This window comes from Patagioenas fasciata, chromosome 7 (assembly GCF_037038585.1).
Source record: "Patagioenas fasciata isolate bPatFas1 chromosome 7, bPatFas1.hap1, whole genome shotgun sequence".
NCBI classification, from domain to species: domain Eukaryota; kingdom Metazoa; phylum Chordata; class Aves; order Columbiformes; family Columbidae; genus Patagioenas; species Patagioenas fasciata.
Window position 1 is genome coordinate 47939814 of NC_092526.1, and position 71343 is coordinate 48011156.

Below are 71343 nucleotides of genomic sequence, written 5' to 3' on the forward strand. Positions count from 1 at the left end.
AACCAACTCGTCTGCCATCCCCCAGTATGTCAAAGCCTTCTCTGGAGCCCACCAGGCTGTGCTCTGCTGCTGGCCTTCCTCCCTCCCCTCTGGTGCCTGGGACCCCACTATTTCCTGGTCACAACAGCCAAGGTGGACACTGATGTTCACATCCCTCACCAGCTTTTCCTTCTTCATTCAGTACCAGATCCAGGTGAACATCACCCTTTTTGCCCACCAGGCAGGCATGTTAATAAGTTGTCCCAAGATTCTTTGGACTGTTGGCACTTGCAGCTTTGCCTGGCCAGTGAATATCAGGCAATTACAGTTACCCATAGGAACCTGCTCATTGACTGGAGACACCCTAAGGTTGCTGACAGAAGATCTTTTCCATTTCTTCTCCATAATCAAGTAGTTTGTAACATCTAACTGGATTTACATGGCAAAGTCTTGGAACTGGGGGTGAGTGTGGGTGTGCTACTGTTGTCACCTCTCTGAGAAGACAACAGGAGTTTGACCAAAGTCAGTCAGAGAGGATTTCAGCTGCTCCAAGATGGACCCACTCCTGCCAAATCTGAGCCACTCAGTGATGCTGGCAGCACCTCTGGGATATTGTATTTGAGAAAGGGTAAAAAACGCTGCACAACAACAGGTGGGAGAGAGGAGGGAGGAAATGTGAGAGAAAAGCACTGCAGACACCAAGGTCATATCCCATAGGACCCAAGCAGGTCCCTCAGCAGGCCAAAACTTGCTCTCCTGAAATCCTGCTCTTGGCCTTGTGATCATCTCCCAGGAGCCTCAGCTCCACTTTCCCATCCCTGACTGTTCCATCCTGCCCAACTCTTTGTGGTTTGTAAGTGTGAAGTCCCACAGGGCACCTCACCCCACTGACTCCTCAGTCACCCGTGTCAGGAAGATGTTGTCAATGAGCTCCAACCCCTCCTGGATGGCTGGTACCTTGCAGATATTGGGATATCTTAGGTCAGCCATGAGGGCACTGCCCTGGAAACATGAGGCTTCTTTCATTTGTCTGAAGGAGGCCTCATTCCTCTTCCTCGTCAGTGGTCTGTAGCTGATGTCCAGTGACCACAACCTTGCCCATGTTGTTCTGCCCTCTCATGCTGACTCCTCAACATTCAGCTGACATGGTCTGTCCCCAGGCAGAGCTCCACACATTCCTGCTGCTCTCCCACATGAACGTAGACTTCCTCTCTAAATCCAGATCTCCAGTATTGTGAGCACCAGAGCCCCAAGACCGTACTGTTTCTACAGGAGATGGTATTTATAGTGTCCAATAACTCCTCATGCTGTTATGTTGGGAGAGACATCCCTATCAGGATAAACAATCTGCATGCAAACATTAACATCTGAGCAAATGGAGCTTCAGTCAATGGAGATTCCAGACCTTGAGAAAATCTGAGATTTACCCCAGAGAAAGTTCTTAATTTGTACAAAGAGAAACGAGCAGTGCTGTATCAGGGTGGGACAATAACCCCATCCATCAGGACAGAGCAGGACCTGACACGCTGAGCAGTGACCCTGAGGAGAAGGGCCTGGGCACTCCAAGGTCCCCACACCAGCCCGTGGTGCACGCTCACCATGAACAAGGCAGCTGCACACGGGGCTGCATGAGGAGGAGCGTGGGGACCCAGACACCTGGAGTTCTCATCCCATTCGGTTCAGCACTGGTGTGACCCCACACACACGGGGGTGTGCCAGTGTGCGGCTTCCCAGTTTGGAGAAGCAGGGAGGAACTGGAGAGTGCAGGGCTCTGCCAAGGCAGGTTCAGCACCTTGTGCACATGGTGTGGGATGCTGAGGGACCTGGGCTGCTTTGGCCCAGCAGTGCTTGGGAGGCTGCAGCAGTGCAGGAGTAGCCAGAGAGTGCTTGAAGGGTGGTTTCAGAGGTGGTGGAGGTTTTCTTCCAAGTGGGAAAGAGCATGGGAAAGAAATAATGGCACAAAGTGCAGCTGGGGAGGTCCAGGCTGGAGATGAGCAGCAAGGAATGTGACTGGAAGGGCAGTGCTGTGGTGGAGCAGGTCAGCAAAGGGAGTCTGCATCAGCCCAAGGCTTTGTGCTTCAAGGGACAGCTGGGGAGGATGGAGAGATCTCAGCAAAGGAAGGAAGATGCTCAGACAAGAGCAAGGTGGGGCAGCAGGGGGGATGTCTGCAGCCTGCAGGGAAAGAGGTGCAGGGGATGCCACAGCACAGGACAGGCTGTGGTGGAGATGATCAAGGGATGTAAAGAGGCTGAAAGCCCCTACCAGGCATGAGCTCCTTCTCCCCTTGGCTATGGCTGTTGTCTGCACCTCTGATGCCTGTGAGGAGACACCTTGTCCTTCCAGCACAGGGGCCTCATGGCCTCCTTGTCCCCAGTCAGGAACCTGGGAGGTGTGGGACCATAGTCCTGCCCTTGGCCTTGCACAGCCCCACATCACACTGTCCAGGAAGGGCCCTGGGCAACGTGGGAGGGACAGGATCTGAATTCCTAGGGCTGGGGGTCAAGGCTTGGCCCTTTGGTTAATGAAACACAATCAGGTTTACTCAGCATCAGAGCCACCTTTCACTTGCTTACCCTTTGTTCTGCTTCAAGTTTTCTGTCCCAGCTGCCCTGGGGATGGTTTCTCAGTTGTGTCCCTCAGTGGGATTCCTTAATATTACAAGAAACTTTGAAGTTTAGATCTGAGTTTGAATTCTTCAAGTTGTCCTCAGGGTCAGAGGTTCATGGATTCTGCACCAAAGCCACCAGAGTGGTCATTAAAGCGCCTTGGGCTGTTCCTGTGCTGCTGAGCTGGGCTGGGCTCCTGGGACAGAGGGAGCTCCTGGCAAGCGGCAGCGCTGCAGAGAGACAGCTCTGCCCAGGAGCAGCTCCTCTGCACAGCGCAGCAGGGCTGAGGGCTCTGCCTGCAACGGGAGACAAGCCAGAAAGAGAGGGGAAATGCAGTGTGGGCTGGGAGGTTTTCTGTGAGTTCACAAGGAGAAAAATCTTCACACAGAGGAGGTGGTGGGATTTGCTGACGCTGGTACAACAGACTAGACAGGTAAGGAAAACTATCAGAAACTTTCTTGTATAGCTAAGGAGGACATGCAGCAGAGCAGGGAATTCCTTCATGAACCATCAGAGGCAGCTGCCTCCTGCTGAGGATGTCTCCAGGTGTGTGAAGCTGTTTCTGCACCCAGGGTTGCCCTGCAGAGCAGGGTCCCTGCCAAGGAGATCCCCACAGGTCTGTGTAGAGAAGCTGTGGGTGGAAGGAGTGACCCCTATCAGGGCAGGAAAGGTGCTTCTGCTGTGGAGAGGGTGCTGTGTGGGTCAGCACTGCTCACAGCTCCAGATCACCCCCAGCGTTTTTCCAAGGGGATGCCTCAAGAAGATCAATGCAAGGATTACCAGACAGATAAGGAGCTTTCCTGAGCCTGCCTTTTCAGTTTCCTCTCCCAAGGGGTGGGGGGTGCAGGAAAGGATAAAATGAAAATGAGCTCTCATGCTTAAACAAGTCACTGAGACTCCTGAACTGCAACTCTGAGTGATCAGTACATCTGCCAGAAGGCTCATAACATCCCTTCACCACCCCTCTGCCTGTGCACAGCACCTGCATCACCGTGGTTGGACCCCTCAGCCTAGTCTGACCTGTCCTGTTTTCCAACCTGCAAACAGGAAGATGCCCCCAGGCAGTGCCCTGTGAACAGGCAGGATCTGTAGGGCCAGGGGGAGGGCACAGAGGGTGGGATGGGGTCTGTGAGCACTGACAGGGAAGAGACATGGACAGGGAAACACCTCCCAGGGGGAGAATCTCCAGGCAGCAGGGAAATGATCAGAAATGGGACGAAACTGAACCTGGAATGCTTATGAGAGGGAGAACAGAGAAAAGTCCCTGTGACCCCCTGCAGTGCAGATCCCTCCTGTGAGCAGCCCCCTGGCCTCCTGTCCCACCCAGCAAAGCCTCTGCCCTCAGGGCCGGGGGCTCCAAGGCATGAAGCAGCTCCTGTGCAGCCAGAGCTCCAGTTCCTCTGCAGAGCACAGGGGCTGAGAGCAGCTGCCCGGCAATGTTGGTGTCTGGGAGGTGGCTGCACAGCTGGGGAAGCGTGACGCTGTCTGAGTGCCCGGCTGCCTCTGCCCTGGCCTCTCTCACACCCACCCTCACCGCATTGTCCTTCTTGCTCCCCTGCTCTGGGTCACTGCTGTTGGGATCTTGTTCTTGCTGTCAGGCTCTCTGGGGATGGCAGTTTCAGCTGCAGAGTCACAGCCTGATCTTGTTGGTCCTTTCCTGCAGGCGTGTCCATGGGAACATGTGTCCCAGCTTTGCTCTGATCTGTGGGGCTGTGTGCACTGCAGTCTGTGGGGCTGGGGAATGAGCTGAGTCTCCCTTAATCAAATGTCATCATTAGGACACTTGGATATCTCCTGAGGGTTTCCTTCCAAGCTCTGAACTCCCCTCCAGGATGCAAACCTGTCCTACAGCATCTGTGTGTTATCTGAAAGTCCCATGGAGAAGTGCAGAGATGCTGTGACAGATAAAACTGCTGTTGGGTTTGTGAAACAAGCTGTGTGTGTCCTGGACTAAACATGGGGTGCTGAGACCTTAGGAAAGGCTATGACATGTCCTTGTTCTATATGAGAAAGCTGAACCCCAGGACTGTCCCCTGTCTCCTGTTCCATTGATCTCCTGCTGCAGAGCAGGGCTGACTCCTCGGCAGCCAGCGAGCACAGGCCCTGCTCCTCACGGCACCTCCGGCCAGCACCACCCAGGGCTCAGACACGGAGATGGAGGAAGGTCTGGAAAAGAACAAGGGGGTGTGGAACAGTAGGAGTCTATGTAATGGCTTTGATATTACTCAGACAAATTTCCCCTATTTTGTCACTGTCTTTACTTCTTGTGACAGTGCCCTATGTCCAGTGTGCAAATGTCCAACAGCAGCTCCATCACCCAGTTCCTCCTCCTGCCGTTCACAGACACATGGGAGCTGCAGCTCTTGCATTTCTGGCTCTTCCTGGGCATCTACCTGGCTGCCCTCCTGGGCAACGGCCTCATCATCACCACCATAGCCTGGGACCAGCACCTCCATACCCCCATGTACTTCTTCCTGCTCAACCTCTCCCTCCTTGACCTGGGCTCCATCTCCACTACTGTACCCAAGCCCATGGCCAATTCCCTCTGGGACACCAGGGCGATTTCCTACACAGGATGTGCTGCCCAACTCTTTTTTCTCTTGTTCTGTGCTGCAGCAGAATTTTTTCTCCTCACTGTCATGTCCTACAACCGCTACGTTGCCATCTGCAAACCCCTGCACTACGGGACCCTCCTGGGCAGCAGAGCTTGTGTCCACATGGCTGCAGCTTCCTGGGCCACTGGGTTTCTCAGTGCTCTGCTGCACACGGCCAATACATTTTCATTGGCACTCTGCAAGGGCAATGCCCTGGGCCAGTTCTTCTGTGAAATCCCCCAGATCCTCAAGCTCTCCTGCTCAAACTCCTACCTCAGGGAACTTGGACTTCTCATGTTTAGTTGGTTTTTTTTTGAGGGATGTTTTGTGTTCATTGTGGTGTCCTATGTGCAGATCTTCAGGGCCGTGCTGAGGATCCCCTCTGAGCAGGGACAGCACAAAGCCTTTTCCACCTGCCTCCCTTACCTGGTCGTGGTCTCCCTGTTTGTCAGCACTGCCATGTTTGCCCACCTGAAACCCCCCTGCATCTCCTCCCCCATTCTGGATCTGCTGGTGTCTGTTCTATACTCGTTGATACCTCCAACACTGAACCCTCTCATCTACAGCATGAGGAACAAGGAGCTCAAGGATGCCCTGAGGAAACTAATGGCGGGATGCATTTAAAAAATAATAAAGTTTTCATCATCTTCTCTTTAATGGATAACAGTTTTAATGGACCTTATTAGAGGCCCAGATCTGTGTGTGTGTGTGGTGTTAGTGGTTATTTTTTAATAAATCCTTTTATATTTTTCATCCCCTTTCTAACTCACTGTCTGCTTTTCCTTCTCAACCCACTGGCTGTATAAATATGGAGCCATGCTCTCTGTGTATTTAAATGAAATAAAGGGCTCTGCAGTGATATTTTTCTCTGATATTGTTCCTCCAAGGCTTTTCTGGAGCTGCAGGGACAGTTACTGTGCGTGGGAGAAGGGTGAAAAATGTCCATCACGGCAGCCCTGCCAGGGAGCACCAGAGGATGGTCTTCCAGTGATGTTCTGGTTCCACTCCCACACTCTCCTTCTCATCCCTTGTGTTGGTGCAAAGCCTGAGTGCTCTGGCAGCTTGGTCCCCGTCCTGCTGTGTGTCAGTGCTGTGAGCGCAGGCAGGGACAGGCAATGGGCACTGCTGTGACAGAGCTGGTCTTTGTAGAAGTACTTCTATAAAGAACAGTGATCTTCTTAGGGCAGTGTCAGAAGACTTAAGTCTTCCTGAAGTTTCTGTCAAGAACATGCCCACAAAAGTGGCCACAGATGAAACACCAGTGTACATCTGAACAGTGTGTGTGTGCAGTGCTGGCACACAGCAGTGTCCTCTCACAGCCAGGCCTCCTGCCAGAGACCTGCAGGACCAGCAGAGCGCTGTGCCCCTGTGCACTGGACACCCAGGGCAATCGTCATGGGCTGGCCCCTCCCAACCATCATTTGCAGCACTGGCCTCTCACCCCTGGTCAGAGTTCTTTGTCCCTCCATGGAATTACACTGAATGAACAGGTCTAAGGTCCATGTTTGCATCGTACAGATGAGATCTGAGCATGCACACCATGTACATGAGGCGATATGAACCCAAATCAGTACAAACACCATCAGCTATTCCTTGTGGTTCCATGAAGGCCTGTGAGACAGATTTTATTGAAGTCAACATCATGTTGAGACTAATATGTCATAGGAAACCACCAGAATGCAGCACATGGATGTGCTTCCTTGAGCCAATGTCCATTCCTGATGATGAGGGACATCAAAGATAAATGTAGAACATGGTGACACACCATAGGGCTGAGGTGCCTCCCATCCTTTGGGAATAGGAACAGGAGCGCAGAGGGACACTGTGACTCCTGCCTTTGTGCATAAAAGGAAAAGTGTCTGTCCCTGAATATCTCAATGTGTTTTAAGAATCCATGAGGCCAGCTCAGATGTGGACACCTGACAGAACCCTGATATTTCTGTGTGTGACTCCAGGGACAAACCCCAGTGGCACAGTGAGATTCATCTCAACTGCCTTGGACATGCTCATTGCAAGTGTCCCCGATTGCTATATCACCTTTGCCATCTTCATCCCATGCTGTTCTACACAGTCCTACACCTGCTCCTCTTTCTCTGTGGGAAATCCTGGATTGTGTTCTCAAAAGTACAAAAATAATCAGAGAGGATCAGAGGTCCCTCAGAAAATCAGATGTCAAACCCATCTTCAAGAATGGCAGGAAGAAGAACTGGGAGAATGACAGGCTGGTCAGCCTACGTCTGTCCCTGGGAGGGTGACGAGTCACATTCTCCTGCAACCATCTCCAGGCAGTTGTAGGACAAGGAAGGGATTGCTGAACCTAGATGGGCAGTGGAAAGAAAGGCATGTTGTGTACATGGAGTTTTGCAAGGCCCCAGACATGGTCTCCTGTGGTGGCCTTAGAGCAGCTTGGGGAGATCTGGGATAAAGATGTGGATATTGTGATGGGTAGGAAGTTGGCTGGATGACCGAGACCAAAGATCATCAGTGGTACAAAGTCCTGTGTTTAGTCAGTTTCTAGTGGCATCCCTCAGTGATGAGTACTGGGGCCAACACTGTTGAATGTCTTTATTCTGCCACTTCATCATGTCATGGAGCACATTTTCAGCTCCTTTGTGGATGATGCAAAACTGGGCAGAGGCCTAGAACAACCTCACCTGGTGGACCCTGCCTTGAGCAGGAGAGTGAGACAAGATGATGTTCAGGGCTCTCTTCAAACCTGAGTTATTCTATAGTTCAATTAATCTTTACCTTGGAGAGGCATTTGAAGACAGAATATGTAGTCCTTACCAGTTAAAAGAATGAACTCTGCCTGCAATTGCTAACCTAAAATATGTAAATCCTCTCAGTTTTGGTCAGTCTGCTCCTCTAACAAAGGTAAAAGTGACTTTTAAAACACCTAATCAGAACCTGCAAAGAGTACTGTCTACTCTGGAGCCTGCACAATTAGTTGAGTCTTGTTTTAACATCTGTCTCAAGACTGTTACATAAAGGGTCCTTTAGCTGAACTTTGTTCCTTATATGCTCCTTATAATAGTAAAATACACATCCCTAGGATGGGAGCTCCAGGCTCAGCCCGGGACCCTTCCTCAACAAGCATATGTGGTGATAAAATTATTATGTAACCAATATGTCAATGTGTAAACACTTGGCTCTTTAGGACTGCTGGGAGGGTCTGAATGAAGGGATAATATTTGTATATAATAGATGTTCGTTCTCTACCTGTTGTGCTGTCTTTATTCCAGCATCCAGACTTGCAGAACTCTGTAATAAACAATATCTCATTTCTGGGTGTGGGATTGGCTTTGCACTTTGGGTAGCAAATTCACAAGTAGCAACCAGGAAAAAGGAAAATAACCAAAAAAGTAAGAGAAGCATGGGAGGACATAGAGAAGCTGTCAACATTTCACCTTCCTGTAAAGAATGCTTCTCCTCTCAGATCTTTAGTAGGAAATAGATTTGATCAATGTGATAAAACAAGCATACTTTTATCTAGTCAGGTCATGAGTTATAAGGAGGGTGATGGATGGGTATGGGATTATGAGGTCGCGTCTCAGACACTCATAACTGAGTTGGAGGACTTTGACTGTGAAGGGGACAGTGAGATCAGTTCCGTCTCTGGAGGTGACAGCGCAGAAACAGGAATAGAGCTGGGAAGGTATCTCTGCCTGAGTACACACAGGTCCTACCCAGGAAGAGCCCTTGGAGACGGGTTGTCATGCCCATCCCACCTGAGAACATGAAGGGACAGCAGCAGGGACACGGTCGTGTCTATGAGAGAAGCTGAAAGGCCAGCAGCAATCCTGGGATTTAAAAGATCATGGTGAGGTTACTTGTCTTGCATCAAATAAAAGACCTCAAGGAGCCTGATGGGTTGGGTTCCCTGCATGAAGGGAAGCTTATGAGATGGTTGAGCTTTCCTTGATAATAGAAAAAAGCAGAAGACAGGAAAAAAATGTCAGAAAGTGCAACTTGGAAGGTGAGGACTGGGTATCAGGAGGAAGGGCAGTGCTACGGTGCAAAAGGTCACCCAGAGGGAGCTGGATCAGCCCATGGTTCGTGTTCCAAAGAGCAGCCAGTGAGGGTGCAGACACAGCAGTGAAGGTGCAGAAATGCTGCGGTGAGAGCAGGTGGGGGAGTGAGATGGGTGTCTGCAGCCTGCAGGGAAAGAGGGGCAGGGGTAGGACCGTGTAGAACAGCCTGTGGTGGAGATGGCAAAGGGCGCTGGCAAGGCTGGAAGGGACCCACAGAACCCAGGTGTCTGTCCCCTTGGCCATGGCAGTTGTCTCTGCCACTGAGGCCCAGGAGAAGCCATGTTGTCCTCATGGCACTGGGGCCTCTCTGCCTCCTTGGAGCCCCTTGGGGAAGCTGGAAGTTGTTCTACCAGTGTTGTCCTTCCCTGGGCCTTGCACACCCACATCCCATGGTCCCAGGAAGAGCCCTGAGCCGTGTGTGAGGGACAGGATCCCCCTTCCCATTGCCTGCAGGTCATGGCTTCTCCGTTCTGCTTCAGAAAGCAAACCAAGGGGTTTCTGAGCATCAGAGCTGAAGAGAAGACTAAAAGGAGACCTCATGGTGGCTACAGCTTCCTCACAATGGGAGAAGGAAGGGAAGGTACTGATCTCTTCTCTGTGGTGACCAATGACAGAAATCAAGGGAATGGCAGGAAGATGTGCCAGGGGAGGGTCAGTTGGACATGAGGAAAAGGTTCTTCACCCAGAGGTGCTGAACACTGAACAGGCTCCCAGGGAGGTGTCACGGCCCCAGCCTGACAGTGTTCAAGAAGAGACTGGACAGTGTCCTCAGACACACAGTGTGAACTGTGGGGTGTCCTGTGCAGGGACAGGAGTTGGATTCAATGATCCTTGTGGGTCCCTTCCAACTCAGGACATTCTACAATTCTATGAAATACTAGGTGAAAAGTCCATGTTTTCATTGTACAGATGAGTTGTAACCATACACATCATGTGCATGTCCAATGTGTGCACATGATGAGATGAACCCAAGGGAGCACAAATGAACCTTGGGGTGCCATAAAGGTCAGTGGGACAGAGATGCTGTTCAGGGGTCTCTTCCAACCTGCAGTATTGTAGGATTCCATGAATCTTTTCCTTGGAGAGCTCTTTCAAGAGAGATATATAATGCCCCAGAGTAAATACAGCAGGTCCTCTGAGGAACGTTTCTGCACTGAAACCCTTGATAGGAAATCTATTGGATACATTTGATGAAAGCAGCTCAGTTCGATCTGCTCACACACTGGAGCACAAGGAGGGTGATGGCTGGGTACGATGCCATGTGGTCACTTGTGTCTCAGGAACTCGTAGTCCAGTAGGAAGCCAATGGCTGTGGAGGGCACTGTGAGGTCACTTCTGCCTCTGCAGGGGATAGGCCAACAGCAGGAACATGGCTGGGAAAGGACTGTGAGGTCACACATACCAGACGAGCAATCGGGCCCAATCAGCATGGCTTTGTGAAAGGCAGGTCCTGCTTGACCAGCCTGATCTCCTTCTATGACAAGGTGACCGGCTGAGCAGATGAGGGAAAGTCTGTGGTGGGGAGTGAATCCGCCACACAGGCTGTGGGTGTCGTGTCGTTAGACTGCAGTAAAGCCTTTGACACCGTATCCCACAGCATCTCCTGGAGAAGATGCAGCTCATGGCCTGGATGGTGTAGCTGTGATGGGTAAAGAACTGGCTGGAGGGCTGGGCCCAAAGAGTTGTGGTGAATGGAGCCAAACCGAGTTGGTGGCCAGTCAGGAGTCGTATCCCCAGGACTCAGTATCGGGGACAGTTCTGTTTAATCTCTTTATCAATGATCTGGATGAGGTGATCAAGGGCAATCTCAGTAGGTTTGTAGATGACACCAAGTTGGGCTGGAATGTTAATCTGTGGAGGTTGGGAAGGCCATACAGAGGGATCCTGGCTGACTGAGGCCAGTTGTCTGAGTTTCTATGAGGCCAAGTGCTGGGTCAGGCAGATGGGTCATAACAACCTCCTGGAACAGTACAGGCTTGGAGAAGAGCGGCTGGAAAGCTGCTGTCAGAAAAAGACGTGGGGATGTTGATTGATAGACCCTCTTCTGAAGAGCAGGAGGCCTGAGCAGCGGTGATTGGACATGTGTAGGTGTGGGAGAGGGTCAGGGCTGACCCTGCTCTGCTCTGTTCCTCTCTCACACTGCCCACGCTTGGATGGACCTCAGATATCATCCATGAACCTGGTGGATGCATGAACCTCCTGGAGTGATGGGTATGGATCCAAATAGAGGATTCAAGCAAGTGTGGGACTGGGACATTAAGGAGATTGGTGACCATTGCCAGGTGTATGAAAGAAGCTGGATGAGTTGTGAGGAACTCAAAGGCATTTGCAGCTCCACAGAAAACCAGAGCCTTGCTGTTAAAGCAACAGTACTTGACATAAAACCCACCCCCAAAGCATGAAACACTCACACTGACCACAGGAAAAGCCTTGTAAAACATTTGAGAAAAATCTACCAGGTCCCAGGGGTCAGGGCTCACCCATTGTGATGATGAACAAGCATCAAGGGCTGACATGGCATCAGAGTCACCTCCACATGGCCCTCACCACCTGTAACCAGTGTCTCCAAGTCTTTCCTTCACCAGCCTCCAGGGACAGGGACCTGCACTGGTTGTTTCCTTCACAGCTGTGTCAGTGATGGCCCTTCATGGGGTCCTAAACACCCTCAGAAACCTGGGGTTTGCTTCTGCCTTTCACTTCATCAGAGGTTTGTTCATTCTTCCAGTAGCTGCAGTTCAGGATCATGGCAGCAGAGGGCTCATTAACATTGAAAATACTCTTACAAGGCAAGGCTCTGTGCATCATTTTCCTATAGGCTTCAAGTCTTGTGTGGATTATTAGGGAGATTTCAGGAACAGCCAAGCAGAGAGCATTTCCACAAGAAACAGCAATAAAGCCAAATTTCTTCTATTTCCTTCCCTGCTCTCCCTTCCCTCCCTTTCCAGAACAGGTGGCATCGACAGCTTCCTGTTCATATTGATGTGGAACGTCTCAGGATAAGACTGAATGTATTGGAAACGTGGGTGCCTAAATCACCATGTGAGTGAGGAATCACACAACTCTGGACCAATACATGGAAGTTCTTGGGAACCTCAGGTGCCACAGCACAGTGATACTTGTGTTCAGGGAGCTGGTCAAGTGACCCATCTCCTGTTCTGTAATGGTGTCTGAGTTTGCTCAGGTCATCCCTGACTTGAGCCCCATCCACTGCTGGGTGTTCTCCAGACTCCTGCCTTCAGGAACAAAGTCCAAGGAGACCTTTCTGGTGAAGATGGAGGCAAAGAAGCCATGAAGAACCTCAGTCCTGTCTGATTCTAAAGAAGTGCAGCAGCAGGCCCACAATCGCCCTCTCTATTTAACTGCAAATGAAGCTATATCAGGTCATCTTCCTGCCCTCAGCCTCCCCGCAGGTATCAAATCCAGGGCAGCTTTGGCATCATCCCCACATCCATGGACAAGGTTTCTAAATTCCTCCTTTGCAGCTTCCCCTGCTTCCACCTCCTGTGTGCTGCCTTTGTGCTCTGGAGCTCCAACAGTTCAAATGGGCAGCCTCACGAGATAAATGCTTCTTTTCATGGGAACTCAGATCATTCCTGTGCTTGGAGCAGGCTGTACTGAAAGGCTGATCAGATTTCCTGAGCTCCTTCACACTTCAGACCTACTTCTATGTCCCCACCTCTATCGGCCGCTGTCCCCCGGTATGTGAAAGTCTGGAGCCCACCACCCTGTGCTCTGCTGCTGGCCTTCCTCCCTCCCCTCTGGTGCCTGGGACCCCACTGTTTCCTGGTCGCAACAGCCAAGGTGGACACTGATGTTCACATCTCTCACCAGCTCTTCTTTGTTTCCCACTTTCAGATCCAGGTGCGAATCACCTTTGTTGCTCACCAAGCAGACATGTTAAGAAGTTGTCACAAGATCCTCTGGACTGTTGGCACCTGCCACTTTGCCAGGCCAGTGAATGTCAGGGCAATTACAGTTCCCCATAGGAAACTGCTCATTGACTGGTGACTTCTTCAGGTTGCTGAAAGAAGATCTTTTCCATGATCCAGTAGTTTGCAAAACCCAACGCGCTGTCACCCTGTACTGGGTTTACATGGCAAAGTCTTGGAACTGGGGGTGAGTGTGGTTGTGCTACAGCTGTCACCTCTCTGAGAAGAAACAGGTGTTCGACTGACATCAGACAGCTGATTTCAGCTGGCTCCAAATGGACCCACTCCTTGCCAAATCTGAGCCACTCAGTGATGCTGGCAGCACCTCTGGGATATTGTATTTGAGAAAGGGTAAAAAACACTGCACAACAGCAGGTGGGAGAGAGGAAGGAGAAGATGTGAGAGAAAAGCACTGCAGACACCAAGGTCATATCCCATAGGACCCAAGCAGGTCCCTCAGCAGGCCAAAGCTTGCTCTCCTGAAATCCTGCTCTTTGCCTTGTTATCATGTCCTAGGAGCCTCAGCTTCACTTTCAGATCCCTGACTGTTCCATCCTGACCAACTCTTCCTGGTTTGTAAGTGTGAAGTCCCACAGGGGACCTCACCCCACTGACTTCTCAATCACCCGTGTCAGGAAGATGTTGTCAATGAGCTCCAGCCCCTCCTGGATGGCTGGTACCTTGCAGATATTGGGATATCTCAGGTCTGCCACGAGGACACCGCCCTGGAAACATGAGGTTTCTTTCATTTGTCTGAAGGAGGCCTCATCTCATTGCTCTGCCTGATCAGTGAGTCTGTAGCTGATGTCCAGTCACCACAACATTGCCCATGTTGTTCTGCCATCTCTTGCTGACTCCTCAACCTTCAGCTGACATTGTCTGTCCCCAGGCAGAGCTCCACACATTCCTGCTGCTTTTCCACATGAAGAAAAACTACCCCTTTGAATCCAGACCTCTGGTATTATAAGTACCAGACCCCCAATAGCCCACACTTTCTCCAGGAGATGGTGTTTGTAGTGCCCTGCAGCTCCTTATCCTGTTGTCTTGGGAGAGACACCCTAATCAGGTTAAACCATCTGCATGAAAACATCAATAGCTGAGCAAATGGAGCTTCAGTCCAGGGAGAGCAGCAACTTTGAGAAAATCTGGTGTTCACTCAGGTTCGGGTTTGATAAGTGGAAGTGACCAGTTCTATCCAGGGGCAGGAGAACAAACCCATCCATAAGGTCATGGCAGGACCTGACACGCTGAGCAGTGACCCTGAGGAGAAGGGCCTGGGCACTCCAAGGTCCCCACACCAGCCCGTGGTGCACGCTCACCATGAACAAGGCAGCTGCACACGGGGCTGCATGAGGAGGAGCGTGCGGACCCAGACACTTGGAGTTCTCATCCCATTCGGTTTAGCACTGGTGTGACCCCACACACACGGGGGTGTGCCGGTGTGCGGCTTCCCAGTTTGGAGAAGCAGGGAGGAACTGGAGAGTGCAGGGCTCTGCCAAGGCAGGTTCAGGACCTTGTGCACATGGTGTGGGATGCTGAGGGACCTGGGCTGCTTTGGCCCAGCAGCGCTGGGGAGGCTGCAGCAGTGCAGGAGTAGCCTGAGAGTGCTTGAAGGGTGGTTTCAGAGGTGGTGGAGGTTTTCTGCATAGTGGGAAAGAGCATGAGAAAGGAATAATGGCACAAAGTGCAGCTGGGGAGGTCCAGGCTGGACATGAGCAGGAAGGAATGTGACTGGAAGGGCAGTGCTGTGGTGGAGCAGGTCAGCAGAGGGAGTCTGCATCAGCCCAAGGCTTTGTGCTTCAAGGAACAGCTGGGGAGGATGCAGAGATCTCAGCAAAGGAAGGAAGATGCTCAGACAAGAGCAAGGTGGGGCAGCAGGGGGGATGTCTGCAGCCTGCAGGGAAAGAGGTGCAGGGGATGCCACAGCACAGGACAGGCTGTGGTGGAGATGATCAAGGGATGTAAAGAGGCTGAAAGCCCCCACCAGATATGAGCTCCTTCTCCCCTTGGCTATGGCTGTTGTCTGCACCTCTGATGCCTGTGAGGAGACACCTTGTCCTTCCAGCACAGGGGCCTCATGGCCTCCTTGTCCCCAGCCAGGACCCTGGGAGGTGTGGGACCATAGTCCTGCCCTTGGCCTTGCACAGCCCCACATCACACTGTCCCAGGAAGGGCCCTGGGCAATGTGGGAGGGACAGGATCTGACTCCCCAAGGCTGGGGGTCAAGGCTTGGCCCTTTGGTTAATGAAACACATCCAGGTTTACTCAGCATCAGAGAGACCTTTACTTTGCTTTTCCTGAGCTGTCATCTCTGCCTCCATTTTTCTGTTCTAACCAGACCTTGGGGATGGTTTCTCAGTTGTGCCCCTCAGTGGGACCCATTAGCATTACAAGAAACTTTGGAGTTTGAATCTGAGTTTGACTTCTTGAGAAGTTGCATCAACTCCACCTCAGGGTCTGAGGTCCATGGACTCAGCACCAAACCCATCAGAGGGGTCATTAAAGCGCCTTGGACTGCTCCTGTGCTGCTGAGCTGGGCTGGGATCCTGGGACACAGGGAGCTCCTGGCAAGCGGCAGCGCTGCAGAGGGACAGCTCTGCCCAGGAGCAGCTCCTCTGCACAGCGCAGCAGGGCTGAGGGCTCTGCCTGGGGATCTCAGGGAGACGAGCAAGGCAGAGAGAGATTAAAGGTCGTCAGGACTGGAAGGATGACTGAGAGCTCACTGGAGAAGAAACCTTTGCAGCCCTTGCCATGGTAAGTCTCTGGGTGCAGGGCAATGCAGCTGTAGCTCCTGGAGGCATCTCCTAAAACTGGCACAGGCACAGCTGGTGGGATCTGTAAGGACGGGGATATTGTCAGGGAATCTTGAACAGTTGTGAAGCCAGGTGAACACCCAGGGGTGCCCAGTGCTGTCCTGCAGAGCAGGGTCCCTGCACCCCAGGGCTGTGCCGGGGCAGGGACTCTGCCACCTGCCAGGGTCAGCGCTCAGCCTGCCCAGGGAGATCCCCATGGTGCTGCAGGGAGAAACTCTGCCTGAAAGGAACAACCCCAGCATTGCAGGGTCCTTCTGCTGTACTGGGTCAGAGCTGCTCAGAGCTCCACATCACTGCAGGACATTCCCAGGGGACTTTTAAAAAAGTGCAGCAAGGCAGTGATTACCTGAATGGGAAGGATCCTGATAATTTAGTCATTTACTCTGGGTTGATGGGGTGGGCGCTGGGGCATAGAAACTAATTTCTTGGTTCAGAATGAGGCCCTGAAATTCAAGATCCATTTCTCTTAAAGGTGAATAAACCTAGGAATATCAGAACTAAACACACCCTGGGTTATAGACAGCATCAGGATGAGTTTTCCAGGCTCATCAAGGCTGGTCTGTTGTTCCCATCAGAGCTGCCCACACAGAGCTGCCCCTGGGCAGTGCCCGGCTGCTGGGAGGGGTCTGCAGCGCAGAGCTGAGCACACAGCGGGTGGGATGGGGTCTGTGACACTGACAGGAGGAGACCTGGGGACACAGACACAGCTGCAGGCAGGGACAGCTCCAGGCAGCAGAGCAGGGGGTGCTCAGCAACTCTTTTGATCCTTCTCTGCAGATGATGCTGGGTGTTGTCTGCTGGGCAATGATCCGACGGTCCCTTGAGCACACTCGATCTTCAGGGGCCCTGACTCTGCTCTGCTGAGCCTTTCCTTGGGGTCCGCACTCTCCTCTCAGAGTCCTTTGCTTCTCTCAGTGAGGGGTCGTGTCCTGCTCTCTCCATCACGTCTCCACCTCTGGGCTGGGGCAGGGAAGAGTCTGCAGATGTGCCCTTTCAAACAGTGCTCGCCCACTTCTATATGACTCCAGTTGTTTGGCTTTTTCAGAGAGTTATTTGTGTGTGAATTCATCTTCAAAGCAGCACCAGCAAAATCTCTCAAGAGATGGGTAAAAAAACGGAAAGACACTGCTACTCTCCTGACTCTGTTCTAAGCCATAGGAAGGTGAGCCCTATCACCTGTCCTGCCACACAACTCTCCTCATTTTGGTCATGAAAATGAAGACTTTCTCCCTTCCCATATGTGATGGTGGAAAATAAAAACCACAGACAATATTATTATGAAGACATGTTAAGGCTCCCTTCTGCAGCCCACGTTCTTAGAGACATGAGTGCAGATACTGAACTTTTCCACCAATGGTGGTTTACACCTGACACTGCCTGTGAATGCTGGATCTGTCACAAACCAGCTCCCGTGTCCCCGCTGGAGCAGAGCAAAGCTTGCTGCTTGGCAGCACACGGGAAGAGGTCCTGCTGCTCACAGCACACTCAGCCAGCACAAACCAGAAGATAGAAATGCATTTCAAATGGAGTGATTACTATGAAAAGATGTAGAGGACTTTTCAGAAGAGTCTTCCTGCATTTAAATTTGTCATTTCGTTTTTTAGACCAGTACCTCCATGTCAGGAAGGAGCAAATGTCCAACAGCAGCTCCATCACCCAGTTCCTCCTCCTGCCGTTCACAGACACACGGGAGCTGCAGCTCTTGCACTTCTGGCTCTTCCTGGGCATCTACCTGGCTGCCCTCCTGGGCAACGGCCTCATCATCACCACCATAGCCTGGGACCAGCACCTCCACACCCCTATGTACTTCTTCCTGCTCAACCTCGCCCTCCTCGACCTGGGCTCCATCTCCACCATTGTCCCCAAATCCATGGCCAACTCTCTGTGGGATACCAGGGTCATTTCCTATGCAGGCTGTGCTGCACAACTCTTTCTTTTTTTCTTTTTAGCTTCAGCAGAATTTTACCTTCTCACTGTCATGTCCTACGACCGCTACGTTGCCATCTGCAAACCCCTGCACTACGGGACCCTCCTGGGCAGCAGAGCTTGTGTCCACATGGCAGCAGCTGCCTGGGCCACTGGGTTTCTCTATTCTCTGCTGCACACGGCCAATACATTTTCACTGCCCCTGTGCAAGGGCAATGCCCTGGCCCAGTTCTTCTGTGAAATCCCCCAGATCCTCAAGCTCTCCTGCTCACACTCTTACCTCAGAGAAGTTTGGCTTCTTGTGTTTAGTCTGTTAATTGGTTTTGGATGTTTTGTGTTCATTGTGCTGTCCTATGTGCAGATCTTCAGGGCCGTGCTGAGGATCCCCTCTGAGCAGGGACGGCACAAAGCCTTTTCCACCTGCCTCCCTCACCTGGCCGTGGTCTCCCTGTTTCTCAGCACTGCCATGTTTGCCCACCTGAAGCCCCCCTCCATCTCCTCCCCATCCCTGGATCTGGTGGTGTCTGTTCTGTACTCGGTGGTGCCTCCAGCAGTGAACCCCCTCATCTACAGCATGAGGAACCAGGAGCTCAAGGATGCCCTGTGGAAACTGATGACTGGATTTCTTCTGAACCTATAAACTCTCTCTGTCTTCTTCTACATAAGAAGACATTCTCATTGCAGGTTCATCCTGTGTGTAGTATTTTTTGTTTCTAGTTGTGAGTTTGGTTTTTTTTTTATGATAATATTTTTATTCCCTTTCTAATTCACTGCCTGCTTTTCTTTTCTCAGTGAGTGGCTGTGTCAATGTGGAATCGTGTTCTCTGTGTCTAAGCAAAATAAAAGATCCTTCACCAGTATTTTTCACTGACATTCTTTCTCCAAGACCTTTCTGGAGCTGCAGTGGTAGTTCCCATGTGCATGGGCAGAAGGGAAGAGAGTCCAGCATGGTAGCCCTGCCAGGGAGCACCAGCGCTTGGTCTTCCAGAGCTGTTCTGGTTCCACTCCCACACTCTCCTTCTCATCCCTTGTGTTGGTGCAAGGCCTGAGTGCTCTGGCAGCTTGGTCCCTGTCCTGCTGTGTGTCAGTGTTGTGAGCGCAGGCAGGGACAGGCAATGGACACTGCTGTGACAGAGCTGGCCTCACAACAGCCTTTCCTGATAGAAAGGTGATCTCCTATGGGCAGGGCTTCAAGGTTTAGGTCTTCTTACAAAGATTCTCTCAAGAACATGCCCAAGAAAGTGACCCACATATGAAACACCATTGTTCAGCTGAACCGTGTGTGTGTGCAGGGCTGGCACACAGCAGTGTCCTCTCACAGCCAGGCCTCCTGCCAGAGACCTGCAGGACCAGCAGAGCAGGGTCTGGGCTGTGCCCCTGTGCACTGGACACCCCACAGAATCTCCCCCAGGGCATCGTCATGGTCTGGCCCCACACTGCCAGCCCTGGTCTCTCTCCCCAGCTCACAGACATTGCTCTTCCCTCCATGGATGGACACTGAATGAGTAGGTCAGAAATCCATGTCTGCATTGTAGAGATGAGATGTGAGCATGCACATCATGTACGAGAGGTGAGATGAATCCAGGTGAACACTAACGACAGCAGCTCTTCCTGGGGGTTCCATGAAGGCCTGTGGCACAGACAGTGTCTCAAGGTCACTTCACATTGGGAGTAACAGCCTATGGGAAACCACCCACTGGGATCTTCTTCCTTGAACTGATGTCCCTGTGTCCATTCCTCATGATGTAGGACACCTCAGATGAGTGCAGAGCAGGTGACACAGCACAGGGCTGAGGCTTCTCCCATCCCTTTGGAGTGGCAACAGGAGACCAGAGAGAAACTGAGACTACGGCCTCTATGTGCAAAAGGGTCAGACTCTGTCTGTGAGCATCCCTGGGTGCAGAAGGAGTCCTGAGACCAACTCAGATATGGATGCCTGTTGGAACCGTGGCATTTCTGTATGTTATTCCAGGAACAAACCTCAGTGGCCCAGTGAGATTCATCTCAGCTGCTGGGACAGGCTCATTTCAAGTGCTCTGTCACCCTTGCCCATGATTCTGGATTGTGCTACCAAGAGTGACAGCAGAATCAGAGAAGTTCTGAGGTCCTCAGGAAAGGAAGATGTCAAACCCATCTTCAAGAAGGGCAGGAAGGAGAATTTGAAGAATGAAGGAGTGGCCAGCATACCTCTGTCCCTGGGAAGGGGATAGGCCATGTCTTCCTGCACCAGTTTCCAGGAACCTGAAGGACAAGGAAGGGATTGCTGAACAGAAATGAGCGAAAAACCCAATGAGTCCCAAGAAATGCTCTGGACCCATCCCAGAGCTTTAGACCCCCAGGAAAGAGCTCAGTGACGGTGCAGCCCATCCAGCTGCATCTGTGTCCCTCACTGAGCAGCACAACCAGTGTGCAGTCACCCCATGGTTCTGCAACCAACCTGCTCTGCAGAGCATCACTGCCAGTTTGGGGCCCAGTGGGGAGAACAGGATGGGACCAGGAGCACCAGAGCAGATCAGAGGAGGAATGGGGGAGATCACACAGGAGCTGACCTGGGCTGGAAATGGCCTTGGAGAGAAAAATGCTGGTGTTCAACTGCCCCATGATTATACCCAGAGTTTAGGGTGCAGGGCCAGAAATCCTTGCTGTCCTGGTGGTTCACCAGGCCTGGGAAGTAGCTGGAGAAGGATTGGTGTCCCCCACTTGCCATCCCTTAGTGCATCATCCCTCATGAAGGGTGGGATGGAAAGCAAGTCTGGGACCCTGTGTCAGGACTTGCACTGAAGAAAGTATTCACCCAGAAGCCACATCATTTTGCTCTGGTATTTCAGTGCTGGTGCTCATCACATGTCCTTAAGACAAACTTATGCATCCCTCTTGTTAACCTTACCCCAAAAGTCACCCCTAGAAAAGGTTCCTGAGCTGGGGTTGAGCTGGAGAACTGGGGTCCAGCTGTGACCAGGGGAAGGACAAGGCCTGTCCTGGGTCCCCTAAAGGGCTGGCAGCCTCTGTGACCTCCACCAGAAAAGGCAGCATATAGGAAACTGTAGACCATCCCCAAGCCCTTTGGAGGCCCTTAGGAAGAGTTCCTCTCTCCAAATATTCAGCACAGCTTGTTGCTGCACGAACAACCAGGAGAAGCTGCCCAGATCCCTCATTCCAGTCCCCATCTCCTCCACCCATTACGGGAAGTGCTCTCCCCCTTGTCACTGAGGTGGTTCCAGGGACCCAAGAGACACCTGTGGGGAGGAGATGTTGGGTAGGGATATAGTGTCCTTCAGTCCTCATGGTAGCTCCTGCTGGGCTTTGTGCCACTGCTCACAACCCTCTGAGCCTGGATGTTCAGCCAGTTCTCAGTGCTGCTAAACAGGAATATGCCCATGAGCACATTGGGCTGCACTGGGAGGAGCGTGGCCACCCAGACAAGGGCAGTTATTGTCCATCGTGACTCAGCACTGGTGTGGTCACATCTGGAGCGGTGTGTCCCACTGCGAGGTTCCCCATTCTGGAGGAACGGGGAGGAGCTGCCATGTGGTCAGAGAAAGTCTGGGTCATGTGTGGAGATGTTGAGAGACCCAAACTTCTTTAGCCTGGTGAAGGGGAGGCTGAGGAAACATGCTGGTTTTACTGAAATTGAGTTAATTTCCTTCATGCATTTTGAACCTCTGTCCTTCACAGCCAGTACAGTCTTTTGTTTAGATTTACTATGACAATAGTGAGATAATGACGTTTCTTCCCTGGGATAGAGTTAATTCTGTCTTTCAGCAGCTTTACAGTGTTTGCCATTTGCTATGAAAGGAATGTCAGAACTCACTGAGATCTCGGCTGTTGTCAGGGAAACCAAGGACTTCTTTGGCCATCCAGCTGCAGATGCAAATTGGCAAGAGGGGGCACAGACAGGACAGCACCTGGATTGACATCCGGGTCAATCAACGAGCTGTTCTCTACCATTAGTGTCATGCTCGGTATAAAGCTGGAGATGCCCTTTCCAGCCAGTTAGTTTTGGTTTGACGGCTACTTTGATTGACTCTGTTTGGAAGTTCCATTCTATTGGGAGTTCAGTGTTAGTTCAGATTTATGATGTTTTCCTGATTTTCAGTTGGTCCTTGGGCCTCTCTGCCTTTTGCACTTTTACTTACTCTTGCTGGGATCAGCTGTTCAGGACCAGGGTTCTCTCTTCTTTGGGGCTGCCTGCTCAGCACAACTGGAGTTATGTGGGGGATTGCACTGAGTATCATATATTTTACTTTATGTGTATTTTAGTATAAGCATATTAGAAGTAGCAGTGTATTATTTTCATTGTCTTATTATATTTTTTTATAAACTCACAGGTTTCTCTCTTCCCTTTCATTTCTCTCTCTTATCCCACTAGAGGACTGGGAGCAGGATGTGAGCAGCTCTCATGGTCTTAGTTGGTGGCTGTGATAAAATCATGACAAGAAAAGGTAGTAGTAGCTTCAGAAATGTTGAAAATCACTTTCCAAGATGACGGCACTTTTTCTTTTTAGTAGATGGAAACAGCAAGAGAAAGGAAAACCATCAGAAACTGCAGCTCTGGAGGTCCAGAGTGGAGCTCAGGATAAAGAAATGTCATTCTGAGCACATGGCTGTGGTCATTGAGATGGACTCTGGATCAGCCATGGCTTTGTGTTTCAAGGAACAGCTGGTGAGGATGGAGAGACAGCAGCACAGATGGGGACACACTAGGGTGAGAACAAGGTGGGGAAGCACATGGGGTGTCTGCAGCCTGTGGGGAAACAGCCACAGGCCTGGGACAGTGTAGGATGGACCATGGTAGACATGGCCAAGGGCACTGGCAAAGCTGGATGTCCCTGCAAGAGCCAAGGTCTTTGTCCCCTTGACTATGGCTGATGTTCCTGCCACTGAGGTCTAAGAGGAGACAAATGGTTGTCATGGCCATGGCACCCGTTGCCTCCTTGCACCCCCAGGGAGTGTCACACCATTGTCCTTCATTGGGCATCACACTCCCCACAGCCCAAGAAGAGCCCTGAGCCACACGTGAGGGACAGGATCTCCCTTCCTAGGGGCAGGGGCTCAAGGCTTGGCCATTGTCCTTCATCAAACAAACCAAGGGTTTTCTCAGCATCAGAGCTGCTGCACTTTGCTTTTGCCTGATGCAATCACAGCCTCCAATTATCTGATCTAACGAGTCCCCGGGCAGGCTTTGTCAGTAACAGCCCTCAGTGGGGACCATTAATGCTTCAAGGTACTTTGGAGTTTGCTTCTGACTTGGACTTCTTGAGAAGATTCTTCAGTCTGTGCTTGGTATCTGAGGTTCATGGACTCAGCACCAAATACGCCATGGGGCTCATTAAAACTCAGAAAGCCCTAATGAGCGATGTTTCTTTTGGTAATTTCATTCAAATCTTCAAGACTTGTAGAACTAACTGGAGAGGTTTCAATGGAACACTTAGTGATGAAGATTTCAATAATTTCTTAAAGGAGGGTTTTTTCTTTCAAGGGTGTTTTCTGTCATTTTTCATTGTATAGAAGAAGTGACAGCAGCATTCTACACTGGACATTGATCCAGAGGGTCTCCTGAAGACATCTGGACAGGGAGGAGAACAGTGCCTTTAGGCTGGACACTGTATGGACAACCTCACTCCGCACCCCCACCCCCAGTCTGCCAGTTCCCTCATTGGCCACCAGAGACTTGCATCACTTTTCCTCACATCAGGCTTCTCCACTGAGCTCTGCAGGAGATGCTGCAGCTCCTGTGCACCATCTCCACGTGCTCTCCTGTGCAAACACTGCACAGTTTAATAAACAGTAAAACACTTTCCTCAGCTGTGTGTGTAAGCTGGATCTGATGAGGTCCACCATCCACAAGGGACATCCACACAAGAACTATTTTTAGACAGAGAGATAGGAAAGGATAGATAGAAACACAATTAACTTGCTGTGTACCATGTTAATTAGACCTCTGAAGACTGGGGTAAGTTTGTAACTGCCTGAGGCTCAAAGCAGAAACCAGACAGTTGAGAGGCAACTGAATGACCAAAGAGCAAGTGGAGGAGGAAACCTGAGAGCACTGGGAAGGGCGAACATCCAGACAGACTGTCGGAAAGTTGTCCTTTGACATGGACATTTAGTCAGGAGAGGTGGAAACTCCTAAATGACAAGGGAGATGAAATAATAGCGTGTTGGTAATAGAAGTACAGGGGAAGACCGATATTTCTTCTCCTGCCTTTAGTACACGACCTGGTGATTCACTTTTTGTCCTTTTATTTTTTTAGTTAATATGTTAAACAAACCACCACCAAGCCCACACAAACAAACAAAAAACACCCCCAAAAAAACAAACAAACAAAAAACAAACAAACACATACACACAAAAAACCCCATGTGCACGTATCCAACAGACATCAGTCATTAGTTGTCTCACCATAAACAGCCAGTGCCATTTTAGGGGACCCATTTTATTCGAGGTGCTGGCCTGGGATTGGCATCTATCACAGAGGACCTGGGGGAGACCAGAGCACCTTGCAATGCAGATGGAAGTTAGGCAGGGGTTCCCAGGGCATCTACACTGGCACCAGGTGTTTGTGTCCCTGGAGCTGAAGACATTTGTCTCCTAAATCCATGCCCAGTTCTGCAAAACTCTTAGTTTTTCAAAGAAATAAATACCCCAAAATACTTAAAAAGAAAATAAATAAATGTTTAATATGTAAGAATGTAATATCTGCCATATGAAAAATCAATATGTAAAAAGCTATCCATGTAGCTGAGGACATGTGTGTCTTATATCCATTTCTAGTTGTGGAAAACACTTTCCTTTTTGAAGAAAATAACCCCCCAAAGACCTAAAAAAAAGGAAAAGTACATTGAAACCTTCCTTGACTTTGAAACTTTGTCTTCAGTTCATATTTTAACTTTCATTTACATTAACTGACATCGGATGGGCCTGCAGGCATGAAGCCAAGATCATTTTGTGTCTTGCATAGCGCCTCATGCCCTCTAAACCTTCCCTGCCCAGGACTCCTCACACTTGGCTTAGAGCGAGTCGCACTGAGGTGTTGGCTGGGTTTAGATGTTGGTTTAGATGGTCACCTACAGCACAGGTGCGTTCATGTCCCTTAGTCATCTCCTTTGCTCCCATTAGAAACAGAGCCCAGCATCACAATGGGATCATAAGAGAACTGAGGTTGAAGGGACCTCAGCAATCTGCAGTCCAACCTGTCAGAAACTGGGTCAGAACAAGGTGTTCAAGCCTTCATTCAATCAGAGATTGAAAACCCGCAAGGACAGAGGCTGCAGAGCCTCTCTGGGTGACCTGCAACAGCACTTGGCTGAGCTCCCAGGGCAGGGGTGTCAAATTCATTTTCACCGGGGGTCACATCAGCTTCACAATTGCCTTAAAGGGCCGAATGTATAAATGTAGGAGTAGTTAAATTTATACAGTCCTTTAAAATGACGTTCTGCCATTTGAGGGTAACCATGAGGCTGATGTGATCCCTGGTGAAAATGAAGTTGACGCTCACCTCCTAGGGAAAAAGCTTTTCCTTATGTCCTGGCTGAACCTCTCCTCTTTCACCTGCCACCCATTCTCTTTTGTTCTTCTGCCACACACCATGGTGAAGAGCCTGGCTGTGTGTTCTCCATGATCTCCTTGTTGTTATTGACAGGCTGTGATGAGGTCCCTGTCATCCTTCCCTTCTCTGGGCTGGAAAAGCCCGGCTCCCTCAGCCCCTCCCCACAGGCCAAGTGCTCCAGTTTCTGGCTGTCCTGAGGCCCTTTGCTCAACCCACTCCAGCTTGCCAATATCTTTCCTGAACTGGGATCTGAGATCTGGATGGACTATTCCAGAGAATCCCTTCCCTCCACCTCCTGGCCATGCTCCTGGTGGCACAGCCCAGGGTGCTCCTGGCCTCCCTTGCACCAGGGCACACGCTGCCTCCTGTCCAGCTCCCTGCCCACACAGACCTTTCCCACAGAGCTGCTCCCAACCAGACATCCCCAGCCTGTGCCATTGCCAGGTGAGTCCCCTGCAGGGGCAGACACTGGTGTTTGTCCTGCTGGGGTTTCCTGAGGGTCCTCCAAAGACTTGCTCTCCTCCTTGAACCCCTTCATTGAGCATAGAGGCCTGGGAGATGGTTTCAGTAAAGACTCAGGTACGGAAGTCATTGAGTCCCTCTGCACTAGTGTCAGTGTCTGCTGTTACTAAATTTCCCTCTTCACTCAGCAGCAGCTCTGTTTTCCCTTTCTTCAGCCGTGGTCTCTAACACAGCTGTTAAAGCTCTTAGTTTGCTCTTGACTTTTCTTGCAGCCGCCAACTCCAGGTGACCTTTGCCTTTCCCGAAGCCATCCCTGCACAGTAAAGCCAATGTACATGTACTCTTGTCTTTACTGTCCTTGCTGTCACCCCTGGCAGCTGCTTTGTGGCCCCTGTCTGCACCTTGTGCTGTGACAGCCCAGCCCTGCTGCCCCACACGTGGTCCCACAGCCCCATGGTGCAGGTTCAGCACAGGACAGGGTGCATTCGGGGTGGGGAACGGTCTCCTGACTTGATAGCCAGAGCAGTCCTTGCTGCTTCCTGTTAGGCAGCCTCTCCAAGCTCCTGGAGAGGTCGTGTCACCTGTGGGGTCACAGACAGCCCTGCTCCAGGGTCTGCCAGGGTCTGGGCCAGGAGAGAGTCTGGGCAGAGCTGTCCGTTCCCTGAGACAGGCCCTGAGCCCAGCAGGAGGATGGACATGGCCTCACAGGGAACCTTACCCGTAAACCTGGGGTGCGCGGCCAGTGCTGGAAATGGCCCATGGGCGATGGCCAGTGACTGGGGGGTGATGAAGGCCCTGGGCCACCTTCCTGGTCTGTCCATGTCACCAAGGGCATAGAGCAGTCTCCTCTCTCCTGCACCTGCATGTCTTTGATCCCTTCCAGAAGCCCTGGCTCTGCACCACAACCCCCTGGTGTGAGTCTTCACCCTGCATGGTCATGCACCACGAGATACACGCTGATGTTTTTCTCTCCCAGGTACTTTCCAGCCCAGTCCAGTTCTCTCAAGGTTCTGCCACCTCCCCTGCCCTCTCTCCACCACCAACACCCTCTGCACAGCAAAGCCCAGTCAGGGCTGGTCCCACAGCAGTGCCCATTGCGGGTGCTCTGGGCAGTCACCCCACAGCCTCTGCCGCTCTGAAGGGCACAGCAGCTCCTGCAGCTCAGAGAGAAGTCACCCCAGAGGTGGGTGAACACTCATGGTAAAAGGAAAAGGAGGCACTTGTGTCATTTGCTCTCCTCTCCAGCAGATCCTGAGAGGTCTGCAGCCCCTCCATGCCATCCCCTCTCCCCAGGCCAGCACAAAAGCCCTGGCCCTTGAGGACCTCAAGAGCTCTTACTGCTCCAGGCACAGAGCAGCCTTCCCAGAGCTGATGCAGCCAGGAAGGTGTTTTCATGTCACATTCCTTCTAACTATGCTGAGGATGGATCTCGGACTGAAAACAAACAAAAAAAGCTGTTGTAGGTTCATTTATTTCACTTAAATACAATGAGAAACTCCCCATTTACACAAAGTGTCTCAGTCACACAAAATGTGAGGATACTTAATGGGATGAATAGTGACATAACTTTGAAGATGACACCATGTGGGGAAAAGGGAAAAAAAAAGTAGAGAAAGAAAAACAAACTTAGCCTGTCATGATGTACACTGGAGCCCACTGCAGAGAAAGTAGGCCGTCTATGGCTGCTGAAAACATCCAGTAATCAGCTTCCTCAGAGCATTCTTGAGCTCCTGGTTCCTCATGCTATAAATGAGGGGGTTCAATGTCGGAGGTACCAGCGAGTACAGAACAGACACCAGTAGGTCCAGGAATGGGGAGGAGACAGAGAGGGGCTTCAGGTAGGCAAATGCACCAGTGCTGATAAACAGGGAGACCACGGCCAGGTGAGGGAGGCAGGTGGAAAAGGCTTTGTGCCGTCCCTGCGCAGAGGGGATCCTCAGTACGGCCCTGAAGATCTGCACATAGGACACCACAATGAAAATAAAACATCCCAAAACCAGAAAACCACTGAAAGCAAGAAGCCCAGCTTCCCTGAGGTAGGAGTGTGAGCAGGAGAGCTTGAGGATCAGAGGGATTTCACAGAAGAACTGGTCCACAGCATTGCCCTTGCTCAGTGGCAGTGAAAATGTATTGGCCATGTGCAGCAGAGAATAGAGAAACCCAGTGGCCCAGGCAGCTGCTGCCATGTGGACACAAGCTCTGCTGCCCAGGAGGGTCCCGTAGTGCAGGGGTTTGCAGATGGCAACGTAGCGGTCGTAGGACATGATGGTGAGAACAGAATATTCTGCCGTTATAAAGATCAAAAACCAAAAGATCTGGGCAGCACATCCTGTGTAGGACATGGCCCTTGTGTCCCAGAGGGATCTGGCCATGGACTTGGGTACAGTGGTGGAGATGCAGCCCAGGTCAAGGAGGGAGAGTTTGAGTAGGAAGAAGTACACGGGGGTGTGGAGGTGCTGGTCCCAGGCTATGGTGGTGATGATGAGGCCGTTGCCCAGGAGGGCAGCCAGGTAGATGCCCCGGAACGGCCAGAAGTGCAAGGGCTGCTGTTGGAACGATAAAGGACTCAGCACTCCGATTCAATGTGAATCACGCCAAAGCCATTTATTACAGAAACATGTCTCCTTATATACGCAACTATTCTCTAATCACGAATCCACGCTCCAAGCATGGATTCGCTAAATGAGTATCATGGGCAGTCCACACGCTGGAGCCCCACCGATGATAGGTCCGACGACTCACGCCATGCTGAGGCCCTGTTAGTGAAGAAACGCCCCTCTTTCTCACAGCAGATTCTGTTCTCAGCTTCTCAAAGTGGCCTTGAGATTCCTTTGGGCCTGACTAATTCAACAACATATCTCCTTCTAACGAAACCCCTTCACAATTCCCCCTTTGTGTTCTTGAACTAGTCAGGCCCCTTAAACAGCATGCTGAATCATCTTTGAAATACACTGCAACACAGGACACGTGATTAACAACATAATTACAATTACATATAATGTAGCTAAACCTTACTTAATAAGATTAAACAACTATCTGCTTATACTCAAACATTCATATCATATATAAAACTTTAATTCTACTTATGACAACCTTACCAACGCACTATTTTAGAATAGTCAGACAACTTAATACAATATATTCTCTTAAATTCTTAAAAGATCTATAACTGCGCAGTTTATAGAGTAACGTACTTAATACCATCAGCATATGCTAATTATTGACTTAATATCTTAAAACTTATATTAACCTATTCATATGCTAATTATTGAATTAATATCTTAAAACTTATATTAACCTATTTAAAAGATCTATAGCTTAATCTTAATATCTCTTTTAAAACCTTACCAGTTGCTAAATTAGGTTACCATGGTAGAAATATCTTATACTTTTACCTTATCTATGCATAGATTATCTAATTGTAATATCACCCTTTTGGAACTCTTACTATCTGTTCAAATTAGCATTCTCTATGGAAGGTACCTTATCTGTTTACTAATAAGCTTTTAGACCACTGGGTCTAAGAGCATCTATAACACTGAATAAGAATTCATGGTTTACATTTGAGACAATTCTCACAACTTATCTCCCTCCTGTCCTTCTGCATCTGTCGAATCTTTGTTGTCTTTATTCAGCCATGGCTTGATCCATTTCGCAGGAATCCATTTTGATCCTTGGTCTGTAATGACACAAGCATAACCCTTTCCCCAAGTTATTAATTGGAAAGGACCCTCCCATTCACCAGTAACTCCATTGCGTATTTTGACCTGACATTGATTTTCTCTAAGGTCTGTCAAGTATCCTTTTAAGCTTGTTCCATGACGAATCATAGGTGGAATGTCGAACCCTTGCGGAGGGCGTAAAAGTTCAAGACATATAATGCTTTGCTTAGTCTGTCATGCGGAGTAGTACAGTCAGTTCCCCCTTTTTGTTTGTCAAGCTGATGCTTGAGAGTTCGATTCATCCTTTCTACCAAGGCCTGACCAGTAGGAGAATTTGGTATCCCTGTAATGTGCTTAACACCCCACAATTGAAAAAAAGGTGGCAGTAGCTTTGGCGATATAACCAGGTGCGTTGTCTGTCTTGACCTGTGCAGGAACTCCCAAAGCTGCAAAAGCAGAACGTAAATGTCGTTGCACATGTGAACTAGTTTCACCAGTCTGAGCAGTGGCCCATATGGCGAAAGAATATGTATCAATAGACATATGCACATACTTCAGCCTGCCAAATTCAGGGACATGTGTAACGTCCATTTGCCACAATTGCAAGGCTCCTAATCCTCTTGGATTGACTCCTGCACCCAGCCCTACTGAGATGCGCTGACAATCTGCACAACTTTTAACAATACCTCGGGCTTCACTTTCGGACAATGAAAATTGCCGCTGTAAGACCTGAGCAGACTGATGGAGGGAACTATGAGAGTGTACTGCTTGCCCAAACCTATCTATTGGAGGTGGAACCGAGGCAGGAGATACAAGAAAATCAGCTCGGCGGTTTCCTTCAGCTAAATCGCCTTGAATTGTCAGATGACTATGGATATGTGTTATGAAGTATCAGTGTTGTCTCTCTTCGACCAACAACCATAGTTGCTTGAACAAAGACATCAGTTGTGCATCCTGAACCTCTTTGAGCAATGATCTTTCAATGCGAGCTACCACACCTACCACATACAAAGAATCACAGACAATATTCACTGGGCTATGAGCAAATCTGATAAACACTTCTATTGCAGCCCTGAGTTCCAAATGCTGAGTTGATCCTTTCAGGTCAGTTAGTATCACATTGTGCCATTTTCCACATGTTTTCCATGTAATTGCTGCTTTCTGCATTTTACCCCCTGCGTCAGTGAACACTGTGGGTCCTTTAACAGGAAATTCTGAGAGAAGAGGGGGACCCTCCTCCATTGATCCCATATTCAAAACTGACATTAACTTGTGTGGAGGGGAAAATGTCTTAATTAAGGCTTGAGAATCTAGTAACGCAATCTGAAAAGGTAAGGAGTTCTGCAAAGCCCACTGTAAATATTCTGAAACGAGGGGAACAATGATATATGCAGGCTCAGCCCCTGAAATTTCGACTATTCTCTGCCTACCTTTCATTATAAGCTGAGCAAAGACCTCAACCCTGGTTGTAATGGTTCGTTTGAGTCGAAAATGCAAAAACACCCACTCTAAGATCTTTAACGGCTCCTTACCAGTTGTCCATTGCATTATGAGAGCAAAAGGATAGTTAGTATTGTTTACAATTAGTAGTCCGATTACATAATCTGGGTTCCACCTATGGCTGAAAGCTTTTACAAGTTTGGACATAATCTTTTTCAGAGCAGCATCCGCCTCAGCAGTAAGCGTTCTAGGAGAGCTAATGTCACTATCCCCTTTTAGCAGTTTTACAATTGGAGCTAAATCCTCATTAGTGATCCCACAAATGCTCCGGACCCAATTCAGATCACCCACTAGTTTCTGCACATCATTTAAGGATTGAATGACAGGCCGACATACTATTTTCTGAGGTTTCACTGTGGACTGAGAAATTTCCCAACCAAGATATTTCCACGCTGGTTGAATTTGTACCTTTTCTGGAGCAATTAGCAATCCTCTATGCTGCAATGTATCAGATACTTCATTTATCAACAAATCAGTCGAAAAAGTTTTCCCAGCTATTAATATGTCATCCATGTAGTGGTAAATCACTAACTCAGGATGAGATTTTCTGACTGATTGCAAGGCCCAAGCTACATAAATTTGACACATAGTTGGGGAATTTTTCATTCCCTGTGGCAAAACTACCCATTGATACCTTTTCGCAGGTTCAGCCTTATTTACAGAATTTGTGGAAAATGCAAAACGTTTACAGTCATCAGGATGCAAAGCAATGGTGAAAAAACAATCTTTCAAGTCAATTATTAAGATCTGCCAGTTTTCTGGAATCATGACAGGGGATGGTAATCCCGGCTGTAATGCTCCCATGTCTTCCATGGTATCATTAATTTTTCGAAGATCATGTAACAACCTCCATTTCTTTGATTTTTTCTGAATAGTAAACACAGGAGTATTCCAGGGACTTGTAGACGGCTCTAAATGCCCTTTTTCAAGCTGTTCCTGTACTAGCTCTTCGACATGGGCGAGTTTTTCTTTACTGAGCGGCCATTGATTTACCCATACTGGATCATCATTTTTCCACTGTAATTTAAGTACTGGTCGCCCATCATCAATGGCCGCTTCCAGAAATGCTGTTGTTTTGTCACCAGAGTTGCTCCTAGTTGTCCTAACACATCCCGTCCTAATAGAGAAACAGGGATAGACATCACATTCATGCAGTAAAGAACTAAATTATTCATGTTCTTCTGTATTATCACAAAATGCACATTTTGAGTCAACGGAATCTCATGATTTAACAGACTGTGAACTTATCGTACCATGTAACAAAGACCTATCAAAATTGCAACATGCTTAAACAGATACCCACAAATAAAACAGGTTAATAAGGAAAGCATCTTGCAGACTTTAACAAGTTTTCTTGTGTTATCAGTTAAGTCTCTCTCAGCTTGCTGAAGTTCAAATCGCCCTGCCTGTAAAACTGTCTGAAAAGATTTAATGATTTCTTGTCCGAGTGCTTTTCTATGTTTTAAAACACCTCCCAATACCGATTTTTTAGGAACACAACTGAAAACAATCATTCCTGACCCCATCTTGCAAGTAAAAACCTTGAGGGGGGGGGGGGGGGGGGGGAGGCGGGGGGGAAGCACAGGGCTGCTTGCAGGCTGAGTGGGAAGAGCAGGCAGAAGGTTTTATGGCGCACTTAAAAACAACTGGTGAAACAATTAACTCACATTCCTGACAAGCTGCTTGATTTTCAGAGAGACGGTACACAGGAACACATAATATGTACTGTAAAACTCGCAAATAACATGCTGATAGCAAACATTAGTATTTTCTACTGCTAATTTCAACACCAGTGCTTCCTTAACTTCTAAGTTTTCAATCTGCTTATTGATGGTCTCTTGAAGGTGGTCAATAAATTGCATGTAATTCTCATTGGGACCCTGATTTACAGATTGACAGTTGCAAATGATTTGGCTGCTTTGTTGGTTTCAGGCACCTCTCTCATAGCTTGATATTGCTGACCATTGGATTCACTCGCTAATAGCTGATCTGATCTTTCACACAGTTCTTTTGCCCAGTTCTTATCCGGCGGCTCCTTCTGTTCTCTTGTAGGAGTTAGAAGGATAGAAAGCAGTGAAGGCGGACACAAATCAGTAAAATAATTGATATTACACTTATTTACGACTTTAGCATTCTCAACTTTCACCAGTCCTTTTGACAAATTATCTGACTCCAGTTCTTTGGACTTCTTGGTCTCTCCAGGGTCGTGTGATGGTACAGGAGGCCATCCACTCGGTAATTTTCCTCCCTCCGCCCCAGACTGTTGTATCATCGGGGGTGCCGAAGGCACAACAGGGGATGGAGTAAGGAGGGTATTGAAAACACGAACTGGGTAAGCTTCACAGTTATTTTTAGAGTTCTTATCAGGCTGTAACGCTGCAAAAATTCCAGTAACAGCAGCCCGCTCAGCCTTAAATTCTTTTAAGGTGGAAATTATAAGCTTCCGTGTAGTCGCTAATGATTTAGCTTCATCTCTGTCGCTAACCTTATCCCATAATTTCTGCCCTATATCGTCCCAAAGTTCAATTTTAAAAGCTTTCTCAGCTTCTGTCAGGTAGCCGTTAGTTCTACAACAAACCAACAGTCTACGTATGTTACTTTCTTCATATTTAAGTCCTCTCATAGAGAGAATATGCAGGAGGATCTTAACTATAGCTTCTTCCTCTGAGGATATATTCTGCCCCGTAACTTCACTCTTCCCTCCTCCTGCTCCCAGCCGCTCACCTTTCCCGGGGCCTTCTTCAACAAAATTTATCCACGGAACGTCCGTACGTCTCCTCCCGGCTCTCAGTCCAGCTGAGCCGCCTCCGGCTGGGCCGCTCCAGGCTTTTCCCCGACCTTAGTGAGACGCCGTTCGGAGTATCACGTCGGGGTCACCATTTGTTGGAACGATAAAGGACTCAGCACTCCGATTCAATGTGAATCACGCCAAAGCCATTTATTACAGAAACATGTCTCCTTATATACGCAACTATTCTCTAATCACGAATCCACGCTCCAAGCATGGATTCGCTAAATGAGTATCATGGGCAGTCCACACGCTGGAGCCCCACCGATGATAGGTCCGACGACTCACGCCATGCTGAGGCCCTGTTAGTGAAGAAACGCCCCTCTTTCTCACAGCAGATTCTGTTCTCAGCTTCTCAAAGTGGCCTTGAGATTCCTTTGGGCCTGACTAATTCAACAACATATCTCCTTCTAACGAAACCCCTTCACAGGCTGCAGCTCCCGTGTGTCTGAGAATGCCAGAAGGAGGAACTGGGTGATGGAGCGGCTGTTGGACATTTGCTGCTGATGAGCACGTGGCACTGTCACAGGATCAAAAGAAAGTGACAAGTTAGGGGAGACTTCTCTGAGCAAAATCAAAGCTATTTCTTATACACCCTCCCCCTGATCCACACCCCCTTGTCCTTTTCCAGACCTTCCTCCAACTCTGTGGCTGAGCCCTCGTGGTTCTGTCTGCAGGTGCCACAAGGAGCAGGGCCTGTGCCCACTGGTTCTTTCCTTGGAGCCCCCGGCCCTGAGGGCAGAGGCCTTGCTGGGTGGGAGAGGAGGCCAGGGGGCTGCTCAGAGGAGGGATCTGCACTGCAGGGGATCATACACAAATCACTGAATTCACCCTTCGACTGCATTTCTTGTTTGAGTTTCATCTCATTCATTGATCCTGTCCCTTCTGCCAGGAGATTTTCCACCTGGGAGGTGTTCCCCTGTCCATGTCTCTTCCCTGTCAGCACTCACAGATCATCCCACCGTCTGTACCCTCACCCTGGCTCTCTAGATCCTGCCTGTTCACAGGGCACTGCCTGGGGGCATCTTCCTGTTTGCAGGTTGGAAAAAAGAACAGGTTCAGCTGCTGTGATGCTCCTGCTGTCCACAGGCAGGGGAGTGGCTGAAGGGATGTTCAGAGGCTTCTGGCAGATGAACTGATCACTCAGAGTTGCAGTTCAGGAGTCTCAGTGACTTGCTAAAACTTGAGAGCTTCTTTTACATTTATCTTTTCCTACAACCTCCCTCCCCTGAGTCATGGAAGAGATAACTAAAAGCTCCTTATCTTTTTAGTAATATCTGTAGAGATCTTCTTGAAACGTCCTATTGTAAGAGGTCTGGAGTGAGCAACCCTGACTCACAGAGAACCCAACAGCAGAAGGACCTTGCCCTGCCGTGGGTCGCTCCTTCCCCCCGCAGCTTCTCCCCTCAGTGTTGTTGGGATCTCCCTGGGCAGCCTGAGCGCTGACCCTGGCAGGCAGCAGAGTACCTGCCCTGGCACAGCCCTGGGGTGCAGGGACCCTGCTCTGCAGGACAGGGCTGGGCACCCCTGGGTGCTCCCCAGGCAGTCATCCTCAGCAGAAGGTGCCATCATGCCCTTTCCCACTGACAGTGCAGCAGGGAAACCCTGCTCTGGAGTGTGTTCTTCTCTGCAACAGAGATACTGTGAGAGAGACCTGGCAGATCCTGCAACACTGTGTCATGTGCCGCTTTCAGGACATTCCTTCAGGAAAAGCAGTTGCATTGTCCTACATGCAGAGACTTACCGTGTTAGGACTGTGAAGATTTGTCTCTCAATAATCCCTTAGCAACCAACCACCTACATTGCCTTTCATATTAATTTTCACCGGGGGTCACATCAGCCTCACGGTTGCCTTCAAAGGGCCAAATGTATAAATGTATGAGTAGTTAAATTTATACAGTCCTAAAATCACATTCGGCCATTTGAAGGCAACCTACTGGAAGGCAGGAGGGCTCTGCAGAGGGATCTGGATAGACTAGAAAAATGGGCTGATTCCAATGGGATGAAGTTCAAAAAGGCCAAGTTCTGGGTCCTGCACTTTGGCCACAACAACTCCCTGCAGCACTACAGGCTGGGCACACAGTGGCTGGAGAGCAGTCAGGCAGAAAGAGACCTGAGGCTGCTAATTGACAGGAAGCTCAACATGAGCCACCAGTGTGCCCAGGTGGCCAAGAAGGCCAATGGTATCCTGTCCTGTATCAAAAATAGCATGGGAAGTGAGGCCACACCTGGACTATTGTGTTCAGTTCTTACCCCCTCAGTTCAGGAAAGAGATTGAAGTGCTGGAGTGGATCCAGAGAAGAGCAACAAGACTGGTGGAGGGACTTGAGCACAAGCCCTATGGGGAGAGGCTGAGGGAGCTGGGCTTGTTCAGTGTGGAGAAGAGGAGGCTTAGAGGTGAGCTCAGCACTCTCTAGAACGACCTGAAGGGCAGTTCTAGCCAGGTGGGGATTGGGCTCTTCTCCCAGGCAGTCAGCAATAGGACAAGGGGGCATGGGCTTAAACTCTGCCAGAGGAAATTTAGGCTGGAGATTAGGAAGAAATTCTTCACAGAGAGAGCGGTCAGGCATTGGAATGGCTGCCCAGGGAGGTGCTGGACTCACCGTCCCTGGAGGTTTTTAAACTGAGATTGGACATGGCACTTAGTGCCATGATCTAGCAAACAGACTGGAGTTGGACCTAGGGTTGGATTTGATGATGTCTGAGGTCTTTTGCAACCCAGTCCATTCTGTGATTCTGTGATTCCCACTATGAAGAAAACCTCCACCATCTCTGAAACCACCCTTCGAGCACTCTCAGGCTACTCCTGCACTGCTGCAGCCTCACCAGCGCTGCTGGGCCAAAGCAGCCCAGGTCCCTCAGCATCCCACACCATGTGCACAGGTGCTGAACCTGCCTTGGCACAGCCCTGCACTCTCCAGTTCCTCCCTGCTTCTCCAAACTGGGAAGCCGCACACTGGCACACACCCGTGTGTGTGGGGTCACACCAGTGCTGAACCGAATGGGATGAGAACTGTGACTCTGTGACTCTGTAATTCTGTGATTGTGACTCTGTGACTCCGTGACTCTGACTGTGGCTCTGTGACTCTTACTGTGACTCTGTGACTGCAACTCTGTGACTGTAACACTGTGCCTCTGTGACTCTGTCTGTGTGACTGTGACTGTGTGACTGTGTGACTGTGATTCTGGCTGTGACTTTGTGATGGTGACTCTGTGACTCTGACTCTGTGACTCTGTGACTGTGTTTCTGACTGTGACTTTGTGACGGTGACTCTGTGACTGTGAGTCCGTGACTCCGTGACTGTGAGTCTGTGACTCCCTGACTCTGTGGCACTGTGACTATGACTCTGGCTGTGACACTGCGACTCTGTGACTGTGTGACTGCTGCCCTGAAGCTCTTGAGGTTCACTAGAAGTGGATGAACCTCCGGAAGGGTCTATGGGACACCTAGAACCTGGGTGGGTTCCCCATGTTTTTTGGGGCACCTAGAACCTGGTGGCCCTTCCCAAGCACCCTTGGACCACTCAGACCCAAAATGTCCCATCCCTGGACCCCTTGGGCCACCCACACCCAACATGTCCCCTCCTGGTGAGGTAGGACCTCCTGGTTATGACTCACCTGCCCCTTGTCCAGACCTACTCAGGGCTCTTTTGTGTGACCATCAACCACTACAAGTGGCTGCCCATCTACAACGCCGAGGTGGTGGCCGCCTACCAGGGCAAGAAGCGGAGTGAAGCTCCTCCCCACATCATCTCCGACTCGAACAGTCTTACCAGAACATGCTGATGGGTAGGGACCTCCTGCTGGGACCCCAAACTTGAAGATCCCACCCCAAAAATGGGTCCTGACCTAGACCTGGTCCTCACCTGGAGGATGGAGAATCCCATCCAAGATCCCAAACATCTCTTCGAACTTCATCCCTCCTCATATGGAAGAGGGTGAACCCCAAGATCCCAAACATCTCTCCTAATGTCATCCCATCTCTCTCCTCCTGGCAGATCATGACAACCAGTCCATCCTCCTCACGTAAGTCACTGCCCCTCAGGGCCCTGATCTTGGTGTCCCCAAAGTGTCCAGGAATGGGACATATTGGATGCAGAGTTGGGACATTATAAGTCTTGGTGGCCTAAAGTGTCCAGAGATGGGACATGTTAGGTCTTGTTGGCCTAAGGGGCCCAGGAATGGGACATCTTTCCCTGAGTAGCTCAGGGGAGACAGGAATGGGAAATTTTGGATCTTGATGGCCCAAGTGGGCTGGAGATGTGATAGTTTGAGTCCAGGGATGAGATACCCTGGGTCTTGGTGGTCTCACAATGTCCAGAGATGGGACATCCAGGCTCTTGGTAGCTCAAGTGGTCCAGAGATGGGACATATTGGTCTTGGCAGCCCAAGATGCCTGGACATGGGAAATCTTGGTCTTGGTAGCCAAAGGGGTCCAGAGGTGGGACATCCTGGGTGTTAGTGGCATCACAGTGTCCCAGGACTGGACATCTAGGCCTGGGTGTCCCAGAGTGTCCAGAGATGGGACATTTTAGGTCTTGGTGGCCCAAGATGGCTGCAGATGGGATATCTTGGGTCTTGAGATGGGACAACATTGGTCTTCATGGCCCCAAAGTGTCCAGGAATGGGACATTTTAGGTCTTGGTGGCCTAAGGGGCCCAGGGATGGGACATCTTTCCCTGAGTAGCCCAGGGGATACAGGGATGGGAAATTTTGGCTCTTGATGGCCCAGGTGGGCTGGAGATGGGACAATCTGGGCCCAGGGATGAGATATCCTGGGTCTTGGTGTCCTCATGAGGTCCAGAGACTAATCATAGTGTTTCTTGGTAGCCAATGTGGTCCAGGGATGGGACATCTTGGTCTTGGTGGCCCAAGATGACTGGTCAGAAAGCATCCTGGTCTTGGTAGCCAAAAGGGGTCCAGAGATGTGTCATCCTGGGTCTTGGTGGCCTCACAGTGTCCAGTGATGGGACATCTAGACATGGGTGCATCAAAGTGTCCAGGGATGGCACATTTTAGGTCTTGGTGTCCAAAAGTGTCCAGGAATGGGACACCTGGGGTCTGGGATTGGACATTTTATGTGTTGATGACCTAAGGGGCCCAGAGATGTGACATCCTGGATCTTGGTGGCCCAAAGTGTCCAGGGAATTGTCCTGTTAGCCTGGGTGGTCCAAGGGTTGGGGAATTTTAGGTCTTGGTGGCCCAAGGGGGCTGGAGATGGGACATCTTGGGTCCAGAGATGGGACATCTCTGGTCTTGGTGTCCCCAAAGTGTCCAGAGATTGGGTCTTGGGTCTTGGTGTTCTAAGGGGTCCAGGGATGGGACATCTTCGGTCTGGTTGGCCCAAAATGTCCAGGGATGGGTCATCCGGGGTATGGGATGGGACATTCTTGCTCTCAATGGCCCAAGGGGTCCAGGGATGGGACATTTTAGGTTTTGACTACCCAAAGTGTCCAGGGATGGGACATGCTGGGTCTTGGTGGCCTCACAGTGTCCAGGGATGGGACGTCTTGGCCTGGGTGGTCCAAAGGGTCCAATGGTTGGGACATTTGAGGTCTTGGTGGTGCAAGATGTCTGCAGATGGGACATCTTGGGTCCCAAGATGGGACAACCTTGGTCTTTGTGGCCCCAAAATGTCCAGGGATGGGACATCTTTGCCTGGTTGTCCCAGAGTTTCCAGGGATGGGACATCTTGGTCTGGGTGGTCCAAGGGTTGGGGCATTTTAAGATCTTGGTGGCCCAAGGGTGTCCCAGAGTGCGCAGGGATAGGACATCTTGAGTCTCGGATGGGACATCCTGGCTCTCGGTGGTCCAACAGTTCCAGGAAAAGGACATTTTAGGTCTTTTGGTGGCCTAAGGGGACCAGACATGGGAGATCTTGGCCTGGCTGGCTCAAGGGGGCTGGAGATGGGACATCTTAAGACTTGGTGTCTCCAAAGGGTCCAGGGATAGGCCATCTCCCTAGGGGTGCAGGGATGGGACATTATAGGTCCTGGTAGCCCAAGGGGCCCAGGGATAGGATATTTTACGTCTTGGTCACCTAATGTGTCCAGGCATGGGACATCCTGTGTCTTGGTGGCCACATAGTGTTCAGGGACGGGACGTCTTGGTCACTTAAGGGATCCAGGGATGGGAAATTTTGCCTCCTGATGGCCTCAGAGAGTCCAAACATGGGACATCTTGTTGGCCTAAGTGGTCCAGGGATGAGGCATCCAGGGTCTGGTTGGCCCAAGGGGGCTGGAGATGGGACATCTTGGGTCCAGAGATGGACAACTTGGTCTTGGTGGCCGAAAGTGTCCAGGGATGGGACATTTTAGCTCTTGGTGCCCTAATGGGTCCAGGGACAGGAAATTTTACCCTGAGTGGCCCAAGGTGTCCAGGGATGGGCAGTTTTGGCTCTTAGTGGCCTCACAGTTTCCAGGGATGGGACATAGTGGTGGTGAGAGTGGCCGTGTCTCTTCTGTCACCGGGACCAGGCCACGGTGGGGTGACCGCCTCCCTGCCCTGTATTTAAAGGGGTGCCTGGGCGGGCTCCTTTGTGACATCACCAGTGACGTCACAATGCCCACTGTGGCAGTTGCACAACCCCCTGAGATCCAGAGCCTTCAATATGGCTCCTTAGCACATTTTGTGCCCCACTGTGCCTCTCCCCATGTGCACACCATGGTGGGACCAAGGTACTGGCAGTCACGTTCTCCCCCACCCTGGGCAGGGTGACTTCACCTCCACCAGCTTGATACAGGCAATTAACAATTCACTAATTAACACTTAAAGAACTAACACTTAAAGAGCTAACAGAGAGCTAAGCCTTAACCCACATCTCTATTGCCTAACCTTGCTTAGCTTTGTGTAACTTATTGTACGAGAAACAGGAGTTTGCTGACACCTTGCAAAGATGAAAAATCTTGGGTGCATTTTTTGTGTGTCCTTGGGTGAACCAGATAACAGAAACTTGGGCACAGGACAGGAGATGCACCAGTTTAACCAGCTCAGCAGTCTGAGTCCCAGCCAACTCATCACACTGGACCAAAGGTCCCAGGTACAGAGAAGAGGACCCGGGGTCACGATCACGTACATGTTGGTGGCTTATCAGTTCCTTAGGCACAGCTTTAATGACACACACATAGACCAGCCATGTGCCTGAAGGTGGCCGATCAGGTGCTCAGGTGGAAGTGACCTCAGAGCCACCATCACAACTGTGTGCCTCTTGCCGGCCCACAAGTCCCTGAGGCACCACAGACCTGGTCCCAGCAATGCTGCCCATCTCCTCCTTGGTCCTAACAGCTGGTCAAATACCTGTAACCTCACATCCTTCTTCAGATGTCCCGTGGCTGCTCCAGAATCACCCTATGTTGCCCCAGGGGGCCAAGCTGCTTAAGTATGGTAGGGAGAGGGGTTGGAGGTGATGGGGTTTGAGCATGGGAACGAGAGCTTTGAGCATGAGATGTTCACTTTAGAGGTTAAGGGTTAGAGGTAAATTTTGAGATTGGGTTTAAAGTAGTGCATTACTGTCAGGGTGAGGGTTGGCATTTAGGGGTAAGGTTAGAGTTTAAGATTATTGCTTAGAACGCAGGTAAGGGCCTAACATGAATGCCACAGTCAATGTCACAACGGCATCACTGTTACCTGAAACCCTGCAGATCTTTCATCTCTCTTGGCCAAGCCGTTCTTTCCTCTCCTCTCTTGACTCAGTTCACCTTGACCTTCCCACATCTGTCATCACCTTGGGAGCAGCTTTCTGATGGCCTTCATGACTTCTGAGTATTTGCCTTCCCGCTGCTGGTCACTCAGTTCCTGTGACAGAAGTGACCTCACAGCAGCGTCCAAAGGGACGCAATGAGCTGCTGTGCTGCTGAGGTCCCTGCTCAGTCCACCCAGCAGCCCTGCACCACCCCTTAGGTCCCCTACTTCAGCTCATGGCTACCAGCTCGTACTCCAGAAGAGCTCCCATAGGTCCTGGGAGACTTTTCCCAGTCACACGTGGCGCTTCAGCTGCCTCATGAAACTTTTCGTAGTTAGTTAGTTAGTTAGTTAGTTAGTTAGTTGGTTGGTTAGTTAGTTAGTTAGTTAGTTAGTTAGTTAGTTAGTTAGTTGGTTGGTTGGTTAGTTAGTTAGTTAGTTAGTTAGTTAGTTAGTTAGTTAGTTAGTTAGTTAGTTAGTTAGTTGGTTGGTTGGTTGGTTGGTTAGTTAGTTAGTTAGTTAGTTAGTTAGTTAGTTAGTTAGTTAGTTAGTTAGTTAGTTAGTTAGTTAGTTAGTTGGTTAGTTAGTTGGTTAGTTAGTTAGTTAGTTAGTTAGTTAGTTAGTTAGTTAGTTAGTTAGTTAGTTAGTTTTGACAGCACCATGGGCAAGTGTCAGCAAGCTAATTAAACACTGTATCTCTATTTGAATCTTTTTATGCAGCCATTTCCTAAAATGACAGAATCACAGAATGTTAGGGATCGGAAGGGACCTCAAAAGATCATCTAGTACAATCCCCTACCGGAGCAGGAAATACATTGCCTACCAATGGTTTGAGAAGCACTGTTCAGAGGATCTTGTCAATTTGTATTGGCACATTTTATATCTCTACTTCTTTCCCTCTGTCTCTTTTACGTGCCTACCCTTTGAAGAGCTCTCTGAGGAAAAGATTAATTGAATTATGGAATACCACAGATTGGAAGAGACTCCCCTGTCAGTGTCTTCAACTGGATCAAGTGAGGCTCCCCTTACAACTGTTCTGAGTTCTTATAATTCAGCGAGCCTGTTGTCCTGCACATCCTCTCTGGCATTTGCAAGCAACTTAAGTAATTGCTCAACTTTATCCAGTTTTGCAGCAGAAACTGCTACAGGGATCTCTGAAACAGTCTGATTCTTCACCCAGGATGTTAATAACTACCTTTATGAACAGGAAATAGGCCCAGGCACAGCAGGATTTGCCTGTCTCCAGCACTGTCTGGAATCCCACAAGAAGAAATCCCGCACAAGTTGGGCAAACCTTTAATTTTTGCTGATTTTGGAGGTGGTTGATATTGAAGGAGGTTGACTTTACTCGATCGCTTGGTTTCGTGTTGATCCATTGTCTCAGACTGGTTTCTCCTGTTGTCTCTGTGGACGATGGGATGGGAAAGTCCTTGGAGCACCCAGGTGACTGAAGAGCTTTGGTTGCGCACCTGCACAACTTTGTTTCATCACCTCAAACCCCCCATCTCCTCCTCTCCCCCTTATCCCCTTGCATTTTGAATCATCCTGGTTTTGGAGCTGTCTGCTCTATTCCTTTCTACGTCTGAAAACAAATGTAAAGATGAAGGGAAAAACACCAGATTTTATTGCATATGTGGGCTTTTTTTGTGCTTCTTTCTCCTAGATGTGTGGTTTGATTTAAGAAATATAACTTAATAAATCAAAGAGTCGAGACTTGACTACTGAGTTCCACCTACCCCACAACAGGTGCCTGTGAGAGTTTGTTTTCCCGAAGCTCCCTGTATAATCAATGGAGACAGGAGAAAACTCTCAAGGCTGGGTCCTCCCAACCTATAGCTGGCACGCAAAAGAAAAGTTACAAATCTCTTCCAGTCACTTTTCTCCTGGTCTGCATTTAGGTCAGGACGTTTAATAGTAACAGCAATGAGCAACTGTTTGGAAGCAACTGCGTTTCAATGCAGATGGATGGCAGATGAGACTGTGTGGAACCATAACCGATTTCAGTCATTATTTAGAGTACTAAAGAAGAAGAGTTATACTTGTTCTCTATTCTGCCCTCCTATCCCCTTTCCTCAAGAAAGAGAGAGCACGAAGCTGTGGAAGAAAGCAGGGGGTTATGGAAGAGGTGCTTGATACTGCTTATTCTGAAATCAAAAGATACTCAGGGACTCCTAATCCAAAAAGGCAAGTACTGAAGAGTAGAAAGAAAAGCTTTCGATATACATTTGATATGATTTGATTTGATTTGATGTGATTTGATTTGATTTGGTTTGATTTGATGTGATTTGATTTGATTTGATTTGATTTGATTTGATTCGATTTGATGTGATCTGATTTGATTTGATTTCATTTGATTTGACTTGATTCGATTTGATTTGATTTGATTTGATCTGATTTGATTTGATTTGATTTGATTTGATTTGATTTGATTTGATTTATTTGATTTGACTTGACTTGATTTGATTTGATTTGACTTGATTTGATTTGATTTGATATGATTTGATTTGATTTGATTTGATTTGATATGATTTGATTTGATTTGATTTGATTTGGTTTGATTTGATTTGATTTGATTTGATTTGATTTGATTTGATTTGATTTGACTTGATTTGATTTGATTTGATCTGATTTGATTTGATGTGATTTGATTTGATTTGATTTGATTTGATTTGATTTGATTCGATTTGATGTGATCTGATTTGATTTGATTTGATTTGATTTGATTTGATTTGATTTGATTTGATGTGGTTTGATGTGATTTGATTTGATTTGATTTGACTTGATTTGATTTGATTTGATTTGATTTGATTTGATGTGATTTGATTTGATTTGATTTGATTTGACTTGACTTGATTTGATTTGATTTGATGTGATTTGATTTGATTTGATTTGATTTGATTTGATTTGATTTGATTTGATTTGACTTGATTTGATTTGATTTGATTTGACTTGATTTGATTTGATTTGATTTGATTTGATTTGATGTGATTTGATTTGATTTGATGTGATTTGATTTGTTTTGATTTGATTTGATTTGATTTGATTTGATTTGATTTGATTTGATTTGATTTGATTTGATTTGATTTGATTTGATTTGATTTGGGGTCAAATCAATTTGGGTCCCCAAGGGACCCAAAAAGGGACCCAGGAGTTTGGGAGGGACCCAGGAGTTTGGGAGGGACCCAGGAGTGCCCCAGTGGACCCAAATAGGGACCCAGGAGTGCCCCAATGGACACATTTGTGCAATAAAAGGGATGACTTAGCCACAGAGGTGTGATAGATGTTTGGAACCAGTCTGCATGAATTTGGAATTTGGCAGGAATGGCATAAAATAGCTACCAGACTTTAAAATCCCCTGTGTTGAAGGAAGAATTCTTTACGAGTGTTCGAAAAAGGTTGAAAGAAGACGACAAATTGTCTGAGATCTCCAGTTTAAACTGGATAGAGAAAAATCAGGGTGTGAGAAATGCTTGAAATACTTTATTTGTGTACTATAGGAAGACTGCAAGGAAGGAAAGAAGCAGAGAAGGTTTTGTAGAGCGTTTCACGCAGACTGTGGAATTATCACACTTGTTTTTTGCCGTGTTCCTGTCTCAGCATGATGAACTGAAATTCAACATGGGACCAGAAAATGGAACTGCAGTTACTGAGTTTGTCCTAGAGGGTTTCTCAGGGCTTGATCAAAGACTACAGCTCTTACTCTCTCTGTTCTTTCTGCTCATATACCTGACAACAGTGATGGGGAACACTACCATAACTTTCCTCGTATATGCAGATCACCGCCTACAAACCCCCATGTACTTTTTCATTGCCAATCTGGCCTTCCTAGAAATCTGCTTTACATCCTCCACAAGCATAAAATTGGTTGTGATCCTGGGTTCTGGTAAGAGAACAATCTCACTAAGCAGCTGCTTTGCCCAATCCTATTTCTATTTTTCCATCACTTTTTCTGTGACAACTCCACCTTATTCAAACTGTGCTGCTCTGACACCAGCTTGCTCTGGAAAATAGACTCTGTTTTCTTATCATTTGTCGTTCTGGGTTCCTTATGTTTAACTCTGGCATTTTACATGTGCATCCTTTTCTGCATTCTACATCTTCCAGCAGCCTCTGGGAGGAAAAAACCTTTTACCACGTGTTCTTCCCATCTCACCACTTTGGCCGTTGTATATGGGAGCTGTGTTGTTCTCTATGCATGTCCTTCAGAATATGTTTCCTTGGAGACTAACAGCATTGTAGCGTTGCTGAACACTGTTCTGTACCCATTCTTAAATCCATTCATCTATGGTCTCAGAAACAAGACTGTGATACTGGCCCTGAATGAAGCCATTGCCCGTACAACAACACAGATTTTCCCCTAATCATGAGGCATTTCTGGACAGCAATTCCAGTGATCTGCTATCATATGCTAGATAATACCAATGCATATGTACACAAGCTCCAGACACAGATGACTCAGGAGATTTATGTTCTCGTTGGATGTTGTTAAGTGATAAGAAGCTCCTCTGCACACACAAAGAAGGCACTAACAAAGGCAGGAGAAGTAAGTCAGTTAATACCCTGCCCCGACTGCTCCCAGCACCATCACAGGAGCCACCAGCTCATCACAAGCCCACCTCCAAAACCAAGAATAGCACAGAGGCTCATTGGCAAGTGGGAACCCAAATTACAGGCTCTGAGGAATTAACATCTTGTTCCAAGGCTGCCCTGGGAGTGCCATCAGCCTCATTGTCCAGGTTTGAAGCCCATTGAGAGGAATGACTGAGAGCAGCTCTCTGGATCACCATTTAGACTAACAGGATTTTGCCTAGGGGTGCAGGACACATTCGGGTGCAGGGGAAGAACGTTTCTGGATTACACAGGACTTATCATGGGAAGTCTGGGGAAGGACCCCAACCAGTGCAGTCTGTCCTGTCTTCTCATTAAACTTAATTTCTAAATCTATGCTATGTGAGCAAATCTCTCCTCTGCGTGAATGTGTGAGTGTAGCGAGCAGAACAGGAGCAGGGGGTCAGACAGCCTGTATGTCATTGGTGCCAGCAACTGAGAGACCAGAGTGACCAGACATAAGAGTGTGTGTGCACATGTGTGTGACTGGGGGGGTCTGTACCAGTATCTGGAATGGGGCTGCAGCCCTGGGGGCTCATGTGTCCTGGTGTCTGCAACTGGCAAGGCCGATATCCTGAGGAGGCTGCTGAGCAGACTGTTTGGGCCCAGGATCCACCCTGTTACAGGTATATGTGTAAAACAGACTAGACTAGACTAGACTAGACTAGTTCAGTGGGAAGAGGCCTACAATGATCATCTAGTTCCAAATACCTGACCCATTCAGGGCTGACCAAAAGATAAATCATGTACCAAGGGCATTGTCCAAGTGTCTCTTAAACACTGACAGGCTTGGGGTATTGACCACCTCTCTAGGAAGCCTGTTCTGGTTTTTGACCAACCTTGATAAAGAGATGGTTCCTAATATCTAGTCTAAACCTTCCCTGACCAAGCTTTGAACCATTCCCACGTGTCCTATCGCTGGACACCAGGGAGAAGATCTCAGCACCTCCCTGTCCATGTCCCCTCCTCAGGAAGCTGTAGAGAGCAATGAGCCTCCTTTTCCCCAAACAAGAGAAGCCCAGAGTCCTCAACTGCTCCTCAGAGGACAATCCTTCCAGACCTTTCACCAATTTTGTTGCTCTGCTCTGGACACATCCAAGGGCCTTCACATCCTTGTTGTAATAGTATATGGGGCCCAGAACTGCACACAGCCCTCAAGGTGAGGCCATACCAATGTTGAATACAGCAGCATAGTCACGTCTTTTGACCACATGGCCACGCTGTGTTTGATGCACCCCAGGATGGGGGTTACTGTCTTGGCTGCTGGGGAACAGTGTTGCCTCCTGTTGACCGTGTGGCCAACCATCACTCCAGATCCCTTTCTGCAGGGCTGCTCTCCAGCTGCTCTCTCCTAATCTACACTTGCACTCAGTGTTACTCTGTCCCAGGTGAACAACCCAGCACTTGGACTTGTTCAGTTTCATGCCGAGTTCCGGGTTCTGCAGTTGGGTCACAACAACCCCATTCAACACTACAGGCTTAAGGAAGAGCGACTGGAATCTGACAATGGAAAAGGACCTCGGGGTGTTGATCAGCACCTATCTGAACATGAGCCAGCATGTGCCCAGGTGGCCAAGAAGGCCAGCAGCATCCTGGTGTGCAACAGGAATAGTGTGGCCAGCAGGACCAGGCAAGTGATCATCCCCCTGTTCTCGGAACTGGTGAGGCTGCACCTCAAATCCTGTGTGTAGTTTTGGGCCCCTCACTACAAGACAGACCTTGAGGTGCTGGAGTGAGTTCAGAGAAGGGCAGTGAAGTTGGTGAGGGGTCTGGAGAACAAGTCAGATGGGGAGCAGTTGAGGGAACTGGGACTCTGTAGCCTGGAGAACAGGAGGTTGAAGGGAGACCTTATCACTGTCTACAAGTGCCTGAAAGGAGGTTGTAGCATGGAGGGTGTTGGTCTCTTCTCTCAAATAGCAAGTGAAAGGACAAGAAGAAAGGGGCCACAAGTTGCACCCAGGAAGGTTCAGTTTGCATAATAGGAAAAATTTCTTCACAGAAGAGGTTGTCAGGCAGTGGAACAGGCTACCCAAGGAAGTGGTTGAGTCACCATCCCTGAAGGTGTTTAAAAGACATATAGATGAGGTTCTTAGGGACATGGTTTATAGCCAGAGTTAGGTTAATGGCTGGACACGATGATCTTGAGGGTTTCTTCCAACTTAAATGATTATATGATCTCACTGGGATGAGAAACATCATGGGGCAGCTCACCCATATGGAGTACCAGTATGGATGGATGAATGGGTGGATGGATGGATGCATGCATGCATGTATGCATGGTAGGGCAATCAGATAGATAGATGGATTGAGACAGAGAGGAGCATCAACCTCCCTATCAGCCCAAGGGCTGGGATCAGCCATGGCAGGAACACAGGACCGTCCCCCTGTGTCCTCTGCTCTTGTTTTCAAGAGATCCTTCACACCCGTTGCTGGCAGCCCTCTTGTGCCAGCCCCTCTCACCAGCACAAGACTCCTGCCCAGGAGCTCTTCATGCTGCTCCTGCTACCGCAGTGACAGAGCAGCCTGCCCTGAGCTGGGGAATGCAGAAATAGGTTTCTGTGGGTCATTTATTCCCCCATTGAAGCACAGAGCACTAGGAGCAGGCTGTGGTGCCTGAAAACCACAGTGAGATAGTTCAAGGCAGATCACTGAAGGTCCTTCACCATCTCCAGGAACACTGGGCACCCACAGATGGACACTCAAAGCAGCACCGTGACGTAACATCTTGCCCCATGTCCTCCCCTGAGCGCATGAAAAACCCAAGTACAGCAGCATGGCCTTGGTGGGGGGGAAATTTATTCAGGTTGACCACAGCTTTGGAAGAGGAGCCCAAGCTCCAAATACAGAAAGTGAGGAAATCCCCTTTTACGGGGTGTTTCGAAAAGATGGAGCAAATTTCAGAGATACAGTGATTTCAAAATGGATCCATCTTTTCGAAACATCCTGTGTTACAGAGATCCAACACAGGAAGTCGTGGTCCCAGAAACAGGTAAACAGGTCTCTGGTTCCAAGAGGCTGGCTTCATGCCTCTGGAGAAGTTTTGTGGATGAAGAAATTCTTTGACAAACATGGTTATCGCAGATAAAATGCACAGCCCAAAGCAGGATCCTGAGATGAATTGGAAATAACTTCTGAAGAGACTTGGGTAACTAATTGTTCTAACAGAAAAATGATTGAATCACTTTCTTCAGTGCCACTTTCAGCTCCTGGTTCCTCATGGTGTAGATGAGGGGGTTCACTGCTAGAGGCACCAGTGAGTACAGAAAGAGACCACCAGGTCCAGGCTTGGTGAAAAAATGGAGGGGGGCGTCAGATAGGCAAACATGGCAGTGTTGGCAAACAGGGAGACCACGGCCAGGTGAGGGAGGCAAGTGGAAAAGGCTTTGTGCCATCCCTGCTCAGAGGGGATCCTCAGCACGGCCCTGAAGATCTGCACATAAGACACCACAATGAACACAAAACACCCAAATGCTACTAAAAGACTAACCACAATAAGCCCAAGTTCCTTGATGTAGGTGTTGGAACATGAGAGCTTGAGGATCTGGGGGATTTCACAGAAGAACTGGCCCAGGGCATTGCCCTTGCACAGGGGCAGTGAAAATGTATTGGCCGTGTGCAGCAGAGCATTGAGAAACCCAGTGGCCCAGGCAGCTGCTGCCATGTGGACACAAGCTCTGCTGCCCAGGAGGGTCACGTAGTGCAGGGGTTTGCAGATGGCAAGGTAGCGGTCGTAGGACATGACAGTGAGAAGATACAACTCTGCTGAAATGAAAAAGGAAAACAGAAAGACTTGGGAAGCACATCCCATATAAGAAATTGCCCTGGTGTCCCAGGGGGAGCTGGACATGGACTTGGGGAGAGTGGTGGAGATGAAACCCAGGTCAAGGAGGGCGAGGTTGAGCAGGAAGAAGTACATGGGGGTGTGGAGGTGCTGGTCACAGGCTATGGTGGTGATGATGAGGCCGTTGCCCAGGAGGGCAGCCAGGTAGATGCCCAGGAAGAGCCAGAAGTGCAAGGGCTGCAGCTCCCGTGTGTCTGCGAACGGCAGAAGGAGGAACTGGGTGATCGAGCTGCTGTTGGACATTTGCTGTCTGTGAACATGGGGACCTGTGCAAGGAGGAAAAGACAGTGACAAATTAGGGGAGACTTCTCTGAGCAAAATAAACATGCTTTTTCTCATTAAAACCTCCTCCCTGAAAGAGGGATATGTCAGTTTATTTTGTTTCTACAAAATGAGAAACGTGTTTCATCACAACTTAAAATACAGCTTAGGTACCTGGTTTCCATGAATCATCTCTGGGGCAAGACCCCCAGTGTTGGTGTCAGAACAAGAATGGAAACACACTCCCACGCCAATCCCATACAGCAAGAGCACCAGGGAGAGGTGGAGAAACAGGGAAGGACACTGAAGTGTTCCTGAAAATTAAAGCAATAACAGAAAGGCAGACGGGCAGGCTGTGGAACCTCCTCCTTACCCGGCTGTGCTGATGTCACTCACATAATGACACTGTAGAGCAAGTACGTTTAGCACCTTTTCTGCGTACCACGTACCAGGAACCCTTCACCTGGAGGTGCAGCTGGTGAGGTGAAGACTCATGACCTGGACCCCATGGCTTTGGGGCAGAGGCTCTGCTGGGGAAGAGAGGAGACCAGGGCTTACACTGGGAAACATCTCTGCACTGCAGGAGATGGCAGGGGGGGTCCTGAATCCCGCCTCCCCAGCATTTCTGGTCCATCTCTCTCTCCCTGCCCATGCCTGTGCTGCCTGCAGCTGTGTCTCTGTCCCTGGGTCTGCTCCCTGTCAGTGTCACAGACCCCATCCCACCCACTGTGTGCTCAGCTCTGTCCTGCTCACACCTCCTGGCACTGCCCAGGGGCAGTTCTGTGTGTGCAGGGACTCAGGAGCAGCTCAGACAAGTCCTAACGAGAACTGGGGTCTCAGTGTCTTCTCCAAAGAGATAAATAAATCCCCGTCTCCCACTGCACACCAGACAACCAAGAGTGGAAAACTGAAAGCACAGACTCCTTCCCTTGCAGCTGTTGCTGTCTTGATGTTGTTGTTCAGAAGGACCCTCTGCCATGTCTGTGGGGTTGATCTGGAGCTCTGAGCAGCCCTGACCCACACAACACCCTTCAACCCCACAAGCTCCCTGCCTGCCCTGCCGGGGGTCGCTCCTTCCCCCACAGCTTCTGCCATGGGATCTCCCCGGGCAGGTTGAGCGCTGACCCTGCCAGGCGGCAGAGTCCCTGTCCCGGCACAGCCCTGGGGTGCAGGGACCCTGCTCTGCAGGACAGCCCTGGGCACCCCTGGGTGCACAACTTGCTTCTCAGATTTTCAAAGTTGCTGAAAAAGATCCCCATCCTTACAGATCCCATCAGCTGTGCCTGTGCCAGTTTTAGGAGATGCCTCCAGGAGCTACAGCTGCATTGCCCTGCACCCAGAGACTTACCATGGCAAGGGCTGCAAAGGTTTCTCATCCAGTGAGCTCTCAATCATCCTCCCAATCCTGACCACCATTAATCTCTCTCTGCCTTGCTCGTCTCCCTGAGATCGCCAGGCAGAGCCCTCAGCCCTGCTGCGCTGTGCAGAGGAGCTGCTCCTGGGCAGAGCTGTCTCTCTGCAGTGCTGCCGCTTGCCAGGAGCTCCCTCTGTCCCTGGAGCCCAGCCCAGCTCAACAGCACAGGAGCAGCCCAAGGAGCTTTAATGACCCCTCTGGTGCCGTTGGTGCTGAGTCCATGGACCTCAGACCCTGGAGGAAGATGAAGAAACTTCTCAAGAAGTCAAAGTCAGATTCAAACTGCAAAGTTTCTTGTAATGTTAATGAGTCCCACTGAGGGAACCTACTGAGAAACAGTATCCAGAATCTGGGTAGAGCAGAAAATTGGAGGCAGTGATGACAGGTCAGCAAAAGCAAAGTAAAGGTCTCTTTGATACTGATTCAACCTGGATGTGTTTCTTTAACCAAAGGGCCAAGCCCTGACCCCAACCCTGGACTCTTCCTGGGACAGTGTGATGTGGGGCTGTACAAGGCCAAGGGCAGGATTATGGTCCCACACCTCCCAGGTTCCTGGCTGGGGACAAGGAGGCCATGAGGTCCCTGTGCTGGAAGGACAAGGTGTCTCCTCACAGGCATCAGAGGTGGAGACAACAACCATCGCTAAGGGGAGGAGGAGCTCATGTCTGGTGGGGCTTTCGGCGTCCACATCCCTTGATCATCTCCACGACAGCCTGTCCTGTGCTGTGGCATCCCCTGCACCTCTTTCCCTGCAAGCTGCAGACATCCCCCCTGCTGCCCCACCTTGCTCTTGTCTGAGCATCTTCCTTCCTTTGCTGAGATCTCTGCATCCTCCCCAGCTGTTCCTTGGAGCACAAAGCCTTGGGCTGATGCAGACTCCCTCTGCTGACCTGCTCCACCACAGCACTGCCCTTCCAGTCACATTCCTTGCTGCTCATGTCCAGCCTGGACCTCCCCAGCTGCACTTTGGGCCATTATTTCTTTCTCAAGTTCTTTCCCACTATGAAGAAACCTCCACCACCTCTGAAACCACCCTTCAAGCACTCTCAGGCTACTCCTGCACTGCTGCAGCCTCCCCAGCACCACTCAGCCAAAGCAGCCCAGGTCCCTCAGCATCCCACACCATGCGCACAAGGTGCTGAACCTGCTTTGGCAGAGCCCTGCACTCTCCAGTTCCTCCCTGCTTCTCCAAACTGGGAAGCCGCACACTGGCACACACCCGTGCGTGTGGGGTCACACCAGTGCTGAACCGAATGGGATGAGAACTCCAGGTGTCTGGGTCCCCACGCTCCTCCTCATGCAGCCCCGTGTGCAGCTGCCTTGTTCCTGGTGTGCGTGCACCACGGGCTGGTGTGGGGACCTTGGAGTGCCCAGGCCCTTCTCCTCAGGGTCAGTGCTCAGCGTGTCAGGTCCTGCTCTGTCTTCATGGATGGGTTTATTCTCCTGCCCCGATACAGCACTGGTCATTTCATCTTGTCAAAATTCAGAGTTTTCTGATGGGTAAATACCAGATGCCTGGGGGCAGACAATGCCAGCTGAAGTTTGAGGAGTCTGAATGACAGGGCAGAACAACATGGGCAGTGTTGTGGTGACTGGACATCAGCTACAGGATCCCTGATCAGGAAGAGGAATTAGATGAGGCCTCCTTCAGACAAATGAAAGAAGCCTCATGTTTTCAGGGCCGTGTCCTCATGGCAGACCTGAGATATCCCAATATCTGCAAGGTACCAGCCATCCAGGAGGGGTTGGAGCTCATTGACAACATCTTCCTGACACGGGTGACTGAGGAGTCAGTGGGGTGAGGTGCCCTGTGGGACTTCACACTTACAAACCACAAAGAGTTGGTCAGGATGGAACAGTCAGGGATGGGACAGTGGAGCTGAGGCTCCTGGGAGATGATAACAAGGCCAAGAGCAGGATTTCAGGAGAGCAAGCTTTGGCCTGCTGAGGGACCTGCTTGGGTCCTGTGGGATATGACCTTGGTGTCTGCAGTGATTTTCTCTCACATTTCCTCCCTCCTCTCCCCCACCTGCTGTTGTGCAGCGTTTTTTACCCTTTCTCAAACACAATATCCCAGAGGTGCTGCCAGCATCACTGAGTGGCTCAGATTTGGCAGGAGTGGGTCCATCTTGGAGCAGCTGAAATCGGCTCTGTCTGACGTTGGTCAAACTCTTGTTGTCTTCTCAGAGAGGTGACAACTGTAACACATCCACACTCACCCCCAGTTCCAAGACTTTGCCATGTAAATCCAGTTAGATGTTACAAACCACTTGATCATGCAGAAGAAATGGAAAAGATGTTCTGTCAGGAACCTTAGGATGTCTCCAGTCAATGAGCAGGTTCCTATGGGGAACTATAATTGCCCTGACATTACCTGGCCAGGCAAAGCTGCAGGTGCCAACAGTTCAAAGGATCTTGGGCCAACTTCTTAACATGTCTGCCTGGTGGGCCAATGAGGGTGATGCTCACCTGGATCTGGTACTGATGAAGAAGGAAGAGCTGGTGAGGGATGTGAACATGAGTGTCCACCTTGGCTGTTGTGACCAGGAAACAGTGGGGTCCCAGACCCCGGAGGGGAGGGAGGAAGGCCAGCAGCAGAGCACAGGCTGGTGGGCTCCAGAGGAAAAGACTTGGACATACTGGGGGATGGTGAGCAAAGTAGGAAGTAGGTCTGAAGGGTGAAGGAGCTCAGGAAATCTGATCAGCCTTACAGGGCAGCCTGCTCCAAGCAAAGAATTTTCTCTCCAAGCACCCATGAACAGAAGCATTTATCTCATTGAGGGTGCTTGTCTGAAGTGATGGAGCTCCAGGGCAAAAAGGCAGCACACAGGAGGTGGAAGCAGGGGAAGCTGCAAAAGAAGACATTTATACCATGGATGTAGGGATGATGGCTAAGATGCCCTGGGCTTGATCCTTGAATGGGAGTCTGAGGGCAGCAAGACGAGCTGACATTGCTTCATTTGCAGTAAAAGAACAGACACCCTGTCTAGATCATGGTTCTGCTGCTGAACTTCCTAAGAGTAGAATCAGACAGGACTGAGGTTCTTCATGGCTTCTTTGCCTCCATCTTTCCCAGCAAGGGGACTTTAATCCTAAAGGAGAACACCCAGGAGTGGATGGGGCTCAAGTCAGGGGTGACCTGAGCAAACTCAGATACCATTACAGAAAAGGAGATGGGTCATTTGACCAGGTCCTTGAACACAAGCATCACTGTGTTCTGTTGCCTGAAATTCCCAGGAACACCTTCTGGTCCAGAGGAGTGTGACTCCTCTTGAGGCGTCCTGGCCTGTCTCCTCACTTACATGGTGATTTAGGCACCCACTTTTCCATTATATTCAGTCTTTATCAGGACACGCTCCAGAACAATATGAAAACGAAACTGTTGAGATGAACTGCTCTGGAAAGGAAGGGAAGGGTGAGCAGGGAAGGAAACAGAAGAAATACTGATTTCTTGCTGTTTATTATGGAAATGCTTTCTGTTTGGCTATTCCTGAAATCTCTCTAATCATCCACACCAGACTTGAAACATTTAGGAAAATGCTGCACAGAGCCTTGGCTTGTAAGAGCATTTTCAATGTTAATGAGCTGCCATGATCCTGAACTGCAGCTACTGAAACAACGAACAAACCTCTGATGAAGTGAAAGGCAGAAGCAAACCTCAAGTTTCTGAGGCTGTTTGGAACCCCATGAAGGGCCATCACTGACACAGCTGTGAAGGAAACAACCAGTGCAGGTCCCTGTCCCTGGAGGCTGGTGAAGGAAAGACTTGGAGACACTGATTACAGGTGGTGAGGGCCATGTGGAGGTGGCTCTGATGCCATGTCAGCCATTGATGCTTGTTCATCTCCAGAATGGCTGAGACCTGACCCCTGGGACCTGGTAGATCCTTCTCAAATATTTATCAAGGTTTTTCCTGTGGACAGTGTGTTTTGTGTTTTGGGAGTTGGCTTTATGTGAACTGCTGTTGCTTTAACTGCAAGGCTGTGGTTTTCTGTGGAGCTGCAAATGCCTGTGAGTTCCTCACAACTCATCCAGCCTCTTTCATACACCTGGCAATGGTCACCAATCACCTGAGCTGTCCCAGTCCCAAACTTGCTTGAATCCTCTATTTGGATCCATACCCATCACTCCAGGAGGTTCATGCATCGTCCAGGCTCATGGATGATTCCTGAAGACCATCCAAGTGTGGGCAGTGTAAGAGAGGAGCAGAGCAGGGTCAGCTCATGGGCCATGACTGAGCACAAACACCCCAGCAGCAGCCATTCCCCATCTCCCAGGCACAGTCATGCCCACAGCATGCAAATGGCACTGCCATACATGAGTAGCCCAAGAGAGGCCTTTCTTCCTTCCATATTCCCAGGAAAATCTTCCTCCTGTTCCTCCTCCACCTGCAGGCATCAACTGCTTTCCATTTCTGGGCTCAGACATGGCTGGAAGGGTTCACTGAAGCCATCAGCCATCTCATTGCTTCTCCCTGACATGCCCTGACCCTCTCCCACACCTACACATGGCCAATCACGGCTGCTCAGGCCTCCCACTCTTCAGAAGAGGCCTTGAGCTTCTTGGTTCTTCATGGTGATAATAATAAACTTCTTTGCTCTCTGCAGAGTTCATGGTGAGCTTTCTTGTCCATAACAGCCCCCTATGGCCATGTCTTACTTAATGGTTGTGTTTTTATGATCATTTGTGCAGAAAGGGCAGTCACAGGACAGCACCCATTATGTCAAAACTGATGTCAAGTGAAATGCTGTAAAGACCTGGTGAGTTACCCCTGTGTCTAGATAAGTTACGCAAACATTTGAAGGACTTCTCATGCCTTTTAACCTGATTATCCTCAGAAGACCACCAGCTTTGCATCTCAGGAAATGGGATGCCAGAGTTCAAGGGCAGGATGGTTTGGGCTCTGTCCTGGGATCTGGAAACTGAAACGTGCTCCCATCTCCCAACCCCCTGCCCTCCTCAGTGAGCGTGTGAGACATTCTGCCAGCGAGGGCTGAACTCACAGTCATGGCCAGTATCTTATGCCCAACTGCAGCCAATGGTGTCCTGCCAGCTCAGGACTGGAGCTTCCATTGCTGGAGGTATTTAAAACATGTGGAGATGTGGCACTTTGGGATATGGTTTAGTGGTGAGCTTGACAGTGTTTGATTTATGGTTGGACTCCATGTTCTTAAGGGTCTTTTCCAGCCTAAATGATTCTACAGTTCTATGATTTGGGTTGAAACCATTTCAATTCCATCACCTCCAGCTTCCCTCAGAGGCTGCTGTTGTGTGGCACAGCTGTCCTGGCTCTCCAGGCAGGTTGGGCACTGGTTTGGTGCCTGCATTGGCAGTTTTCCCCTTCCTGGAGTAAAAGGCTGTTGAGGAGAGACAGTTGTAGAGATTTGGGACACAGGGGTTTGGAGCAATCCTTTCAAAATCTGAGCAGGCTGAGCTTTGGTACAAAGGCACAAAGGACGCCAGAATCTTTATGTGGTGTGCACTGACACACATTGTCACCTGCATTTCCAGTCTCTGCAGTCCCAGCTGTGCAGCAGAGTCTGGAGTTCTGAGCTCCCTTCATCTGCCCTGTGTGACACCTGTAAAATGGAATTACCCCAGTCAAATGGCTGGTTTTGATTCTCCTCACAGCCTAAAGCACCACGTGGGTCAGGAGACAAGTCACCCATCGAGGACTCATATGCTCTGCCCTTAAAGTTCAGGTGTTCCCGGGAATCTCGGCAGACATGTCACGCTGATATCTGGGTTCAAGGAGCTGGTCAAGAGCCTCGTGTCCATTTCTGTAATGGTGGCTTTGCTGTCTGGCTGATGTGCAGACTCTGTACATGGATGCTGACACCTCTTGAACAACCTGCCCTGAAAGGGTTAGCAATATGGGCAGTTCTTTCTGCAAGGGAATTAGGACAGCAAAAAAGACCCTGGGTTGGGGCAAAGGAAAAGCGATGCAAAAGTTGTGGTCAGGGCTCTATAGGGCACTTGTAAAGCAGCCCTGCACCTCATGTGAATTATTCTTGTGGTCAGGGAGCACCTGAGAGCTTTGTCTAAACTGAAAACATGAAGGGGATGAAAGGACAGCATCATTCAGGCTGAATGTGATGACAGGAAATGTCTTGACCAACCTCCTGCTCAAAGCAGGGTCAGACCAGATTACTCAGGGCTTGATCCAAACACATCTTGGTCACTTTCTGGGACAGAGTGAGTGCGCACTCCTGGGAAACAGTTTCCAGTGCTTGACTGTCCTCAGGAATGGAAAGTTTCTCCCTTTCTACAGCACCTTTCCAAGCCCAAACATCTAGATGGCTTTTTACTCATCTACTTACACACTGACACAGACCATAATATACTGCCTTGGGCACAAGAATATTGAGGGGGATGATGCTGAATGCCTTGCTGACTTCCACATAACAGATCACCAGTGTTCTCCCCACGTCCACAGCCCTGTCCTTTCCTCACAGAAACAAAGAGGATGGACAGGCACAACCTGCCCTGGGTAAACCCCATCACCTTCTCTTCCAGACACCCAGTAATGGGGTCCCAGTGGACATGTTCTGGGGCACAGCCCTTAGTTCCCCTGCTCACCCATTGGCCATTTTGAAAAGTGCACACACTGTGTGAGAGCTGCCAGTGGTCAGGGAGTCCCCCCAGTGTCCATGAGCTTTCCAAAATGGTGGAGAGTGGCCTCCCTGTGACATCGTCCTGCTGTCTCAGCTCCTGGGATGCTGCCCCTGCTGTCCCATAGACTGGAAAGGGTTGTGTTAGTTCCAGTGACCCCTGACTTGATCCCCATCCACTGCTGGTTGTTCTCCAGATTCCTGTCTCCAGTCACACAGTCCTGGGACACATTGCAAGTGAAGATGGAGGACAAGAGGACACAGGGATTCTCCCCTCTTTCCCTTATTAAATTCATCAATGGCCACGCAGTGTCTTTGTTTCTCCTTTAACTGTTCCTGCAGTAGTAACAGCTCATTATGGGTCCTTGAATTGCCTTAGAGGTCCAGACTGAGTTCTGATCTGGGCTGTTCTGTGCTTGGAGGCTGCTGTCCTTGCAGACCACATGAGCTCACTTCTGCCACCCTGCCTGGCAGTTCATTCCATCCGTGTCACAGTTCTGTCTGCAGCACTGACAGCTCCAGCTCCCCAGTCAGGTCCCTGGCTGAGGACATTGCCTCACATCTGGGCTGGACCACCCCAGCTGTGGCACCAGCTCAGCTCTGACCTGCCACACGAAACCTGGTACCAAGTGTCCAAGAGCCCATGTGTGCAAAGGCTTTGCCTCAGAGCACGGACATGACATGGCCAAAGATTGATGAATGTCTCTCTAGACCTAGGATATAAAACCAGAATAAAATGTCTTAACTCATTCAACTGAAGATATTCCTCCTCTAGCTTTGAGGAATTAGATACTTTGCTGTGAGATTCCTGGTGTCCTGTGTAATGATGGAACAAGAAAATATGATTCTCATAGTGATTTTTTTTTTTAAAAAACTGAATATACAGTGCTAGAAATAAGTGTCTCTGAAGAGGAGAGAGAATCAACATCACTGATTACTTCAACTTTGAAGTTGTGCCCCTGGAGCCCCAGGGACATGTGGAGGGAGCCCAGAGGGGACAGAGAAAGGGACATGAGGGGCTGCTCCTGTGCTGCTGAGCTGGGCTGGGCTCCTGGGACAGAGGGAGCTCCTGGCAAGCGGCAGCGCTGCAGAGAGACAGCTCTGCCCAGGAGCAGCTCCTCTGCACAGCGCAGCAGGGCTGAGGGCTCTGCCTGGAGATGCTGACGGGAGAGCAACCAGGCAGAGAGAGATTAAAGGCAATGTGGGGTGGTAGGTTGCTGAGGATTCAATGAGACAAATCTTCACAGTTCTAACATGTTAAGTCTCTGGCTGTAGGACAATGCAGCTCCATTTCCTGGAGGGAGACCCTAAGCTGGTACATCCCACAATTTACAGAATCTGGCAGGTGTCTCTCACAGTATCCCTGTTGTAGAGGAGAAGAACACACTCCAGAGCAGAACTTCCCTGCTGCACTGTCAGAGAGAAAGGGAATGACGACAACTTCTTCTGAGAGTGAGTGCAGGGGGAGCACCCAGGGGTGCCTAGGGCTGTCCTGCAGAGCAGGGTCCCGGCAGCCCAGGGCTGTGCCAGGGCAGGGACTCTGCCGCCTGCCAGGGTCAGTGCTCAGCCTGCCCGCGGAGATCCCCATGGTGCTCTGAGTAGAAGTAAGAGTGGAAGGAGTGACCCCCAAAATGCCAGGGTCCTTCTGCTGTGGAGAGGGTGCTGTGTGGGTCAGGGCTGCTCACAGCTCCTGATCACTCCCAGAATATTTACAACAAGAGGTTTCAAGAAGAAAATCAAGACAAGGAACTTTCCTGAGTCTTTGTTTTCAGTCTCCCGCTCTTGGGGAATGGGTGGGAATAGATGTAAAACGAGTCCTACATTTTAAAAAAATATTTGCATACTACAACTGTGTGATCAGTAGGTCTTCAAGAGAATCCCGATACGCCTTCAGCCACACCTCTGCCTATGCAGCAACAGCATCACTTTTGCTGGACACATTACACTTAATCTAACCCGTCGTGTTTTCCAACCTGCGTACAGGAAGATGCCCCCAGGCAGTGCCCTGTGAACAGGCAGGATCTGTAGGGCCAGGGGGAGGGCACAGAGGGTGGGATGGTGTCTGTGAGCACTGACAGGGAAGAGACATGGACAGGGAAACACCTCCCAGGGGGAGAATCTCCAGGCACCAGGGAAATGATCAGAAATGAGAGGAAACTAAACCCAGAATTGTTATGGGAGGGAGAAGAGAGAAAAGCCCCTGTGATCCCCTGCAGTGCAGATCCCTCCTGTGAGCAGCCCCCTGGCCTCCTGTCCCACCCAGCAAAGCCTCTGCCCTCAGGGCCGGGGGCTCCAAGGCATGAAGCAGCTCCTGTGCAGCCAGAGCTCCAGTTCCTCTGCAGAGCACAGGGGCTGAGAGCAGCTGCCCGGCAATGTTGGTGTCTGGGAGGTGGCTGCACAGCTGGGGAAGGGTGACGCTGTCTGAGTGCCCGGCTGCCTCTGCCCTGGCCTCTCTCACACCCACCCTCACGGGATGTTTCCTTCTTGCTCCCCTGCTCTGGGTCACTGCTGTTGGGATCTTGTTCTTGCTCTCAGGCTCTCTGGGGATGGCAGTTTCAGCTGCAGAGTCACAGCCTGATCTTGTGGGTCCTTTCCTGCAGGTGTGTCCATGGGAACACGTGTCCCAGCTTTGCTCTGACCTGTGGCGTGTGGGCAATGCAGTCTGTGGGGCTGGGGAATGAGGTGAGTCTCCCTGAATCAAATGCCATCCTTAGAATTCTTGACTGTCTCGTTGAGATTTCCTTCCTAGCTGTGAGGTTTCCTCCTAGAATGCAAACCTGTCCTACAGCATCCTTGTGTTATCTGAAAGCCCCATGGAAATGCACAGAGATGCTACAACAGCAAAAATGTTGTTGAGTTTGTGAAATGAGCCGTGTGTCCAGGGCTAAATGTGGAGTGCCGAGACGTTGGGAAAGGGTGAGCCATGTCATGGTCTGAGTTGGCTCCCTCTGCTCTCAGCAGTGCCTGGTGGCTTTTCAGGGTAACATGTGAGTGTGATCAGGCTCCATCTCAGAAAGGTGCCAGCCCAGGGCAGCTGGAGCAGGACAGAGGGACAGAGCAGCTGCCCTCACTCTGCACTGACCCACAGGCATCCTCTGGTCTCACAGGACTCGCTCTGTTCTCCCTGAGTGCAGCAGAAATGCTGAGGGTTTCTGACACCCAACAACACTCCCCAGGGTGGGAGGGGAGAAGGAGCTGTATAAACACCAAACCTCTCCAACTCAGTTTCTCCGGCCTGGGGGTACAGATGCTGACAGTCCCTTCTGCACCAGGAGCGCTTCCAGCTGACACAGCTGAACCCCAGGACTGGCCCCTGCCCCACTCAATCACACAGGGTCAGTCTGACTCCTCAAGAGCCCCTGGGCAGAGACCCTGCTCTCCATTGCACACTCATCAAGCACCGACGAGGGCTCCAGTCAGGACGTTCTCCTGGAAAAGAAAAGTGTCTCTGTATGTGATGGGGTAGGGGGGTCTATAGGAAATGGCTTTGGTTTTTCTCAGAGAAGTCTCCTCTAACTTGTCACAATCTTTTCCTCCTTGCACAGGTCCTCATACCCACAGGCAGCAAATGTCCAACAGCAGCTCCATCACCCAGTTCCTCCTCCTGGCGTTCACAGACATACGGGAGCTGCAGCTCTTGCATTTCTGGCTCTTCCTGGGCATCTACCTGGCTGCCCTCCTGGGCAACGGCCTCATCATCACCACCATAGCCTGGGACCAGCACCTCCACACCCCCATGTACTTCTTCCTGCTCAACCTCTCCCTCCTCGACCTGGGCTCCATCTCCACTGTTGTCCCTAAATCCATGGCAAATTCCCTTTGGGACACCAGGGTTATTTCCTACAGAGGATGTGCTGCCCAACTCTTTTTGTTTTTCATTTCAGCAGAATTTTTTCTTCTCACCATCATGTCCTACGACCGCTACGTTGCCATCTGCAAACCCCTGCACTACGGGACCCTCCTGGGCAGCAGAGCTTGTGTCCACATGGCAGCAGCTGCCTGGGCCACTGGGTTTCTCTATTCTCTGCTGCACACGGCCAATACATTTTCACTGCCCCTGTGCAAGGGCAATGCCCTGGGCCAGTTCTTCTGTGAAATCCCCCACATCCTCAAGCTCTCCTGCTCACACTCCTACCTCAGAGAACTTGGGCTTCTTGTGGTCAGTGCCTGTTTAGCATTTTCATGTTTTGTTTTCATTCTTTTCTCCTATGTGCAGATCTTCATGGCCGTGCTGAGGATCCCCTCTGAGCAGGGACGGCACAAAGCCTTTTCCACCTGCCTCCCTCACCTGGCCATGGTCTCCCTGTTGGTCAGCACTGTCATGTTTGCCTACCTGAAACCCCCCTCCATCTCTTCCTCATCCCTGGATCTGCTGGTGTCTGTTCTGTACTCGGTGGTGCCTCCAGCAGTGAACCCCCTCATCTACAGCATGAGGAACCAGGAGATCAAGGATGCCCTGTGCAAACTGATGACTGATATTTTCCTGAAGCAAGTCTTCTCGTCAGCTTCTGCATAGCAGTTATAGAACAATTCGTTGTATTACATCTTCTCTTTTTGTGTGGTTTTTTTGTTTGTTTGTTTGTGGTTTGTTTTTCTTCTTTAATTTTGCCTTTTTTTTTTTTTTTTTTGTGATGGTGGTTTATTTTTAGTCACTAGAATATTGTCATCCCCTTTGTAATTCACTCTCTTATGTGCCTTTCTGTCTGAGTGGATTTTTAAATAAAGTGTTGTTTTTATGTGTTTAACCATAACAAAGGCCACCACAAATATTTGGGAATATTTCCTGAAATCCTTACTCCAAGGTATTTTTGGAGCTGCAGGGACAGTTTGTGTGTTTGTATGGAAGGAAATGAAGTCCAGGTATGGCAGTGTCACTGGGGAGCACCATCTCTGGATCTTCGGGGGCTGCTTTTTTTCCACTTCCACAGTTTCCTTCCCACCCCTTGTGTTGGTTCAAGGCTTGAGTGCTCTGGCAGCTTGGTCCCCGTCCTGCTGTGTGTGAGACCTGTAACCACAGGGAAGGACAGGCGATGGGCACTGCTGTGACAGAGCTGGCATGCATAATGAAGGGTGATCTCCTCAGGGCAGCGCCTGTATGTTTATGTATTTTTACAGAGTTTCTCTCAAGAACAAGCCCAAGAGAGTTTCGCACAGATGCAAACATGTTTGTAGTGCCCTGCAGCTCCTTATCCTGTTGTCTTGGGAGAGACACCCTAATCAGGTTAAACCATCTGCATGAAAACATCAATAGCTGAGTAAATGGAGCTTCAGTCCAGGGAGAGCAGCAACTTTGAGAAAATCTGGTGTTCACTCAGGTTCGGGTTTGATAAGAAGAAGTGACCAGTTCTATCCAGGGGCAGGAGAACAAACCCATCCATCAGGACATGGCAGGACCTGACACGCTGAGCAGTGACCCTGAGGAGAAGGGCCTGGGCACTCCAAGGTCCCCACACCAGCCCGTGGTGCACGCTCACCATGAACAAGGCAGCTGCACACGGGGCTGCATGAGGAGGAGCGTGGGGACCCAGACACCTGGAGATCTCATCCCATTCGGTTCAGCACTGGTGTGACCCCACACGCACGGGGGTGTGCCAGTGTGCGGCTTCCCAGTTTGGAGAAGCAGGGAGGAACTGGAAAGTTGAGGGCTCTGCCAAGGCAGGTTCAGGACCTTGTGCACATGGTGTGGGATGCTGAGGGACCTGGGCTGCTTTGGCCCAGCAGCGCTGGGGAGGCTGCAGCAGTGCAGGAGTAGCCTGAGAGTGCGTGAAGGGTGGTTTCAGAGATGGTGGAGGTTTTCTGCATAGTGGGAAGGAGCATGAGAAAGAAATAATGGTCCAAAGTGCAGCTGGGGAGGTCCAGGCTGGACATGAGCAGGAAGGAATGTGACTGGAAGGGCAGTGCTGTGGTGGAGCAGGTCAGCAGAGGGAGTCTGCATCAGCCCAAGGCTTTGTGCTTCAAGGAACAGCTGGGGAGGATGCAGAGATCTCAGCAAAGGAAGGAAGATGCTCAGACAAGAGCAAGGTGGGGCAGCAGGGGGGATGTCTGCAGCCTGCAGGGAAAGAGGTGCAGGGGATGCCACAGCACAGGACAGGCTGTGGTGGAGATGATCAAGGGATGTAAAGAGGCTGAAAGCCCCACCAGACATGAGCTCCTTCTCCCCTTGCCTATGGCTGTTGTCTGCACCTCTGATGCCTGTGAGGAGACACCTTGTCCTTCCAGCACAGGGGCCTCATGGCCTTCTTGTCCCCAGCCAGGACCCTCGGAGCTGTGGGACCATAGTCCTGCCCTTGGCCTTGCACAGCCCCACATCACCCTGTCCCAGGAAGCTGCCTGGGCAACGTGGGAGGGAGAGGATCTGACTTCCCATTGCTGGAGTCAGGGCTTGGCCCTTTGATTAATGAAACACATCCAGGTTTACTCAGCATCAGAGCCATCTTCACTTTGCTCTTCCTGATCTGTTATCACTGCCTTCAGTTTTCTTCTGTAACTGACCCTGGGGATGCTTTCTCAGTTGTGTCCCTCAGTGGGACCGATTAACATTACAAGAAACTTTGAAGCTTAGATCTGAGTTTGACTTCTTGAGAGGTTTCATCATCTTCCTCCAGGGCCTGAGGTCCATGGACTCAGCACCAAACCCACTAGAGGGATCATTAAAGCGCCTTGGGCTGCTCCTGTGCTGCTGAGCTGGGCTGGGCTCCTGGGACAGAGGGAGCTCATGGCAAGCAGCAGCGCTACAGAGAGACAGCTCTGCCCAGGAGCAGCTCCTCTGCACAGCGCAGCAGGGCTGAGGGCTCGGCCTGGGGATCTCAGGGAGACGAGCAAGGCAGAGAGAGATTAAAGGTGGTCAGGATTGGGAGGACGACTGAGAGCTCACTGGATGAGAAACCTTTGCAGCCCTTGCCATAGTAAGTCTCTGGGTGCAGGGCAATGCAGCTGTAGCTCCTGGTGGCATCTCCTAAAACTGGCACAGGCACAGCTGGTGGGATCTGTAAGGAGGGGGCTCTTGTCAGGCAATGTTGAACAGCTGTGAAGCTGGGTGAGCACCCAGGGGTGCCCAGGGCTGTCCTGCAGAGCAGGGTCCCTGCACCCCAGGGCTGTGCCAGGGCAGGGACTCTGCCGCCTGCCAGGGTCAGCGCTCAGCCTGCCCGTGCAGATCCCATGGCAGAAACTGTGGGTGGAAGGAGCGACCCCTGGCAGGGCAGGCATGGAGCTTGTGGGGTTGGAGGGTGCTGTGTGGGTCAGGGCTGCTCAGAGCTCCAGATCAACCCCACAGACATGGCAGAGGGTCCTTCAGAGCAGCAACATCAAGACAGGAACAGATGCAAAGGAAGGATTCTGTGCTTTCAGTTTTCCACTCTTGGTTGTCTGGGTGTGCACTGGGTGATGGGGATTTATTTCTCTCTTTAGAGAAGACACTGAGACCCCAGTTCTCATTAGGACTTGTCTGAGCTGCTCCTGAGCCCCTGTACACACAGAGCTGCCCCTGGGCAGTGCCAGGAGGTGTGAGCAGGACAGAGCTGAGCACACAGCGGGTGGGACGGGGTCTGTGATACTGACAGAGAGCAGACCCAGGGACAGAGACACAGCTGCAGGCAGCACAGACATGGGCAGGAGGAGTTAACTGCTACCAGAAATGCTGTGGACAGGATTAAGGGACATGCTCTCGAGTGCAGACACATTTCCCAGTGCAACCTTTGATCTCATCTCCTCCCCAGCAGAGCCTCTGCCCCAAAGCCATAGGGTCCACATCACAAGTCTCCACCTCAGCAACTGGACCTCCAGGTGAAGGGTTCCTGGAACATGGTACACAGAAAAGGTGCTAAAAGTACTTGCTCTACAGTGTCATTATGTGTGTGGCAGCAGCACAGCCGGGTAAGGAGAAGGTTCCACAGCATGCCCGTCTGCCTTTCTGTCCTTGCTTTATTTTCTGGTAGCACTGCAGTGTCCTGCCCTGTTTCTCCACCTGTCCCTGGAGCTCTTGCTCTCTGGGGTTGGGGTGGGAGTGTGGGTCAGTTTTTGTTCTGACACCAACTCAGGCGGTTTTTCCCCAGAGCTGTGTTCATGGAAACTAGATGCCCAAGCTGCATTTTAAACTGTGATGAACCGTTTTTCTCACTTCGTAGAGAGAGATAATAAGCAGAAACATCCCTCCATCAGTGAGGGCGTTTTCCATGAGTAACAGCCCGTTTATTTTCTTTAGAGAAGTCTCCTCTAGCTTGTCACTGTCCTTTCCTCCTTGCACAGGTCCTCATGCCCACAGGCAGCAAATGTCCAACAGCAGCTCCATCACCCAGTTCCTCCTCCTGCCGTTCACAGACACATGGGAGCTGCAGCTCTTGCACTTCTGGCTCTTCCTGGGCATCTACCTGGCTGCCCTCCTGGGCAACGGCCTCATCATCACCACCATAGCCTGTGACCAGCACCTCCAGACCCCCATGTACTTCTTCCTGCTCAACCTCGCCCTCCTCGACCTGGGCTTCATCTCCACCACTGTCCCCAAATCCATGGCCAATTCCCTCTGGGACACCAGGACCATCTCCTTTTTAGGATGTGCTGCACAGCTCTTTTCATTTGTGTTCCTGATAATAGCAGAGTACTCTATGCTCACCATCATTTCCTACGACTGCTACGTTGCCATCTGCAAACCCCTGCACTACGGGACCCTCCTGGGCAGCAGAGCTTGTGTCCACATGGCAGCAGCTTCCTGGGCCACTGGGTTTCTCAGTGCTCTGCTGCACACGGCCCATACATTTTCACTGCCCCTGTGCAAGGGCAATGCCCTGGACCAGTTCTTCTGTGAAATCCCCCAGATCCTCAATCTCTCCTGCTCACACTCCTACGTTAAGGGTTTGGCTCTTCTTCTCATTAGTGCCTGTTTATTCTTTGTGTGTTTTGTTTTCATTGTGCTGTCCTATGTGCAGATCTTCAGGGCCGTGCTGAGGATCCCCTCTGAGCAGGGACGGCACAAAGCCTTTTCCACCTGCCTCCCTCACCTGGCCGTGGTCTCCCTGTTCCTCAGCACCTCTTTTTGTGTCTACCTGAAACCCCGATCCTTCTTTTCCCCATCCCTGGATCTGGTCCTGGCAGTTCTGTACTCAGTGGTGCCTCCAGCAGTGAACCCCCTCATCTACAGCATGAGGAACAAGGAACTCCAGGGTTCCATGTGGAAACAGATAAGTGGATGTTTTCAATAACAAACAGCAACAAACTCTCATTTTCTGCATAGCAGGTATAGTGTAACTCAGTGCAGGCTCAGCCATTCTTGTTCACTCACTGTTGTTGTTGTGTTTTGTGATAATGTTGTCATCCCTTTCCTAATTCACTCTCTGCCTTTTTTTCTGACCAATTCTTTATGAAAATGCGGAGACATTTTGCCTATGTTTAAAAAAAAAATAAAAAAAAAAAAATAAAGGGCACTGCAGTGTTCTGTCTTGGTTTGTTTTTCTCCTGAGATCTTCTTTTAATTCCTTTTTGGAGACACAGGGAGTTTCTGTTTGCATTGGTGGAGGGGAACAGAGTCCATCATGGCAGCCCTGCCAGGGATCAGCAGCCCTTGGTCTTCCAGAGCTGTTCTGGTTCCACTCCCACACTCTCCTTCTCATCCCTGGTGTTGGTGCAAGGCCTGAATGCTCTGGTAGCTTGGTCACCATCCAGAAAATAAAGCAGGGACATGCAATGGGCACTGCTGTGACAGAGCTGGCCTCAGAACAGCCTTTCCAGATGGAAAGGTGATCTCCTCAGGGCAGGGTCTGAAGGTTTAGTTCTTCTTACAATGTTTTTCTCAAAAACATTTTCAAGAAAGTGGCCACACATGCAACACCAGGGTACAGCTGAACAGTGTGTGTGTGCAGGGCTGGCACACAGCAGTGTCCTCTCACAGCCAGGCCTCCTCCCAGAGACCTGCAGGACCAGCAGAGCAGGGGCTGGGTTGTGCCCTGTGCACTGGACACCCCTTCAGAAGGTGCCTCAAGTCAATCACCATGGACTGGCCACTCACAACCACCATTTCCAGCCCTGCGCTCTCACCGAAAGAGGCTGTTCTTCCCTCCATGGGTAGACACTCAATGAGTGCTTCAGCAGTCCATGTTTGCTTTGGACAGATGAGATGTGAGTATCCACATCATGTATGTGAGGTGACATGAACGTGAGTGAGCACAAACACCATCAACTACTCCTTTTCATTCTGTGAAGGTCTGTGGAACACACGAGGTCTTGAGCTCACTTCATATTGGGAGGAGCAACCTATGGGAAATCACCTGAATGCAGCACTGGGTTGTGCTTCCTTTGACTGAGGTCCCCATGTCCATTCCCCATGACGTGGGACATCTCAGATGAGTCCAGAGCAGGTGACACAGCACAGGGGTGAGGTGTCTCCCATCCTTTGGGAGTGGCAACAGGAAGCCAGAAGGACACTGTGACTCCTGCCTCTGTGTGTAAAAGGGACAGACTCTGTCTGTGAGCATCCCTGGGTGCATAAGGAGTCCTGAGATCAACTCAGATATGGATGCCAGACAGAACCCTGATATTTCTCTGTGTGACTCCAGGAACAGATCCCACTGGATCAGTGAAATTCATCTCAGCTGCACTGGACAGGATCATTGCAGGATCGTTCTCCAATCTGTTACATCACCGTTGCCTGTGATTCCACATTGTGCTTTCATAAGTGCCATAGAAACCAGAATGGTTCTGGGGTCCTAAGGAAATGCAGATCTCAAACCCATCTTCAAGAGGAGCAGGAATAGGAACGGGGAGAATAACAGGCTGGCCACCCTACCTCCCTCCCTGGGAAGGGGATGGGACGCGTCCTCCTGCAGCCGTTTCCAGGAATGTGAAGGACAAGGAAGGGACTGCTGAACCCAAATGGACAGGGGAAAGAAAGGCATGTTGTGTACAGGGCGTTTGCAAGGCTCAGCCATGGTCTCCTTCTGGCCAGAGTGATGCTGATGGGGCTCAGGAAGTGGATGCTGGGTGGGAAGTTGGCTGAACCATCAAGCCCAAATATCAGCAGTGGTACAAGGTCCTCTGTGCAGCCAGTTACTGGTGTCATCTCTCAGTGACCAGCACTTGAACAACACTGTTGAACATCTTTATTCTCCCTTTCTAAGATATAACAGAGAGCCCTCTAAGTGCCTTGAGGATGATGCAAACCTGGGTGGAGGCCTTGAGCAGGAGAGTGAGACAAGGTTCACCCTGCCTTGAGCAGGAGAGTGAGACAAGGCGAGTGAGACAAGGGCTCTCTGTAAACCTGAGTTATTCTGTGATTTGACAGAATTTTTGCCTTGGAGAGGTTTCTGGAGAGAGAATAGGTGGAAGTATAGTAAAAAAAAAAAGAATAAGGAAGGGCAGAAGAGGAGATACAGAAGGTGTTACCGAAAGCACAGGAGTTCCAGTGAGGAGTGCTTTTCACTCACAGTGTTAGTAGGAAATATATTTGACAAATTTGAACAAGGTGAGGAAGCAAGATGGGGAGATGGGTGTCTGCAGCTTGTGGGAAAGAGGGGCAGGTGTAGGACTGTGTAGAATATGCTTCAGCCTTGGTCAGGTCCCGGGCCATAAGGAGGGGGATGGATGGGTGTAGTATTATGAGGTCAGTTGAGTCTCAGACACTCATAATCCAGTCAGAATCCTGTGGCTGTGAAGGGGCAGTGAGGTCAGTTCTGTCTCTGGAGGTGACAGCCAGGTGGTAGGGACACGGCTGGGAAAGAACCTCTGCCTAAGTGCCCACAGGCCCTACCCAGGAAGAGGCCTTGGAGATGGGTTGTCATGTCCATCCCGCCTGAGAACATGACGGGACAGCAGCAGGGACATGTGCAACTTGGAAGGTGAAGACTGGATATGAGGAGGAAGAAATGTCAGTGGAAGGGCAGTGCTGTGGTGCAAGAGGTCACCCAGAGAGAGCTGGATCAGCCCATGGTTTGTGTTCCAAAGAGCAGCCAGTGAGGGTGCAGACACAGCAGTGAAGGTGCAGAAATGCTGGGGTGAGAGCAGGTGGGGAAGCGAGATGGGTGTCTGCAGCCTGCAGGGAAAGAGGGGCAGGGGTAGGACCGTGTAGAACAGCCTGTGGTGGAGATGGCAAAGGGCGCTGGCAAGGCTGGAAGGGACCCACAGAACCCAGGTCTCTGTCCCCTTGACCATGGCAGTTGTCTCTGCCACTGAGGCCCAGGAGAAGCCATGTTGTCTTCATGGCACTGGGGCCTCGGTGCCTGCTTGCAGCCCCATGGGGAAGCTGGAAGTTGTTGTCCCAGTGTTGTCGTTCCCTGGGCCTTGCACACCCACATCCCATGGTCCCAGGAAGAGCCCTGAGCCGTGTGTGAGGGACAGGATCCCCCTTCCCATTGCCTGCAGGTCATGACTTCTCCTTTCTGCTTCAGAAAGCAAACCAAGGGGTTTCTCAGCATCAGAGCTAAAGACAAGACTCAAAGGAGACCTCATGGTGGCTACAGCTTCCTCACAATGGGAGAAGAAAGGGAAGGTACTGATCTCTTCTCTCTGGTGACCAATGACAGAACCCAAGAGAACGGCAGAAGATGTGCCATGGGAGGGTCAGTTGGACATGAGGAAAAGGTTCTTCACCCAGAGGTGCTGGACACTGAACAGGCTCCCAGGGAAGTGTCACGGCCCCAACCTGACAGTGTTCAAGAAGAGACTGGACAATGTCCTCAGACACAAGGTGTGAACTGTGGGGTGTCCTGTGCAGGGACAGGAGTTGGATTCCATGATCCTTGTGGGTCCCTTCCAACTCAGGACATTCTACAATTCTATGAAATACTAGGTCACAAGTCCATGTTTTCATTGTACAGATGAGTTGTAACCATACACATCATGTGCATGTCCAATGTGTGCACATGGTGAGATGAACCCAAGGGAGCACAAATGAACCTTGGGGTGCCATAACGGTCAGTGGGACAGAGATGGTGTTCAGGAGTCTCTTCCAACCTGCGGTATTGTAGGATTCCATGAATCTTTTCCTTGGAGAGCTCTATCAAGAGAGATATATAATGCCCCAGAGTAAATACAGCAGGTCCTCTGAGGAACGTTTCTCCACTCAAACCCTTGATATGAAATCTACTGGATACATTTGATGAAA

At 50.1% G+C, this 71343-nt stretch overlaps 2 protein-coding genes across 2 annotated transcripts; both read left to right on the forward strand.

Annotated features, from left to right (window-relative positions):
* The first annotated feature begins 17754 nt into the window (after positions 1-17754).
* Positions 17755-37627, forward strand: LOC136116139 (olfactory receptor 14J1-like). The gene is made up of 2 exons (XM_071810776.1): positions 17755-18432; positions 37475-37627. Exons 1-2 carry the CDS (start codon positions 17755-17757, stop codon positions 37625-37627), a joined length of 831 nt encoding a protein of 276 aa, XP_071666877.1.
* Positions 37628-40975: 3348 nt separating this feature from the next.
* LOC136116138 (olfactory receptor 6F1-like) lies at positions 40976-45532 on the forward strand. The gene is given in 3 exon segments (XM_071810777.1): positions 40976-40999; positions 44953-45096; positions 45098-45532. Coding segments are annotated over 3 exon segments (603 nt in total).
* Positions 45533-71343: the final 25811 nt, after the last annotated feature.

Coding starts and splice junctions, on each gene's coding strand:
- LOC136116139 (XM_071810776.1), top strand. CDS start 17,755: ATGTACTTCTTCCTGCTCAACCTCGCCCTCCTCGACCTGGGCTCCATC. Junction 18,433..37,474: donor ACTCGGTGGTGCCTCCAGCA/GTGAACCCCCTC, acceptor CCCCTTGTCCAG/ACCTACTCAGGGCTCTTTTG.